This window comes from Arvicanthis niloticus, chromosome 12 (assembly GCF_011762505.2).
Source record: "Arvicanthis niloticus isolate mArvNil1 chromosome 12, mArvNil1.pat.X, whole genome shotgun sequence".
NCBI classification, from domain to species: domain Eukaryota; kingdom Metazoa; phylum Chordata; class Mammalia; order Rodentia; family Muridae; genus Arvicanthis; species Arvicanthis niloticus.
In genome coordinates this window covers 72,466,231-72,538,319 of record NC_047669.1, presented here as the reverse complement: position 1 = coordinate 72,538,319, position 72,089 = coordinate 72,466,231, and the positions used below count along the sequence as shown (strand labels likewise).

At 45.3% G+C, this 72,089-nt stretch overlaps 2 long non-coding RNA genes across 4 annotated transcripts; one reads left to right on the top strand and one right to left on the bottom strand.

Moving 5' to 3' along the window:
• Positions 1-35,486: 35,486 nt before the first annotated feature.
• Positions 35,487-43,830, bottom strand: LOC143444093 (uncharacterized). 2 transcript variants are annotated; one of them, XR_013113649.1, is made up of 4 exons: positions 43,658-43,830; positions 42,363-42,448; positions 40,124-40,345; positions 35,487-36,613 (listed from the first exon to the last, which is right to left on the bottom strand). It is a non-coding gene; the product is annotated as an uncharacterized LOC143444093 (long non-coding RNA). The 2 variants fall into 2 exon arrangements; XR_013113648.1 differs by having other exon boundaries at positions 36,613-40,345.
• Positions 43,831-58,814: 14,984 nt separating this feature from the next.
• LOC143444092 (uncharacterized) lies at positions 58,815-62,070 on the top strand. Of its 2 annotated transcripts, XR_013113646.1 has the most exons (5): positions 58,815-59,131; positions 59,262-59,384; positions 59,769-59,918; positions 60,000-60,038; positions 61,278-62,070. It is a non-coding gene; the product is annotated as an uncharacterized LOC143444092 (long non-coding RNA). The 2 variants fall into 2 exon arrangements; XR_013113647.1 differs by lacking the exon at positions 60,000-60,038 and having other exon boundaries at positions 58,822-59,131.
• The last annotated feature ends 10,019 nt before the right edge of the window (positions 62,071-72,089 follow it).

Genomic DNA, 72,089 nt, shown 5'->3' with positions numbered 1-72,089 from the left:
AACCTGGAAGCAAGATATGAGGCAGGAAGTGTGTTAAGGCTATAACCCTCAAGACCTGCCCTCTAGTGATTCATTTTCTCCTCTACCTAAATCCCACCTCCCAAAATATGGAAGCCCACTGGGGACAAAGTGTTTAAATATAAAAGCCTGTGGAGAGGGCGTCTCATATTTAAACTATTACAGCATGTAAGATGCTGTTAAAGGAAGTTCTAAAATAAAATAAAATAAAATAAAATAAAATAAAAGCGGTGCCAGTGTTAAACTTTACAGGCTGACTGAGTAGAATTTAATGATTGTAGAGAGTTAGAATGTTGCAGGCCCAGAATCTAAATGGCTATTTATTGGTCACTTCAGTGTGTGAGTGAATATCCTTGGGACTACTAGGTACATCTTTCAGAATATACAAGCAATCCCCAAGCTTCCACCAGCCCAAATGTTACCAAACAAGACTGTAGTAGGGACTTCATGCTTTTCGTAACCTGCCAATACAGTGTATCCAAAGCTGGCTCCATTTTGTCTTGTTACTATAAAAAATTTGTAAGACTGTTACCATTTGGAACATGGTCACCATATGGCTCCAGAATAAACAACATCAATTCCCTTTCAGGTGAAAGCTTGGTATAAAATACATTTAAGAATGTTATGTATTTTATATAAGATTTGTTTATTTTAGCTTACATGAGTGATCATTTTGTCTGCATATATGTATATGTGCCAAGAGCATACAATTGCCGGAGGAGGCCAGAAAGTGTGTCAGATCCCGAGACTGGAATTATAAGGAGTTAGATGTGAGGAGCTCTGTGGGTGCTGGAGGCTGAACCTGGGTCCTTTTCAAGAGCAGCAAGTGCTCTTAACTACTGAGCCATCTCTAGTCCAGAGCTGCAGGCTGGCGTGTGTGTGTGTGTGTGTGTGTGTGTGTGTGTGTGTGTGTGTGTGTATGTGTGTTGACAGAGAATATGCTAAGATAAGAGTCTACAGAAACTCTGTATGGTTTTTGTAAAATAACCAAAATAACCAGCACCAACTGACTTCATTTATTTTTGGTCAGTTTGTTTGTTTTAGAAACAAGACTTTTGCTGCAGAAGGAGTTGGCCTCCAACTCCTGATGATCCTCCTGCCTCAGCCTCCTGAGTGTTGTGATTAGAGATTTGAACCATTTTGCCCAGACAGTCTAGAGTTTAAAAAGTTCTTCCATAGTTGGAAAGAAGAGAGGCCAGGGAGGACTGGACAGGACCAGGATATGGTGGCTATAATCAAGATGCATTATATACATACAAGACAATGCATAATGAAACTCATTATGTATAATTAACATGTGCTAATAAAAATCTTAAAGGATCTCTCTGGTTTAAAATGACCAAGAGCAACTGAAGATGTCAACCAGCATTTTGGTGTCTAGGTGAACAAAACCACGCACACCATAAAGAAGTGGTCTCCCTCCCGTAGGAAGGAGCTGTCCTCAAGTCTTAGCAAACATTAGGCAGGCTTAGAGCTCCGGTGTGGGAAGAAACCAGTTATCCCTGAACGCTAAGGAGCTTATCACTGGCTTTCCTGTGTTTGCCCTGTTTCCCTGTACATGAGAAGAAATAAAGACAGACAGGTTGAACGCTATTAGTCTTCTGCTAGTCCTGTCTTGTTTATCATTCTGTAAAACTTCCAAAAGCTTGGCTGGGCCATGAATTCAATAGCAAGGACCAAATTGGAGTAATCAAATCAAGCTCCTGTTATTATGTAAAGCTATTTTCCTGGACCCCCGCTTTGAGTAAATGACTCCTATTAACATGCAGATTTACTGGGGATTACCAGAAAGTCTCTCAAAATAATCATCTGAAGATGTCTTTCTTTAGAAATACTTTTCTCTCTGACTTAGACCAGGATTCAGCCCAGAAATCTCTCCCTACTACTCAGGAACAATTCAGGATTGCTCCGTGACCAGGATGGGAAAAGGGAGACTGCTTATTCACAGGGAACCCACGTGAAAAATACAACCCTAGTATGCTCCCTTGTATTGTATGTTATAAGGGGAAATGTGTTTGTGCGTGTCAGTGTGTGCATGTAACTGTGTGAGTTTGTACATGTGTGACTGTGTGTATATATTGTGTGACTTTAAGTGTATGTGTGTGCATATATATGTGTGTCTGTGACTGTGTACATGGGTGTATATGTGTGTGTGTGTGTGCATGGTTAAGTGTGTGCGTGTATGTGTATGATTTTAAGTGTGTGTGTATATATGTGTGTGCACATATATGTGTGAGTGTGCCTGTGACTGTGTACACATGTGTATATGTGTGTATGTTCATGGGTGACTGTGTATGTGCATGTATGTGTGTCCACATATGTGTATATGTGAGTTGTGTGAGTGTGTATGTGAGTGTGTGTGTATGTGTGTGTATGTGTGTGTGTGTGTGTGAAGTGTAACTCTGCTGTTTCATTTATGTTATAGACTGGCATAGCTGACATGTGAAAGGCCCCTCAGAGCCACTGGTGAGGAGAGAATCCCGGGAGGCTGACAGTCAGACTCTTGATCTAGGCTGTCTCTCAGTAGGTAGTGGAAGGTCCTATTACTGTGGGTCTCTTCCTCAACACACTTTGTCTTAACATAGAACTACCTCCAGAACCTTCCTCAGGATGCAGTGAGCAGCCAGTTCAGGTTCAGCTGACTCATAAGTGAATAACTGAGAAATTAGGAATTTTCCCATTTTATCAAAAAGATCCATAGAGCTATCCCTTGGTGTCTGTTGGGCGCTGGTAGAACACCCAGTGCAGCAACAGCGTACCACTTTTATCTCTTATAAAATGCTCCAGTGTCTGCAATAGACCCTGCAAACTTCTCTATACATCAAATAATCTCTGGTTACATATAATAGCTAACACAGTGGAGATGCTGTTGACACTCAAAAAATGTAGCTCTCAGCTTAGAATGATGGCTATATGGGTCACTCAAGCCTGATGACTTGAGTTTAGATCTCCAGAGCCCAAGTAAGGGCTGGATGCCAAATGGGGAGACATGACACTGGGGGAAGAGAATTACTGAAGGCTCTCAGTCTAGCACACATGTCAGTGAGCAAGGAAGACGCTCTCTCAAATAAAGTGGAAGATGAGGACCAATACCCAAAGTTGTCCTCTGACTTCCATACACATCTTGTGGCATGCATGTGTCACACATGGTTACAGAAACACTTTCCCCTTCACCACACCCCTGAAGAAAAAAAAACCCAAACCAAACAAACAAATAACAAGGACAATAAGAAATAAATAAAAGAAAGCTTTTACCTCAAAGGGAATAAAGGGTAGTTTATTCTGGAGCCAGATGTGAGTACTGTGGCCATAGGAGACAGGTTTTGGTTTCCCTAAATACCAGGTCCCAATGTGGTGAAGTTTCATAAAATTTTACTGTAACAGAAGAAAGTCATAAATCAAGGCATGGCTCAAGTGCATTGGAGGAAAGAGCAGGTAGACTGTTCTAGCAAAGCAGGGAAGCTCTGCCACAGCCTGGACGACAGCAGAGCGACAGCCTTAGCCTTTGCATGGACAGAAGCTAGGGCTCCGTCTTAGACAGGAGGATTGATCTAATGATATTGACAAGGATGTTCAGGTGCGCCAGGAGGTGAGCACTAAGTGTTCATGTAGGGGCTAAGCTGGCCCAGGGTAAGCTTGGCTCATTACATTCTAGCTCTGCAAGCTCTCTATTAGTCCTAGATGTTTGACTCAGGTGGGTCTCCCTCAACTCCAGTTGAGGGTACTATGTAGCGATCACATTGTATTGTTGGGAATTATTGACAAGGGAGAAAGGCATCCATGTTCCCTGTGGACACAATTTCTTTTCTTTTTCTTCTCTCTCTTTCTTTTTTTTTTTTTTTTGTTTTGTTTTGTTTTGTTTTGTTTTTTTGTTTTGTTTTTTCCAGACAGGGTTTCTCTGTATACCCTGGGCTGTCCTGGAACTCACTCTGTAGACCAGGCTGTCTCTAGACATCTGCCTGCCTCTGCCTCCCAAGTGCTGGAATTAAAGGCGTGCGCCACCACTGCCCAGCTACAATTTCTTTTCTTAATATTTTTGGTCTGTAGTTTGTTAAATCCTCAGATGTAGAATCCATGAACAGGCACATACACACAAAGCATTTCCTCATCCCACCCTCCTGAGAGAGAGAGAGAGAGAGAGAGAGAGAGTGTGTGTGTGTGTGTGTGTGTGTAAAATCTTTGAGATACTTACTTCTAAGAGAGAAAAAGGAGAGGGAATCCAATGACCACAGTAGGGAATTCACTAACCAGTGACCTGTCTATTTGCTCAATGAAGCATCACACACACTCGGGTTTAAACTTGTAGGTGCAAAAACATTTAGGGGGAAGGTTTGCCATAACCTCGATCCTATACCGAAACCCTAGTGACGGAAGACACATGGCCTTCCAGGCAATTGAGAATGTCATTTCTTCCCAGGGCCCAAGATCCGACTCAGATCTCATTCTTTTGACTCAGCCCTGCTGTTTCTGGTTCTAGTTTTTCAAGGTGCTGATTACGATAGGGGGTCGAAGGTGTCTGTTCTCAGTGACTTGTAGTGCTGCCAGTATCAGACTAGTTGTATGGTAGTGCCACACTGACTGTATTTGGGACTCTTCTATTTGTACAGACTTTATAACAGGCACATTCTGATACTGGTCAATTTAAACCAGTGAGTTATTTAAAATAGTAGAATTAAACACAACACTGAAAATAAAAGACAACATTACACATTTTATTTGCAAAGCTATAATTGTAACCCTTACTTTACCAATTTTCCTGCCTGCTGGCTGCTCTCCTGCCTTCTCTAATGAGTGTGTATACAACAGCTTTGAAGTGAATCACAGATGCAAATGGTATGGAATACATATTGCAGAAGCATATGTGTATATGTATGTATGTGTGTATGTATGTATGTATGTATGTGTGTGTGTGTGTGTATGTATGTATGTATGTATGTATGTATGTATGTGTGTAAAAATCATATAGTCAACCCAAAGGTCTATAATTTTTGTTTCAGACACCTTGTAATTTTATCTTTGAAAATAATCTTAAAAACAAAGCAGTAGAAATAGTACATATCTGGGTGTGGCAGTGGGCTCCTGTAAGCCCATCCCTTGAGAGACAGAGGCAGAAAGATCAGGAGTTTGAGCCAAGCTTCTACATAGAGAGTTTGGGCCAGCCTGGGCTACGTGAGACCTGCTTTTAAAAATAAAAACATGAAAAGAAACAGTATATAGACAGTGCAGGGAGGGAGCAAATAGGAACTTAGAGAATATGAAGATTCTGCCCACATTGCTAATGTTCTGATCAAACATATGAGAGAGCAGTGTGTCTGTTCTGTCCTGTCCCTGCCCTCGTTGCCAGCAACATGATCCCATCTAGGAAAATTGCAACTTCTAGACCTGACAGAAAGGCTGCCTCCACTGTTGACAGCCCTCCTTCCAAAGCCTTCCAGAGGCCATTCTGTTTCCTCCGACTCTGTTGTCTGTAGCTGTTCTGTGTTGGTTGTCAGACACTTTGCTATGAGGCTAAAACCCACTCCCTCCACCCCCGGGTCCAGACATCTCTTTTGTTGACCTATGGAACTGATATATTTCAGGAGGTAAAACTTTTAGGAGCTGGGAGGAAAGCAGAGAAGGCAGACAGGAGACGGCTCAGAGGGTAAAGTGCTTGTCCTGGAAGTGTGAGGACCAGCATTCAGATCCTGAAATGTCCAGCCCCAGGCTCAGTGAGAGACCACAAGTCTTAAATAAGTAGAAACTAATTGAGGAAGATAACCATGTTAGCCTCAGCTCCCTACACATGCATACATATGTGTGTGTACCAGTATACACATGTGAACACACACACCCTCATATCTCCCCCACCCCCATTTTTGTAAGAGGAGGGAAGGATCAAGAGGCAGCTGCATAGATTATGATGGTAAAACTCTGATCTCCCGAAAGCTTCCCCAGTGCTCCAAGGAGTAACAGGATCCAGACCTTAGTAGCCCCTGAAACCTTAGCACAACTGACTCCATGATGAACATGCCATTCCAGCTGTAAACTCAGCACCTAGATAGCACCACCCTCCAAACTAATACAAAGGCCTAATCCATCAAGGTCCATAGTTGTGGGAAAGTCTTTAAATGTACTAACCTTGCTTTCTGACTTCTATAATTTCACCTCTGGCTAACTGTTCTCGTTAACTCAAGTATGTCAACCCAGGATATGGTTTTTGTGCTTAAAAGCTCATCCCGAGAAAGGCTCAGTGCTCAGCTGGGTTCCTGAACACCTTAGGAACTAAGGTGGCTAATAAAGGCTTTGCTTAGTTTAAATCCATGTGTAAGCAGTCTTCTGTGGTAGATACCCAACGCTAGGCCCCCACACACTCTAGGCTCTAGAGTACCTCTTTTCATTTTTCCTTAGTTTATCTACGGCTTTACTGATGATATGCCATACCCTGCTCTGGGCGCTGTGAATGCAGTCATGGATGAACAGGCAAACCATCACATACATCGGCCTTATACAAGACCGGAGCAGGTCGAGACAAATGGTAGTGTGTCCTACGTTTCTTCCTCACCACTGGGGTGCGGGGTCATCGAAGCTCAGGGAAGGTGAAGAGAAGTCTAAGATAAGGGTCCCGGCCCATGTTTCCTTGATGATGGTCCTTGCTTGTCCAAACAGCTTTATCCATGGTGAATAAGAATGCATATGACTTACTCAGGGTGACCCAGAGTTAAATACCTTTTGCAGGAAGGGAAGCCCAGGAAGGGAAGCTCATTGGCCAAACACACAGGGCCTATCTAGACACCTCATTAGCATGGAGAACTCTGTGCTCTGTGCTCTGTGACCTGTTGTCCTGGTCCTCTTAGTGGGGTGTCATGGTCACATGCTCCAGGACAGGGACCTGGTCAAGAGCTAGTTTGAACTCCTGCTGTTCTCAGTTAGGAGATTACCGGGGTTCTGAACTTGCTACTACCTTACTGGTTCTTCTGTCTGGTGGCACGGTCCCCTGGGTCCCCTGCCTTACAGTAGTGGACAGACTGCTGGCAGGCTTTTAAGTTCCACTAAGGCCTGCACTCACCTGCACCAAAATTCCTTAAAGGACAGAGTTCTTAAGTTGGCTGTTCACTAGTGATTCTTACAGTTTGGAATCAGCTTTGGGAATCAACACTGCTCTTGGGCAGAAGCGGCTGGGTCGTCTAGTCAACACTGTAATGGACCAATATAACCCCCTGACCAAAGCAACACGTGACCTGTGAAGCGGCATGCTAGCTAGCACACAAGCTCTCTCCTCTCCCATAAAATCCTCTTACAGTTGTTGGGGGATGGGATTATGAGCGTGTAGCTCCTGTCCTCCATATAAAGGCCTGGTGTCGTGGTATTGACTTCTGTGCATGGCAGGCAGAGAGGCCCTGGTCTGTAACATGTTGGCAATAATACCCCCCTTACCTAATTACCCTAACAACGAAACCAGCACGTAGCTCTTACGATGTGGACTTTAAGCGTCCCCTGTGGTCCAAGAGCAACAGTGTTGAGAGGGTGGTCTTTAGGGGTGACCAGATCAAGAGTGTTCAGGCCTCTTGAGTGGGCCAGTCCATTGACAGAGACACAGCCAAATGAATTTCAGGGGAGGGGCTTTGAAGTTTATATTTTACTGACAGTATTTTTCAACAATATCATATATTATGTATTATATATCACTATTTATTGTATATTAGATTGTAAATATAAATTGTATATTTAATATATATGCCACGAGGAAAAACTACATAAAGTGTTGTAAATGGAGAGGAACTTGTGTCTGAAGATAGAAAAGTGGGTGGAGATAAAACTCTCTCTGTCAGGGACCTATCTAATGCTGTGTGGAGAGGGTAACCTGGGACAGGCAAGGAGCTATTTAATGCTGTGTGGAGAGGATAGCCTGGGACAGGCAAGAACCTATCTAATGCTGTGTGGAGAGGATAGCCTGGGACAGACAGGAACCTATCTAATGGTGTGTGGAGAGAATAGCCTGGGACATGCAGTGATCTATCTAATGGTGTGTAGAGAGGATAGCCTGGGGCATGCAGTGATCTATCTAATGGTGTGTAGAGAGGATAGCCTGGGACAGGCTGTCTTCCGAAAGCCTGAGAAGCAGAATTTGCTTTATTCTTCTGGAGCTCACACTCCAAGAGAATGCTCACAGTGTGAAGACAGTTGTGGTCCAGTTGGATCTTCCCTGTCACTCCTTATCCTGCTGTGTAGACACGGCTCCAGGATTGTGGGCTGAGAGCTGCTCCCTCCTCTGAGTTAATGGCCCATGGCAGTGTGCTGGGAATGGCAGAGTGTAATGTAAAGAGGCTGAGTTGTTTGTTTAACAGTCAAGTGACAAATTATTTAATTAGTGCATATGCCGTTTATGGCGGCAGCTGTGATCATTGGTGCTAATTGCAATGCAGCCTTAATTTATTGTAGGTCTCTTGCTGCACCATGCTAATGCGGTCATTATAAGCGGCCATTATGGCCCTGCACTGTGCTTGAAAACAGAGCAATTTCCCCTCGTGGGGAACCCACATTCCTCTTCCTGGCCAGCATAAGCAGCTATGTCTGCCTTCCAGGAAAGGGCACGGTGTTGGGAAAGTGTTCTTTTAAATCTTTCCTAGTCACTTGGGCCAGTTGGCTGCCAAAACCACTGATCTTACACTTGAGTGTGACCACGTCATGATGGGTTAGAGGACAGTGGCTTCCTGAACGCTCTGACCTGGAGACCTGAGCTCCTTGTATGCCTGCTATTTGCAGAGACTTTCCATCCCCCATTACTCTAAATGAGACACATTGTGGAGGCCCACACCTGGGGAACTCCGGGCCATATACACATATGCATATTTATGGATAAATCCCTATGGCCAGAATGGCTTCTGCAACAGGTGATGAAAAGCAGGTGATGAAAAGCAGCTCTTAGACAGCTGTGGAGATGGCTCAGTCAGTAAAACATCTGCTGTGTGAGCGTGAAAGCCCAAGTCCAGGTTCTTAGAGCCGAAAGCTGGGCATGGTAGCATGAGCAGGTCATCCTAGCATGGGGAGGCTGAAATGTTGAGAGACCCTATCTAAAAAAAAAAAAGGTTAAACCTGACGGAAGAAAATCCCATATATTTAACTCTGTCCCTAATATGTTCACATACACACACATACCATTCTCACATACACAAACATGTATGTGCATATACCACACATACCCACCCACTCACACCAACACACATCACACACACAGACACAGACACACACACACACACACACACACACACACCAAGGCAGGTATTGTTAAGGGACTTGATAGAGCTGAGGGAGATACAGCAGCTGAGAGATCCCAGTATTCACAGAAATGACAAACCTTGGCAATCTAACCTTCTATTAAGTATTACTGGCACCTGTGAAGGTCTGCGAGGCTGCCACCCAGCCGGCTCCCCTCAATGTCCTCAAGGCTGTCACGCAGCAGACTCCCGTGGAGGTCACTCATGATACCCAGTTGGCTCAGTTGAAGGCTGGCAAAGCCTTCGCCCAGCACACTTGAGGGGAAGTCCACCAGGTTGTCAGTGGGCAGTCTCCCATTGAAGTCTGTGAGGCTGCCATCCAGCAGCAGCATCTGTAGATGTCTCTAAGGCCTTGTCCCAAAGTGTCTTGAGGTTTTTGAGTGGGAGACCAAGAGTTCTTTGGATGGCATCTCTGTCATCATTCAGCCTCCAAGGGCTGTCTGGGAATAATTTGTCACGTTATAAATGCATCTCTGGTGCTAGCCAGGACGAATGGTGTACACCTGCACATCCAGAACCTAGAGGCAGGGGGCTTGCTAGCTTGGACTGAGTTGGTTTTAAGCCTCAGCCTGCCTAAGACTCCTCTCATCTTTCTTTCTGGTTGTTTTTGCCCCTAGGGATTGGGAAGAACGGAGTAGAGCTGTTTCGTTTCTCCCTTGTGTTAAATGTTTGCAAACACAATCTAAACTATTCTAATAAATAAAAAAAGCTGCATTCTGGAGGGAGGGGAAGCAGGAGGGTGGGGGAGCAATGGTGCTGACCAGAGAGTTCAGTTTGGTTTAAAAGCATAATCTAAATAAAAATTATACATAGCCCATTGGTGAAGATAGCACTGGATTCTGTCTGGGCTTGCTAGCAACGTCTCCTTGCATGGATTGGAAATCAGGAGGCCGTCTATGGCAGCGTGGCCGGCCATGGGAAGCTTGCCTTTACTAGCAGGGCCCAGCGGCCCCTTTCTGGACAGCTTCCTTCCATTTCCCTACCATCTTTAGAATGGCCCGAGACAAATGGGGGAGGCTGTCTGTCCCTCCCTGGTTGGTGAGGAGGGGGCACTCCCACCCTGGAAACACAGTTGATAAAATACAGGGCAAATCCGGATTCCAAGTTCATCGATTTAATGTTTGTTGTTTTCATGAAACAGATTTAGCCCGGTGTCCCACGTGTTTGTTTGTTAAATCTAGCACTCCTTAGTGAGGGCAAACCTAGCTCTTTCTGGAATCTTCGGCTGCTAGCCACTACTGACCTGCCTCTATCCACAAACCACATGGCAAACCCTTCTATCTGGGGACTTCCCCTCTGGAGCCACCTGGCAGCTGAGTGCCAGTCCCCCACGTGTTGCCTGGGAGTCCTCTGGCCACCCTCTCCTTTTGTCTTCATCAGTGCCAGGAAATGCCTGCTGGTGAGAGTGGGCCCCTTCCCCTCTGAGCTGCCAGGTCCCCACCTTCCTTCCTCAGCCACTACCTCAGATAAAAGGCTTTATTAAATCAGACAAACATCAGCACCATGGCTCAGCTGTAAGTTAACCAGGCAACAGGGGAGAGTGGATAAAAGTCCCCTGTGGTAGCATCGGCATAAAAGGAGGCCCAGGCAGTTGGGGTTGGGGGACGCCACAGAGGGGACAGTAGCCAGGTCCTGGCCCTAATTTTCAGGTGGCCACTGGTCAGAACTGTCAGCTGTGTCTGTCCCCAAAGCAGCAAATTGAAAACAGCAAATGTAGCTGGATTCTTTTTTATTTCCTTGCTCCGCCTCCTCCTCTCCCTCCCCCCTTTTTCTCTTTCTTTCTTTTTTCTTTTAATTTTTTTTTTTTTTTTGTCAATGCAGAATACAGGGCCACTGCCAAAAACATATCCCACACAATCAAACATCAGATGGTGACTCCTTTCCCACAGCTTGTGTGAGTGAAAACAGTGAAATTATACCCATGTTTTCCCCGGCGAATCCCCTGGTGTCCTCGCAGAGGCCAGGCCGGCGCTGGCTCTTGTTCGTCTGCTTTTTGTTTCTGGGTTCGCAGTGTTTTTAGTGCTGGACACCATTCAGCCGGCATTCAGCATTGTATGTCACTTCACATATGGTTCATCCGTTCCAAATGTGTGCATGTACCCAGAAAATGCAGCTTTTCATTATGTATTCTCTATGTAACAGAAAAGATTAAGATATAAGCCTGGTGAATGCGGGAGGAATTAGTTGGACGGATGAATAAAGGAGAAAATGAATCTAGAATGATGTGGATTTGGTCTAATGACTGTGGGAGGGTGTTAAGAACTTGCTGGTAGGTTTCAGCCCCTTTAATCCCAGGCTGTGTGTGTATTTTGGCAGGAGAAACACTCCATCTCTAAGGGTATAGTCAAAGACACAGGCTTGCATGCGCTTGCACTAGAGTGTGTGCACACTTGTATACATGTCCTCTAAACAGGAGGTGAAAGGCTTCCTTAAACCAGGTATCCAAGTCTAAAGGTCCCCAAACTATCTGTAGAGTTTTGTTTGTTTGTTTGTTTTTTTAAGTCCCATATTTCAATGTCCAGTTTTTAAAATAAAGTACAACCATGAAAGTGTCTGGTCTGTGGTGTCTTCCCCTGGTGTTACATAGTGGTTCGTTCATCTGGACTTGGGTACAGGATCCAGGCTGAGAAAGGCCTCAGTTAGGACTCCATCACTGAACAGCAGGCAAAGCTAAAATGCTTTTAGCTGCTTGCTACATTGGCACCCAAAACTGGGGACTCCCAACAAGCCACAACCAGTTACCCTTCATACACCCAGTGCCACTTGAGACTCACACTGTGGTTAATTAAAACTGCAAATGGACAGAGAAAAGTCTTCAATCATCAGCTGTGAAAGACATTGCGTGTTTAATTGTTTAATAGCTTTTACTTAAGGGTTGAATAGGTAGTCCACACACAGAGAAATCAGATTTAGGCTTACTTCCTCCAACGCTTTCCAGAGAAACTTGTTTTTTGTTTTTTTTTTTTCAGACAATTTTGATTGAAAATTAAGATTTGCATCACAATGGAGATATTTCCAAACACAAAGGGCTGCAGCTTCAGAGACCTCTTGGTCAGACCCTAGCGCTCCAGTTCATCTTAAAGACCCAGGGAGGAGCTTTTCAGCTTCAGGCCAGAGGAGGCTCTGTCCCTTGTTCATTGTGGAAATTCACAAGGCAGACTCCTTCTGGCAACTCCTGTGTGACTAGCTAACATGGGGAGGGGGCCGAGCCACAGCCAAGTGCCTACACCAGTTGTCACTTAATTCACAGATACTTTGATGGGCAGATAGGCACATGTTAGACTATCCAATTAATTCACATCAAAAACAAGCCTTTCAGAGATTAACAGAGTCAGACAAAAGCTAAATCCTTGCATTGTTGTATATTCGGTGTATTTTGGCGTCCTGCGCATATATGAGGTCTACAATTTGGACAGTTTCTTTAATGGAGGAAAAAGTATTTGAGGATGCCACGTCCTATCAGTGAGCAGTAGTGTTGATTTTATTTTTTCCCTGTCTAGGTTGAAATGACTTGGTTTTCATTTTTAACCCACAATCTGAAGACTACTTGAAATATTTAGCTGCCTGTTTTATATGATTCTGTAGTTTAGTCTCCTTTATTAGTGTGTGTGTGTGTGTGTGTGTGTGTGTGTGTGTGTGTGTGTGTGTTTAGATCAGAGGGCAACTTTCGGAAGTCAGCTCTTCCCTCCACTGTGGGTTCTGGGGATCAACCTCACTTTACTAGGCTTGTAAGACTAAGTATGTGTTTAACCGACTTAAAAGTGCCATCCCGCCAACCCTGTTTTTCTGATTTTAAAACTTTTTTTTTTTTTTTGGAAACCTTTTCTTTCTTGTTTGCTTTACTTTTTGACACGGAGGGTCGACCCCAGTGTCTTCTTGCATGCCACACACAGGTTCTCCCTTCAGCCTCCTGAGGTTACTTTCTGTGACTGAAAATGTAAGGTCGTTCTAACGCTGCCCCCACACACCTCATTTCTATTAACTCTTCTCCCACACGTGCTACTGATGTACTAATGACCCTACCCTACCAACCAGGCTGAGGCTATGAAAACTCTCTTCAGTCTTGATGACTTGATCTTGCTTTTGTTGTCCCCCCCCCCCCCCCCTTAGGTTCCAAGTTCTGTTTCCCTCAGCTTATCCCAAGACTAGGTCTTGGGAACTCAAATCAACCAAAGTGTTGCCTGACTCACATGCCCATTTTGTCCACATTGATATCTTTCGATAAAGACGCTGATGGGTGCCTTGTCCTCTTACTTACTATAAAACTGTAACAAACTAGATGGCCTCCTTGGCTGTTTTGTACACCCTGGGTAACAGATTTGGTGTGCAGCCATCGCCTGGTTGTTACTAGTCATTTTATGAGTTGGTCTAATCCACCCTGGCTGGCTCACTTGCTACCCGGGTCCCTTGTATCTCTTTTCCCTCTTGGGTCCCCAGTAAGTGGCATGTGGAGGCATAAAATCTTTCCTCTCGCCTAAAATCTAGCTCTAATTTTCTTCAGCATTTTATTTTAAAAGATATTTATTTATGTTATGAGGGTTTTTTTTGCCTGCATGTATGCATGTTTGTACCATGTAAGTACCTAGTATCTACAGAGATCAGAAGAGGGCATATGGTCCCCTGAAACTAAGGATGGTTGTGAGCCACCCTGTGGGTGCTAGGTCCCATGTAAGAGCAACAAGTGCTCTAACCATTGAGCCATCTCTGTCCTTACTGTACTCCTTTAATCCGCTATGGCAGTTGTGTTTCTATTACAAAGTCTCCCCCCTCTCTTTCTCCCTTTCTCTCTCTTCCTTTCTTCTTCCCTCCCCCCTTTGCTTTCTCCCTCCTTCCCCCTCTTAAGCTAGAAATTTCAATTGTATTTTAGACTCTCCACAAACAGGTTATTATTGCGTTAAATAACACACGGATTCGCACAAAATGGTGTTGACAGAAAACTTAGATCATAATTTGCCTGACAGGACAAAGCAGACATGCCCCCTGCTTTGTCCTTGTGTGTATTTGAGGGGATGACAAGTGTTGTGGCTTCCGAAGTGTCTTTCTGTGCTAAACACAGGGCTGGACCGTGGAAAATCAAAAAACAAACTGGCCATTTGGGAGGGCGGTCAGTTTCTGCGGAGCGGGGAGGAATGCGCCCTAAGCCTGTTATCTCGCGCTTACTTCCGCCTCTCCACGGCTTCCAAGGTAACAAATGGAGAGGGTCGCCCACCTCCAGTCTCTCAGCGGTGCCGAAGCAGCAGAAGCTTTCTCTCTGGGAAGCAGAAAGGAAACCTGTTGGCTTTTGGAGCCTCCCATAGAGATGAAAGGGGAATTAAATGGTATCACCCCTGTGGCATCGCCAAAGCAAAAACGGGTCGCTTTATCTGGGCTCTTCGGGGCTCTTTAAGGCTTGAAGGTCCGGATTGAAATCCATATAATACATTCATTCACTAAGTCAAGATTAATAGCATGGGCCTTGTGTACTGGGGGAGAGCTTCCAGAAGGCATTGGGAAATAAAGCGGGTCTGGCTTTGAAATACTTCCTATAAAGCACAGGTCAGGAAAAAAAAATCGATTTTATTTTATTCCTTAATAAGAATTCCTTTGTCATCTGATTTAAATTCATGTGTTTTCCTCCCTCCCGTATAGACACATTTCTCCAGGTCTCTTCTCTCTCAAATATTGCTGAGTCAAATATTTCAGAGTGCTTAAAATCGACTGCTGGTGGGTGGCTTCCGCCTTCATTTTCCCCCTTCTGTCACCCTGTTGCAAGGGTCACTCTTATCTTTGTTACCTCTCCGTGGTTTCCCTACAATACCAGCAACTGCTGTATTTAACAACCAGAAGCGATCTAAGCTTATTTTGAAAACATGTTTTCAAATCAAACTGGAAAGAATACACTTTGAATCATAGTAGATTTGATACTAAATTATCTCAGTCTAAACCATGATTTTGTTTGCTTTCTGCTTTGCCCTGGAACCGGACTATCATAGAAACAAACAAACAACAGAAGCTGACAAGGATTGCTAAAGAAAACAATTCTCTACCAGTAGTACAAAGAAGAAGATGCTTGCCTCAGAAGGTTAAAGTTGATCCCTCCTTCCCTGAGAAACCTGCATCCCCAGAGGGCTCTTGAGAAAAAAACTTGCCAAGGTTCAGAAAGTTCGCTACTGTTCACTTCCTTTGTATCTACACATGGTCCATGTTTAATGTTACTTTTTGCACTTTGGAAAGATTTGTGCTTAAAAGGTCTCACACAGAAGTCAGTGCCTCTGGACTCATTCTAAACCAGTCAGTGCTACATAGTTTTTGCTCTGGGGTACATGTTAGCCAGGAAGTCTTAGATGGGACAGCAGTCTAATCCTCCAAGAGCCTCCCCCCAGCAAATTCTCTCTCTACTCTTGTACTTTCTACTCAGCTTGGGTGAATAGTAGATTGATGTAGCTTGCTTCTTAGCTTGCAAGCAAGTAGTTCTCTTTAAGAATCGATGCGGCGCTGGGGAAGCAGGTTCCGCTTCTCAGGGCAAAAGACAGGAGAGGTGAGCACCTGGGTCGAACATAGCCTGGTGTGAGTCCTTCTTATTATGAGTGGGTTTTAGTGTTGCTGTCTGCTGTTTTACTGGCGCCTGATTAATCCTGCTGGTCTCTAGGGGTAAGCCCGGGTTTTATCTGACCTATGAACAAAACTCTCCCCCTCTTGGACAGAAGGTGGTCTGGGCAGGTCAGGGTATGGGTCACTGGCAGGGCGGCCTGAGGAAGCCTGCGTTTTCACAGCAACCACTTATTACAATTAGTTTAAAGAGAGAGAGAGAAAAAAAAAAAGCCAACATGGGTTGAATTGACACTTTTGTGAGTCCCTGAGTCTGGACAGTGCAATTGTTTTGGAAAACAATGCTCACATCTTTGTTTGAAAGTGGAAAGAAAAAAAGAAAAAAATTAAAAAAGAAAAAAAGGAGTGGTAACAGAACAATGTATTCCAAGCAGCAAATCTGTACCGGAGCGTGGAGGGGGCCCTTTGAGTGTCTCGTTTGCTTCAGTGTCTGGAGCACCAGCTTCTCTCTCTGCACTGAATCTGAATGCTTTGCTCCAAGACGAAGACATAGGGATGGAAACGACATCCCAGCCAGCTCTCCACGGACTGACAGACCACTCACATAACCTAAAGTGAAGAATGCAGTGACACAGGTACAGTTCCAGAGATGATGTCATTGAAGTAAGAACCGGGGTGGGTAGCTGAGGGTTTGGGAAGACTTGGACTAATGAATCTAGAATCCCAGATAGGCAGGCTTAAGGGTCTAGGGTGGTGTGTGGCCACACAGTCTGAGAAAACCCATAGTGGGTGTTAAATGTCTTCACAAGAATGAGAACTAAGGAACCACAGTGCATTTGTAAATTGTCTCCACTTACCCATCCCGCCCTATACATTTGCTTCAGATTCATATTGTACAAGCCAAAAATTCAGTTTTATCTGTCAATAAATAAATAAAAATATGATATGAGAGAAAAATAACTTGGAAGTATATTGAGTCCTTGGGACTGCCCTTGAGCCCAGAAATAAGATCCACCTAATCCAGTTCTGTTTTGCTTTGTTTTCTGTAGAGACCTCAACTTTCAGGTGACCACATAGCCACTTGGAATAACGGTATTGTATCCTCAGCCTAGCTTCTGGCTAAGCATGCCCTTGGGACTGAGTTCTAGGCAGGAGCTCATGGAAGAAGAGCAAGGGTCCTTACATGGGAGGATGTTGCTTTCTCTGCTCTCCTTGCTCCCTGTTAAGTGGAAGGCAGTGCACCTGGCACTCCCTGTGGTTCCTCTTCTCATGGCCTTTGAGTCTGTGGTTGTCAGCATCCAGTAGAGGCAGCAGAGAGCACATCAACATCAGCTTGTGAGGTCTTCTGATAGCAGGGAACAGGGACTGGCACAGTGGACGTCCACATGCAAAAGAATATGAATGGACACAACACTACACACACACACACACACACACACGAACATGCACACACACCACATACAACATGCACACAGGCGCGCACACACACACACACACATGAACATGCACACACACCACATACAACATGCACACAGGCGCGCGCGTGTGCACACACACACACACACACACACACACACACCAATCAAAATGTTCCAGAAATCTAAAGAACAGGGCTACAATAAGACTTTAAGATAAAACACTCTTTGTGGGCTTGGCTGAGGCAATGGTCTCTTAGCCAGAAGTCTAGAAGCAAAACCGACCAAAAGAAGGCAACTGTGTCAGCAAAAGGGGATGTCTTCGTGTTGTGAATAACGCCCACAAGAAAGTGAAAATGCAGCCCTCAGAAAGGGAAAAAAGTCCTGTCTAGAAAGGGTTGACTATCTAGCCTATATATGAGAAGTCTTACCACTCACTAGCAAAATGGCCACCCAATTAAAAATGGATAAAGAATTTGAACAGACATTTCCCTAGAATGCACCATACTGTTTCTCTACATACAAAAGACATGTTCTAAGATCCTCTCTAATAGGCCCATGACAAGTTAGCCCACTATTAGCCACCTGAGAAAGGCAACTTAAAGCCATAGTGAGGTAGCAGCCCATACCCACCAGGGTGGGTGAGAACCAGAAAGAGTAATTCCAAGTGCCGGTGAGGGTTTGAAGACATCGGACCCTCCTGCCCTGCTGCTGGGAGTATATAATGATGCAGCTGATTAGGAAAGCAAGTTGGCAGATCCCCCAAAAAAGCTTAAAAATAGAGAAGCCATATGCCCCAGTAATTCCACCCCTTGGTTTATATCCAAGAGGAATGAAAACATATGCCTAAATGAAACTGCTATATAAATGTTTACGGCAGCGTTCTTCACAAACAGGAAATGGCAGACGCAGCTGATATTGGGTTGTGGGAAAGACGTTGGAGATGAGGAAAGCTTGAGACCAGGGGTCAGGTATCTGCCACTTTAAGAGCCATGCAGCTCTCATTCCAAATAACCTGGGCTCCCATTACCCAAGAGCTTCACATCTGATCTCAAGGAACCACTTAACACATACTTCTTTTTTTTTAAAGTTTTGAGACTAGAAGTTAAAGGATCCAGGCCTCGAAGCATCTAGCTTCCATCCTTACTCAGTCCAACTAGTCTCGTTTGCTTTCTGCTGATATGATAAATACCACCACGGGAGGTCAGTTGGGAAGGAAAAGTTTATTTAGTTTATGGGTTTCAGTCCATCATCAAGGGAAGCCAAGGCAGGAATTTAAGGCAGGAACTCAAGCAGAGACCATGGAAGGATACAGGTTTGCAGCCAGCCTCCCCGTTAGCTATCTTTTTCCACACCCCAGGCTCACCTGCCTGGGATGGTACGAGCCACAGTGGATCGGGCCCTCCCACATCAGTTAGAAGTTAAGAAAATGCATCATAGACTAATCTGATGGAGGCAATTCCTCAAATGCAGGTTCTTCTTCCCGAGTATGTCAAGTTGACAGCTAAGACTACCCATCACACCAGCCCTCTGAAAGTCAAAATAAAATAGCATTGAAGGTTCAATACACAAATATAAAAACCTCTTGTAACAATACATCAGACTTATTTGTTTTAATTTTAAGAGTGTGTATGTGTGTGTATGTGTGTGTGTGACCCCACACATGCATGTGCACCCACACACATACACACACACACACACACACACACTCACATTGATTTTCTTCGGAGACCCCCACAGCTAGCACCATCTGGGCACGCCTCTAGGAATCAGTTAGGATTGCAAACTGACACATACCCTGAGTGCTGCCGGAAACTCCAGACTTACTCATTTTATGCATCAGCAAAATTTCCAACAAAACAATGACCTAGTTTTTCCTAGACAGTTTCTGCTGTTTTGAAGGCCTTCAGTATACTGTGGGCTTCTGTGAGTTTTAGAGGTTCCCTCCTTGGGGCATCCAGGAATGTGTTTATAGATTCAGAAATGAAGGGAAGGGTCACTCTGCTGAGCCCTTGGGGTTCCACAGAAGTATTGTAGGAACACTATTAGGTCAAGAGAAAGCCACGTGAGAGAGATGTCAAGGACACCAATCTCTCCATGCTCCCCTGCCTCCAGCCTCCTCCCATAACTCCCTCCACTTTAACCAGGGAACTCTGTCTGTGTGATTTTGTGTTTTTAAATGAATTTGTCACTCAAAAATTATTCAGAACCCTGCTTCTGGGAGAGGGGAGTGGAGTGCAGATTCCGTGTTCCCCCGGCTCAGCCTGCAGGAGGCGCGCGTGCCAACATGACTGCTTACAGTCTCACCTCCTACCACCCACGACATTCTGACCCCAGCGATCCACCAGCAGACATATCAGTTCACTGATATGTCTGTCACAAAGCCGAGACCCTCCTGGAGGGCGTCTTTCAGCTAAGCTCTCTGGAGGCTGAGTCATCTTCCCAGTCTCCAGTGACACAGGTATCCACTTTTAGGCCACTCAGGCATAGTGTTCTTCCACAGGACACTAGCCTTCCCTGGACACTAGCCTTGATCTTGGGATAGCTAAACCCGGACCAGTTAGTCTTCAAGTTGGCTTGATACTTGTGAGACCTTCGGTGGGAAGTGTTTGGGAACCATTAAACCACAGCTCTCATCTTCGGCTCCTTATCTCTGGAGCCCAGGAGCGCTGCTTCTGCTTCTGAGTTCCCAGCAGCAGCTGCTTCTGAAGAGCCAGCAGCGGAGACAGAGCTTGGGAGAAAGCATCTGGGGAATGAGGACCTCTGCAGGAGATTCTACAGTCTGAGTCTGCCCAGTGGCTAGACCCAGCGTGGGGTGGGGGGTTGGGAGGTTGGGGGGGTGGGGGGGTTGGGGGTTGGGGGTGGGGGGGGGTGGGGGGTGGGGGTGGGGACTCGGGGAGGGGGCGGGACGGGATAGGGAAGAGCTCTCTCTAGGGCACCACAGGTCATTGGTTAAGAGGTAACCAAGCCCCACGCCTTCCGGTCCATTAGGAACATGGTTGTTTGCATGTTATTATTCGAGGTGCAGGAAAATCAGAACTGACTTGTCTTCCCCATCCCATAATAGAACCCCAGAGCCTTGTGTATCTTTGGAAGACAAAGACACCGGCAAGATTCCTTTAGTTCCAGAATCGTAGGGATGTGGGTAAGCTGAACAACGTTCTGGTGTTGAAAATGAGCCTGAGCCGGGCGGTAGTGGCGCACACCTTTAATCCCAGCACTTGGGAGGCAGAGGCAGGTGGATTTCTAAGTTCGAGGCCAGCCTGGTCTACAGAGTGAGTTCCAGGACAGCCAGGGCTACACAGAGAAACCCTGTCTCAAAAAAACAAACAAACAAATGATCCCAAAGGGGCAGATTCAGAGTGAGGTCTCTGTGGAGGCCCTGCTCCTGGGAGCAGTAGGAAGGCCTAGTCTTTGGTACTTGGGCAAGGTCTCGTCTTTCTTTTTAAGAGTACCTTATTTGTTTTTACTGGGAGCTGGAGATCTTAGAATGTTCTAGAAATTCAAAGCATGGCAGTTCCTGGGAGCCTGCTCCCCACAGTGTCCTTCTCAGAGCAGGGAACTACCTGTGCTACAATCCCTGCGACTTCTCTGCTTCATGAGGTGCTTGGCTCCAAAAATATTTCCATCCTTTCTTCCCCTTGTTTCTTTTTCTGGACACCACCCAGGCCTGGGGTGCTGGCTTGAGGTATCCCCTGTCTTCTTCAGCATCTGTTTGCAAACTCCTTTGGTTCCCCCACCCCTGTGGTGTGTGCTCTTTCCAAACGCTTGCACTGATAACCCCGCCCCCCGCCCACGCTGTTGCTATGGGTGCTCCTAAGTGTTGTAAGGTGAAGGGAAACCATTCCAGGGAGACATCCAGCTCCAAAATTTGAGCCATGTTATTTTTACACAGCAACAAAGAACAAATACATTTCTCAATTATGAAACCCATCTGTGAGGTGCCTTTCAAAGCATGTAATCACGCAGCCCCACGTTGTATTGAATTCTCAAGTCATCTTGAAACAGTAGCTGCCCCCTGCCCCACTGCAGCTCGATTGTGCAACACGATATCGTTGTGAGCTTCACTTTTTAAGTAGAATATGGTTTCCATTTATTGCAACTGGCACTAGAGTGAGTTGAAAGAGCCAAGGAGCTGTGCTAATGGTTTCTGGAGAAGAATGATCAATAATCAATGTTCATCTCCCACTCCTCAAGACGGACTCAGTTTTCCCTGGCTGAAATGACTACCCCTACCTCCTGGGAGGTGTTCTGTGGAGACAGCGTTAAGCACTCTTGTGCTAAAGGCCCCATGATGTAATGTCAAGAAGCCAAGAGGGGAACTTGAGGAGTTGGGGATATAGAGCCATGTTAGAGCACTAACTAAGGTGCTGTAAGATGAGTGAGGCCATGGGTTTAATCCCTTCTGAAAGAGGAGACAGGAAGAGGGAGAGAGACAGAGACAGGGAGATAAATGGGGAGAGAGACAGAGACAAGGCAGGGAGATAGACAGGGAGAGACAGACATATACACAAGAAGAGCACCACCTGAAGATACAGAGGCTTGCCTACAAGCCAAGACATGCTAAGGTCTACCAGCAACGCCAGAAGCTGGGAGAGACTGTCACCTGAAGCTAATTTATTGCACTAGAGACTTTTCATGGGGAGATGCAATACACTTCTACTTACCCCAGAAAGAGAACCATGATAGATCAGAGAAGTGGTTGCACCACAGTCCAGTGTGGTAAACCAGTGAGGTTTCATTGGGTTACTGACAGGAATATGGGCTACTGACAGGTGCAAGCATGACTCAGAAAACCAGCCCCATTGCCAAAAAGCCCAAGGCAACACAGGAGATGACCCAGGAAATCTGGCAGCCCCTGTGCTCTCTGCATGTCTTATGGGTAGCCTAACGGTTGGCTACAACCTGACAACCGGCTAGTTTACCCCTATCCTCATCCCAACCCCAGCCCGCCCCTCCCCCACCAACAGTTGATCACTGTGTCTACAAAGCTGAGGAGGCACTTTCAAAAATCTTAACCCTCTCAGACAGATGGCATGTTTACTCCCTCCACCTCTGTGGTCCCTGAATCTTTACTGGAGAGAATGTTTCAGTGAAAGGAAAGTGTCCTGCAGCATAGCTCGATCCTTGATTTCTAGCTCCCAGAACTAATAGACAGAGGACTTGTTTAATCCAGCTGGTTTTCAGTTCTTTGTTGACATATTGGCACACACCTAAGGAAATTAACTTACTATCTGTCTGCTCCACCTAAATCTACAGGTGAACGTGGGTTCCATCTCACTGGGTTGTTAGCAGTTGGTAACTACCACTGTGGAATCTACCTTTCGGGCCAACCAGCTTCCAACCCCTATAATTTTAACCATGCTACAGAAGGATCTGTCATGAGCTTTGCCTTCAGAGATCATCTCAATATTACTCTACAAGGCTTGCTTTCAGATCAAAATCTCCCTCGTAATTAGGAAGGGCTCATACTATGAAGGTGAACAGCTGTTGGTCCCCTTTGGCCAGCCAGCAAAGGTTGGCTTAGCCACAATGTCAGGACATTTTATTGAGCCTCTCCGAGCAGAGAATTGGGAGGAATCAGTGCTGTCTTGTGATCTGTCCCCCTGACCCCTGGGACTACATAGAGACAAAACACTTTGGTGGTCAAAGGGACACTTCTTCCTTTCTTGAGCGCCCTCTGGTGTCCTCTAGTCATGGCAGCTACAGCTCAGGATTGGACAAGGCGCTCAAGGGAACTGACAGTTTCTGTCTTATTTTTTATTGGATATTTTATTTACATTTCAGATGTTATCCCCTTACCCCACTTCCCCACCCCCATCCAGGAACCCCCATCCCATCCCCCTTCCTCCTGCTTCTGTGAGAATATGTCTCCCCCACACTCCCACTCCTACCTCCCCACCCTCAAATTCCCCCACACTGGACATCCAGCCTTCACTGGACCAAGGACCTCCTTTCCTACCTGTGCCCAACAAGGCCATCCTCCCCTACATATACAGCTGGAGCCATGGGTCCCTCCCTATGTGCTCCCAGGCTGGTGGTTTAGACTCTGGGAGCTCTGGTTGGTTGGTATTGTTGCTCTCCCCATGGGGCCGCAAACCCTTTCAGCTCCTTTAGTCTTCTCTCTAACTCCTCCATTGGGAACCCCATGATCAGTTCAATGGTTAGCTGTGAGCATCCGCCTCTGTATATGTCAGACTCTGGCAGACCTCTAAGGAGACAGCTATATCAGGCTCCTGTCAGCATGCACTTCCTGACAGCCACATCAGCGTCTACCTTTGGTGACTGCACATGGGATGGATACCCAGGTGGAATGGTCTCCAGACAGCCTCTCCTTCAGTTTCTGTCCCACACTTTGTTTCCATATTTGCTCCCATGAGTATTTTTTTACTCCTTCTAAAAAGGACCGAAGACCCCACACTTTGGTCTTCCTTCTTTGTGAGCTTCATGTGGTCTGTGAGTTGCATCTTGGACATTGTGAGGCTCTGGGCTAATATCCAATAACCATTGAATGCATACTATGTGTGTTCTTTTGTGATTGGGTTACCTCACTCAGGATGATATTTCTAATTCCATCCATTTACCTAAGAATTTCTCGAATTCGTTGTTTTTAATAGCCGAGTAATACTCCATTGTGTAAATGTACCACATTTCCTGTATCCATTCCTCTGTTGAAGGACATCTGGGTTCTTTCCAGCTTCTGGCTATTATAAATAAGGCTGCTGTGAACATAGTGGAGCATATGTCTTTGTTATATGTTGGAGCATCTTCTGGGTATATGCCCAGGAAGGGTATAGCTGGGTCCTCAGGTAATGCTATGTCCAATTTTCTGAAGAACCACCAGACTGACTTCCAGAGTGGTTGCACCAGCTTGGAATCCCACCAACAATGGAGGAGTGTTCCTCTTTCTCCACATCCTCCCTAGCATCTACTATCACCTGAGTTTTTGATCTTAGCCATTCTGACTGGTGTGAGGTGGAATCTCAGGGTTGTTTTGATTTGCATTTCCCTGATGACTAAGGATGCTGAACATTTCTTTAGGTGCTTCTCGGCAATTCAATATTCCACAGTTGAGAATTCTTTGTTTAGCTCTGTACCCCATTTTTAATAGGGCTATTTGATTGTCTGGAGTCTAATTTCTTGAGTTCTTTGTATATATTGGATATTAGCCCTCTATCAGATGTGGAATTGGTTAAGATCTTTTCTCAATCTGTTGGTTGCCATTTTGTCCTCTTGACAGTGTCCCATGCCTTACAGAAGCTTTGCAATTTTATGAGGTCCCATTTGTCAATTTTTGATCTTAGAGCATAAGCCATTGGTGTTCTGTTCAGGAACTTTCCCCCTGTGACTAGGTATTTGAGGGTCTTCTCCACCTTCTCTTCTATTAGTTTCAGTGTATCTGGTTTTATGTGAAGGTCCTTTATCCACTTGGACTTGAGCTTTGTACAAGAAGATAAGAATGGATCAATTTGCATTCTTCTACATGATATCCTCCAGTTGAACCAGCACCATTTGTTGAAAATGCTGTCCTTATTTCACTGGACAGTTTTAGCTCCTTTTTCAAAGATCAAGTGACCATAGGTGTGTCGGTTCATTTCTGGGTCTTTAATTCTATTTCATTGATCTTCCTGCCTGTCTCTGTACCAATACCATGCAGGTTTTTTTTTTTTTTTTTTTTTTTTTTTTTTTTTTTTATCACTATTGCTCTGTAGTACAGCTTGAGGTCAGGGATGGTGATTCTCCCAGAAGTTCTTTTATTGTTGATAATAGTTTTCACTATCCTGAGTTTTTTGTTATTCCAAATGAATTTGAGAAGTTCTCTTTCTAACTCTGTGAAGAATTGAGTTGGGATTTTAATGGGGATTGCATTGAATCTGTAGATTGCTTTCAGCAAGATGGCCATTTTTACTATATTAATCCTGCCAATCCATGAGCATGGGAGATCTTTTCATCTTCTGAGTTAAGTGACCCCAAAACTTCCACCAGAGAACTCCTAAACCTGATAAACAACTTCAGCAAAGTGGCTGGATATAAAATCAACTCAAACAAATCAGTAGCCTTTCTCTACTGGAAAGATAAACAGGCTGAGAAAGAAATTAGGGAAATGACACCCTTCACAATAGTCACAAATAATATAAAATACCTTGGTGTGACTCTAACCAAGCAAGTGAAAGATCTGTATGACAAGAACTTCAAGTCTCTGAAGAAAGAAATTGAAGAAGAACTGACAGTTTCTTAATCTAGAAACTTGCAGGGGGTTTTGGTGACTCTTTTGTGTCTCTGGGCTTGGCAAGAACAGCGGAGGTAGCCATTCTGAACCCAACTTAGTTTAGTTTCTTTCCTGCTTCCAGCTGCACACCTTATTTCTCCCAACCTCTCTCCTTATGGTTTTTCAAGTCAGTGTAGCCCCTGACTGGCCTGGAACTTACTTCATAGACCAGACTGGTCTTGAACTCACAGAGATCTACCTGCCTCCCACACACCTTTAACCCAAGGAGTGTGTGATTTTTTGGCGTGAATCACCACCTCCCAGCCCCAACACAACTCCTAACCTCAAATTTCACAGCAGTGTCAGCATAGGTTCCCAGGCTTTCTGTTCATGATTATATCACCCTTTCTTAGTTAGGGTTTCTATTCCATTGACAAAATACCATGGCCAAAAAGCAAGTTGAGGAGGAAAGGGTTTCTTCAGCTTACACTTCCACATTGCTGTTCATCACTGAAGGAAGTCAGGACAGGAAGTCAAATGGGGCAAGATCCTGGAGGCAGGAGCTGATGCAGAGGTCATAGAGGGGCTCTGCTTCCTGGCTTGCTACTCCTTGCCTGCTCGTCTAACCCGGGACCACAAACCAGCCCAGCAATGGCACTGCCTACTATGGGCTGGGCCCTACCCCACTGATCATGAATTGAGAAAATGCCCTACAACTGTATCTCATGGAGGCATCTCCTCAACTGGGGCTTCATCCTCTCTGAGGACTCTACCTTGTCGAGTTGACACAAAAGTAGCCAAGACACACCTTATTCTGAGAAAAAGGAAGAGAACCAGATCCAACTTCCCTGGGTATCTTCAGGATCTTAATGACATGTACAGTTGGTCATCCTTTCCTGTGGGCAGTGTTCTGGCACTGTGGGATGTTCAGAAGGTTCCTGGCCTCCTGGATGCTGAGAGCACATTCTGACACAACTAAAGATGTTTCTAATCACTGGAAGTGTGTCTTGATGTGCCGTAGGGAGTAAGATCTCCCCATCCATTGCTGCAGTGTTTCTTATATTGATGATGGTAATACTGATAATAATTGTATAAGATCTCTGTAGCTCAATGATATAAAGTGGATATTCATAAAAATTGCCATGATTCTTGAATGTAATTTTGTGTGTATGTTTATTTATCTTGTGAGGAATCTGTCCCATGAATGTGTGTAGAGAGGTCATAGAACAACTTTTAGAGGTTAGTTCTCCCCTCTGACCTCCTGACTTACAGTTACCAACTCGAGTTGCCAGGTTTGATGGAAGGTTCCTCTACCTGCTGAATTTGAAATGTACACTTTACAATTAGTGTAAGTTTCCTGGATGATAAGGGCTGTGTCATATATAGTAGAGTATGGAAGCAATGGCATAACAAAAAGGTAATTATAATCGGGGAATTCTTCTCTATGTCATTAAAAAATGTTTGGCTGGATAGAAGTCATTTGGGCCATAGATGATGAGTTAGCATTTGAGATGCCTGAGAACAACTGCAGGTCACTCAACACAACAAAACTGTATTATGTTTTCAGTTCTGAATGCTCGTGGTGTAAGACCAGGTTCTCCCAGACACTCCTGAGAGTGAGAGTGAGAGTGAGAGTGAGAGTGAGAGTGAGAGTGAGAGGAGCCTTCTTGCCTTTTCCAAGTCCTGGTAGCTCTTTGGCTTGTGGCTGCATCACTCAGTTTTTGTCTCCATCTGTCATGCATGAAGTTCTCCTTATTTGTTTGCCCCACCCAGGGTGTGACCATTCTATTTTCTGTGTGGTGGTACAAGAACTCCATAGAAGAATCGGCTGTCATCAGAAGCCCTGTCTCATGATGGTTTGTTTCTATTGCTGTGAAGGAACACCCTGACCAAAGCAAGTTGCAAAGAAAAGGCTTTATTTGGCTTACACTTACATGTCACTGAAGGAAGTCAGGACAGGAACCCAAACAAGGCAGGAACCTGGAGGTAGGAGCTGTTGCAGAGGCCATGGAGGAATGTTGCTTACTAAGAGCTGTGGCCTACACAGTCATTACTACATTACTACACTGGAAAGACAATTGTAAAGATTGTAACAAATGTGCCTACTGAGGAACTCTTCCTGGGATGATGGAGATAATACCTACTCACCCTAGATAGGATACCAGTAACAGACCAAAGAAACTGTTCCACCCAAGTCTATCTTGGTGAGTCAGTGGGATTATTAGGAGTGCCCATGGGAGTATGGATGAGGTATTACTTAAAGGAGAATGGTTGATTCAAAGGTATCTCCATCACTGAAAAACCTGCACAACATGCATGACAACTCACAAAAATGGATCTCTCAAATTCCCTGCACAGACTGTAGGCAGCTGCCTGAAATAACTCTGGGCAGGTACCTTTGTGAATCTTGTAAATTTCAGGAGCTTCCTCAGCCTTGCAAGTTTCCTGTACTTCCTGAGTCTCATGAGCATCCCTCCTCTTTCCAGGAGAGAATATTTGAATTCAGAAGAAATAATTTGATTATACATTGTTGTTACCTTGAGAATCTACAGAAAAGGGAAGATTTCAAAAGTCCACCCCTATGAAGCTCTTAGCCAATCCAAGAAGGGCACTTAAATTTGCACGAATTTTTTTTTTTTTTCCAATCTGTTTCATAAGCCTGAGTTGACCACTGTTCTAGTAAGCATTAAGTATCAGTACAGAATAAACTGAAAGGAAAGCCTCAGTTGAGAAATTGTCTTTCTTGGCTTGGCCTGTGGATATGTTTGCAAGGGATTGTCTTGTTAATTCACATTGGAAGGCCCAGCCCTCTGTGGGCAGTATCATTCCCTGAGCAGGTGGTCCTAGGCTGTATAGAGAAGCTAGCACAGACATGAATCTGAGTGAGACAGAGAGGGAGCCAACAAACAACATTCCTCCATGGTTTCTTCTTCAAATTGCTGCCTTGACTTTCCCTCAATGATGGGCTGTGACCCAGCAGTATAAGCTAGCTAACCATTTCCTTCCCTAAGTTGCTCTGATCAGAGTGTTTTATCACAGTAAAAGAATGAAACTAGAATAAGCCTCTAGTCAAGCCTCATGCTATGAAAGTCCCAAGCCTTGGTGACTAGTCATTGCAGTGGTCTGGTTGGGCACTGAAGACTAAATCCTGCCCCATCTCTGAAGGCAACACAAAGCTTAGGCAGGAACTCTTGGCAGAGGAGTGTGTGATAATTAACCTTAATTATCAATGGAAATACACCTCTGGGTGTGTCTACAAGGTGTTTCCATGTTTAAATGAGGGTGGGAAGACCCAGCCTGAATGTGAGTGTCACGAGCCAAGGCCACGGACTGAATAAAAAAAAAAGAAAGAAAGCCAAGCTCTAACATTCACCTCTCCGCTTCCTGATTCTGGATGCAATGAGCCAGCTGCGCTGCTCTCTGTCCCCCGCCGTGGTGGACAGCTCCATTGCTGCATTCAGATAAGTCTTTCTCTCCAGAAGTTGCTTCTTGTAGGGTATCTGTTCACATCAACAGAAAAGTAAAGAATCCAGACCGTTGAGAGCCCCTCCTGGTTCCAGTCTCAGGAGTTAACGAAAGGGTCGAACACGGGGCTTTGGCAACAGAGAAATCAGACTCTAGCCCAAGATGAGCAACTCCCCAAGCCATGTGCCACCGTCAGTGTCAGTCACTTAACCTGGCTAAGCTTTGCTTTGCTTGTTGTTAAAACGCAGGCTGTATTAGTAAGTTAAGGCTTAAGCAACAGAATTTCTTTCTCTCATAATTCCAGAGCCAGGAAGGCTGAGATTGACATTCCCACACGGGTGGTTGATGTCTCCAAGGCCTCTGTCCTTGGCCTGTAGATGGCATCTTACCCCGTGCCTTCCAAACATGACTGCAACCTAATCTCCCCTCCCCATCTTAGATGGGGCTGATCTGGGCCTTCCTGTGTGTGCTCATTTTATCTTAATGGCTTCTTTAAAGATCCTATTTCTAAATATGGCTACATTGTAAAGAAGTAGGGGATGTTGCAGTCTTGATGGAGGTAATGCGTTTCTGTGAGGACAGGGTGATAAGGCTCCCGGAGGCTAGGGTGCTGCGGACCATCAGAAGGTGGAAATTCGGATTTCCATTCCCACCGATTCTGGTGGCATTGTGTGGAAAAATTGCCTTTAAGAAGTGGGTGGCACACAGGAAAAGTGGCTTTTGTTTCAGCGATAATCCCCTTAAAACATCTGGTCTGCCCCCACCCCCAGCCCGCACGAATGGAGTCGCCATGAAAAGGTGGCGCTGGGTCTTAGCAGCTGCGTCAGCCAGGCCTCTTTCCTGAGGAGGCCTTTGCTCGACCTCGCGGAATCTGAGCTTTAGCACTTAAGACCGGGTTTCTTTTCAAAGGCGCTGAAGGCTCAAGCACTTCGTTGCACCTAATCCTTTTTCAGAGAAGAAGGAGGCATTTTAATGCAGCCTCAAAATCCTCACTTGGGTTTACAAAGGACCCTGGTGGATTTTCACACTCCCAGAGAAGGCTGGGTACCAGAAATGGGGCCAGCAAAGCCACACAAGGACTGAGGGGAACCTCAGGCTCTTTCCAACATGCAGTGTCCCGTGTGGGCTGGACTCTTCTCAGGTGAAGCCAGCTGTGAGCCGATAATGCCACAAGAGAGCCTCATACTCCTCACCACCCGGACACCCATGGCGGTACAATTGGAACGAACATCCCTGTTTCTCACTAGGGAATTGGAAGGAATTTGTGGGTTTTGAAGTCCCTAACGGTGACAGATAGGACATATTATAACCACAGACATTGACTGTGTTAGGATTTTTTCTATTTCTGTGAAGAGACACCATGACCACAGCAACTCTTATAAAGGAAACATTTCATTGGGGCTGGCTTACAGTTCAGAGGTTTAGTCCATTGTCATCATGGCAGGAAGCATGGTGGCAAGCAGGCAGACAGACAGGGTGCTGGAGAAGCTGAGAGTTCTATATTCAGATGGGCAGCCAGCACAAAGAGAGGGGGACACTGAGCCCAGCCTGAGCATCTGGGACCTCAAAGCCCACCCTGAATGACACATTCTCCAACAAAGCCACACCTCCTCCAAAAAGCCACACCTCCTGATAGTGCCACTCGCTATGATCATGGGGGCCATTTTTTTTGTCTTTTACATACGTTTTAAATTTTTATTTTATGTACATTGGTATTCTGCCTGCATGTATGCCTGTGTGAGGGTCTTGGGCCCCCTGGAGCTGGAGTTACAGACAGTTGTGAGCCGCCATGTAGGTGTTTGGAATTGAACCTGGGTCCTCTGGAAGAGCAGCCAGTGCACTGAACCACTGAGCCATCTCTCAGACCCTGACCGTTTCCAGTCAAACCATCATACTGATTAACTCTGAGACGGCTCCTAGATTTTAGGATGATGCCATGGCCCTGTTCCTGACTACACTTCAGAGACCTTCAATGGGGTGGTGGCTTCCAAGAGATGAAGGCAGGTTAGGCAGAACTGGGTATGTGAGCAGAAGTCTGGCCAAGCAACTCTTCCTGTCTGGGTCTCTGATTTTTCATGCCTTGGATCCATAGTCTCTGCTCTTCCTCCCACATCTCATATTTTATGGTTGGGTAACTCCATCAGTACCCAGATTGACAGGGCGTGGCTCTCTGGTTCAGCCCACCTGGACATTCAGTACTAGCCCTGAGAGTTGGCATTCGCTTTGAAAGGAGAGCACTAGAGGCTAAAGGTTGAGGAAGAGAGGAAGCAACATGCAACATGTCACCTCAGGAAACCAGAGAATCGTAATTCTGTTTGGAATTCTGAATACTCAGAACATTTCCAGTTTGCTATAACCAGTAGTCCTGGACAGATCTTAGGACCTGGCCTGCTGGTTTGGACTCAATTGGTCTTAGAAAAGATCCAGCAATCTGTATTTTGCATACCCCATGCAATTTTAAAGCTTGCTGAAATCTGAAGGTTTCTGATCTCTACGGGTGCCCCTTGCCTAACCCTTGTATTGTCTTCTACCTCATTTTCAGAACACGAATCTGCATAATGTTGTCAACATATTGGCCCTACCCTTCAGCTGGATTCTTCATCTACGGCAGCTTCAATAAGAGTAAGCCAGTGGTCCAGGCAGCTCCTGAGTTTGTGTTCCCAGTAGTCTTCTTACTGGGAGTTTCAGGACCTCCAGTTCCACAGAGACTTTCTTCTTTCCTTTCAAGCTATGACAGATCCTCAGGGGCAAATTCAGGCAGATAGACACAAACATTGGTCTTCACCCTGACGACAAGGCACAATCAAGGAACAGAGCCCTTCTATCCCAGACCCCTTCTATCTTGGAATGCTGGGAATGGAACAGGCATGCACTGACTTCCTGATGCCATGTTTTATTTGATTAAACAGGGTCCCTTCCAGGTTTTCTTTTGCAATTAAATTTCATACATATTGAATTTATTTATTTATTTATTTATTTATTTATTTATTCATTCATTCATTCATTCATTCATTCATTTTGAGACCCCCACAGGTGGCCTAGGTTGTTCTGGGACACTCTGTAGCCTAACCTGTTCTCGATCTCTGAGTTTGCCCGATTTCTCCATCCTCCCAATTGCTAGGATCACAGACACCAGCTACCATACCCAGACCACACTGAGCCATTTGTAACCATTTCTGGAAGGAACTGGTCTCCCATGACTGTTTTAAAAGTTAATATCCTAAAAGGAAGAAGTAGGCCCTGAAAATATTTGTATGTCTCTTCATGCTTTATTTCTGTAAAATTCTTGAGAGATTCATTCATCACATATCCAATCAGGAGCTCTCCATGGAGCTCCATGACTGTGGTCATTTTATAACCTGAGCAAAAGTGGGGTGGTAATCATGCTGACACTGTCATGCCCACCCGGATCTGCAGGTTGGTGTATCCCACAAATACACCACAGAAACTAGGGCAATGTGAAAGACCAACTGTCTTTGTCCGAGTTTCCATTGCTGTAAAGAGACACCATGACCAAGTCCACTCTTACACAGGACAACATTTATGGGACTGGCTTACACTTTTACAAGTTCAATCCATGATCATCAAGGCGGGGAGCACGGCAGTGTCCAGGCAGGCATGGCACTGACAGAGCTGAGAGTTTTACATCTCGTTCCAAAGGCAAACAGGAGTGGACTGGCTTCTAGGCAGCTAGGAGGAAGCCTATCCCAACAGTGACACACTTCCTCCAATAAGGCCACATCTACTCCAACAAGGACACACCTCCTAATAGTACCACTCCTTGGGCCAAGCATATACAAACCATCACATTCCACTCCCTGTCCCCCACAGGCTTGTTCGAACACATGAGTCTATGGAGGCCATACCTAAACATGGTGTAATGCAAAATATGTTTAGTCCAACTTCAAAAGTCCCATGGCATATAACACTCTCAACATTGTTAAAAGTCCAAAATTCAAAGTCTCTTCTGAGATTCATCCAATCTCTTAACTGTAATTCCCCCTAAGAAATCAAAATTAAAAATCAGATCGCATGCCTCCAACATCATGCAGGATATACATTACCATTCCAAAAACGTTATGGTGAGGAAATACTGGACCAAAGCAAGACAGAAAATCAGCTGAGCAAAGTCCAAACTTGGCATCTCCATGTCTGAGTTCAAAGCTCTCTTAATATCTCCAAATCCTTTCTGCTTTGTTGCCTACAACAAAATTCTTTCTCCTTGCCTGATTCTACTCCCTGTTGGCAGCTTTCCTCAGCAGATAGCCCAGGGCTCTGACATCTCTAACATCTTGGGATCTCGAAGGTGACTTCAACATTACAGCTTCTTGTTTCAATGTCTGGGATCCACACATGATCTTCTGGGCTCCTCCAAAGGGCTAGCCTCTCTTCTCCACCTCTGCCCTCTATAGCACTCTAGGCTCTGGTTGATCCACTCCATTATTGCTGCTATTCTTGGTGATCATCCCATGGTATTGGCATTTCTAATTCACTTTAAGTCTTCCACTGCAACTAGGCTTTACCAATAGCCTCTCATAGGCTCTCTTCATGGTGCCAAGCCTCAAATCCTTTGCATGATCCCTTCAGTCCTGGGCCATCAACTGCAACTGAGGCTGCACCTTCACCATTGGCCTTCTGTGGCCTCTCACAGTGCCAAGCTTCAGTTACTCTTTGTGACTCTTTTATGTCTACAAAACCAGTACCATCTGGGTACTGGTTACTTACGAATTACCAAGTCCAGCTGCAGCATGAGGTACAACCTTGGCTATCTCTGGAACACAGCTTCTTTGTGCTCTCAGAAAATACTTCCCAGATTTTACCTCAGTGACACTGGTCTGTTCTTAATCACCACTGATTTCTTAGCTCCAGCTACCCAGCATCATTGTCCCAGTAGTTCCTTCTGTTCTTGACTCTAAAGTCAGAGCTGCATGGCCGAAGCTGCTGAGTTGTGCTGCTTGCTGGGGCTGGAACAATGCCCCTTGTTCTATTGCATTATCAACAGCTTTCTGTTTTCTATCTCCTTCACTGCCTAAGCTTGGCTGTCATGGAACTTGCTCTGTAGATTGACCTTGACTCAAGAGATCTGCGTGGCTGTCTCCTGAATGCTAGGCTTGTACTACCGTGCCTGGACTTTAAACTTTTCTCTACTTGGAACTTGCTTTGTACCAGGCTGGCCCTGAACTCAGAGACCTACTTGCCTCTACACCCTGAGATTAAAGTTTTGTACTACCATAACCTAAGTTTTTCATGGCCACTATTTTCTCAAGATCTGGATCAAAGGCCTGTGTCCTCCATTTCTAGACTGTAGCTCATTCTAGATTAAAAGTCTAAATGAAATCAATAACCAGGTAATAATAATACCTGGGTATATCTATTACTTGTTCAGTGGAAAATGCGTGAACAATAAGCTTATCTGGGTAGGATCTTGCTCCAAAGTCACCACTCTATCAATCTGTTTATCTCCTTGAACATAGGATTCAGCTCCATTCTACATCTTGGTGCCCCTTTATTCTTTGAACCATCATACATTTTGTATTTTTCCTTTCAAAGCTTGCCATTGATGATACTGGACTGAACCTCTGAACCTGTAAGCCAGCCCCAATTAAATGTTGTCCTTTATAAGAGTTGTTGTCTTGGTCATGGTGTCTATTAACAGTAGTAAAACCCTAACTAAGATAGTCTCCAGTCGGTGGTGCTGTTTAGGGAGGTTTGGGACGTTCAGCCTTGCTGTTTGGGGGTGAGCTTTGAGGGTTTAAGGCCCCACACTACTTGCAGTTTGCTTTCTTGGCTTCCTGCTCCTGCCTGTATGCCTGCTGCCTTCTATCTTGCTCTTTCTTTTGTAAGTTTCCTTTACCACAGCAGCATAAAAGTAACTAATACACACAGTATGTGATCTTGTGGTCTGTGTAGAAGACTTGGGAAACATGGGGGTGGGGGGAAAGTATTAAGACCTCCCACACTCTTTATCCAAATGCCTCAGAGTTGATAAAATGGATGGCGGAAGCCCTGGCTTTTCAAGTCTTGCAGAGTACCCCAGCCCTCCCCCTCCCACTGCTCCCCTGCCCCACCCCCTTTCAGCTCTGTAGTTGTCAGAGGAGATCGGGTGCATTCAGGATGGTATGGCCGTAAACAGCTCTGGGGTTTTCATTGGGTTCTGTCCCCAAAGGGGGTGTCATACACTTGTTCCCACTGAAGTGTGGTAGAATGACAAGAGTCAGACAGTGCTGTGATGGGTAGATAACGCTTTCTACCAAAGCTGCTCCTGTGTCCAGCATGAGTCCCAGAGAATGTCACACTTGGAAGCTTCATACCTGCCCTCTAGTCTAAACCCAGCGTTGCCATTTAGTGAGCCATGTCACTGGATGGGTCACTTCATTTCCCTAGTTCTTCTCTTTAAAGGAGGTTGAGAGAGAAAACAGCAAGTCATCATACCAAACACCCTCTTCTAACCAAATTCATGAAGACATACGTACATATTATTGGCTAAATTTTGTTATAAAAATTAAACTAAAAATAGAAGAATTTATTTCCATTCTGGGTCACAAAATTTGAGTTCCTTGCCCTCTGGTTCCTGTCACCTGGTTCCTGTCATTACCTGGTTCCTGTCATCTGGTTCCTGTCCCCTGGTCCCTATTACCTTGTTTCTGTCACCTGGTTCCTATCACCTGGTTCCTGTCATCTGGTCCCTGTCACTTGGTTCCTGTCATCATCTGGTTCCTGTCCCCTGATCCCTGTCCCCTGGTCCCTGTTACCTGGTTCCTGTCCCCTGATCCCTGTCTCCTGGTCCTTGTCACTTGGTTCCTGTCCCCTGATCCCTGTCTCCTGGTCCTTGTCACTTGGTTCCTGTCCCCTGGTCCCTGTCACCTGGTTCCTGTCCCCTGATCCCTGTCACGTAGTTCTTGTCATCTGGTTCTTATCCCCTGATTACTGTCCCCTGGTCCCTATCTCTTGGTACCTGTCATCTGCTTCCTGTCTTGTCCTTCTCTCCAAGTCACATACTGTTTTGAAACATAACCCAAATATTATACAGTGTCATCTTGTGACTATGTAGGATATAACCCCATGAGATAAGGTCTCTTTCTAAAGATTTATTCATTTATTTTATTTATATGAGTACACTGTTGCTGTCTTCAGACACACCAGAAAAGGGCATGGGATTCCATTACAGATGATTGTGAGCTATCATGTGGTTGCTGGAAATTGAACTCAGGACGTCTGGAAAAACAGTTAGTGCTCTTAACCACTGAACCATCTCTCCAGCCCAAGGTCTCTTTTTAAACAAGAAGATTGCTATGCTTTAAAAAAAGATGGAATGAAATTTCTATTTTATTAAATAACCAGCAGAACTGAATGTTTGTTTCTCTGTTGCAGTGGTCCTCGACCTTCCTAATGCTGAGACCTTTTAATGCAGTTCCTCATATTGTGATGACCCCAACCATAAAATTATTTTTGTTGCTACTTCATAATTGTAATTTTGCTCCTATTATGAATCATAATGTAAATATCTGATGCACAGGATATCTGGTATGCAACCCATGTGAAAGGGGTCATTTGACCCCAGAGGGTCTTAACCCACAGATTGAGAACCACCTCTTGATAGGCACGTTCAAGTTGTTACTGTTACAGGAGCTGAGTCTTCATGGTTCAAAGTGAGGTTTTCCTATGTTCCCAGGGGCTGAAACTGTGTTCTCAAAGATTTTAAAGTCTTGGCCCACACTCAGAGTCTGAAACAATAAAAATGAATATTTTATTAAATGCCCACCCCAACCCCCAGAAGCAGGTGCTCAATGCATCATCAGGAATGTCTCTAGGTGTCCTACAGAGAGAACAATGAAGACTTATCTCTCAGAATCTGGTCTCTGTCCCATGAGGAGCTCAAGCATAACCTGGGGCTCCAATTTAGGGGAAAGCAAGAAGGACAAGCAAATGATGTGAGATTGACAGTCATTGACTTCCAAGGCAATTTGTGTGGGGACCAGAGGAGACTGGATCCAGGTGAGGCTCTGCTAACCTTACCCACCCACTTCTACAGGATGCTTTGACTTAGACTTGGTGCGTGTCAGGGTGTGGCGGTAGATGGTCCCCGAGATAGAGATGCAAGTTTGGGATGTAAACACTTGAATTTCATTTAGTAAATACTAGCAGAAAGTGTTGGCATGCAGCTAGCCTCCTGTCTGAGTAATTTTTATGTGCACACTCATGAATCACATTGACCCATGTTGAAAGGAGACTAAGAGGCAAGGTATATCCTAGCACTCCAGTGACCTGCCTTTAAAACTGGCTTTCACTAAGCAGTGGCTGGCTAATCCCTGGAGGGGGTTTTCTATCAATTCTCACTCTTCTGGGGTCACCATGATTGGCAGCCCTTTGAAAGTTGTTTCAGATTCACCTTATCTAATCAACAAAAGCAAAAATAAACAAATAGTTTTACAAAAAGAAAAGAACAGCAAAGGAAACACCATAGCTAAGACTCAGCCCATGAACTTGGAAGAAAATGTTTGCAAATCCTAAGGATAATTGCCAAAATATCAGAAGAATGCAAACTAGAGCTGGCTGCATGGGTTAGTGGGTCAGTGGGTTAGTGGGTTAGTGGGTAAAGGTGTTTGCTGCTGACCTGGCAGCCCAAGATTCCAACACCAAAGACCCAGATGATAGAAGAGAACACACACACACACACACACACACACACACACACACAGCACAAACAAAAAAAAACCTGACTCCTGCACATTGTCTTTTGACCTCCACATATACCAGACAAGTACAAGCCTGTATACACACCAAATAAGTATATAAGTGTAGAAAATTAAAGAACAAAAATTATTCAATATCAAGGAAACAAAAATGGCTAGATTCTAAAAAAGGCATTTCTCAAAGGAAGGAAAATCCAACATCCAAAAGATATGTGAAAAATGTTTGACATCCCAAATTATCAGAGAAATTAATTACAGTCTCAATGACTTATTAACTCATACCTACTAGACTGGCTATTATCAAGAAATATACATGGAGGTCAGAGAATGAACCAGCAGTCAAGGGAACCTGCTACTTGGTCAAGAACACCTGCTACTCAATCATGGGATCCTAGTTTGGATGCTAGCACCTACACCAGGTGGCTCACAACTTTCTGTAAGCACATCTCCAAGGGATCTGATGCCCTCTCCTGGACTTGTTGGGCATCTGTAACACATGGGCACATAGACTCACATAGACACATACACACATGAACACACACACGTAAATGTTATTTTTAATACAAAAGCTAATGTGCTGTTGAGAGTATACAGAAAAGAAACAAAGAGTTTGGAGATTCCTTCAAAGCCTACAAATAGGGGCTGGTGAAATGGCTCTATGGTTAAGAGTACTGACTGCTCTTCCAGAGGTCATGAATTCAAATCCCAGCAACCACATGGTGGCTCACAGCCATCTGTAATGAGATCTGATGTCTTCTTATGGGATGTCTGAAGACAGCTACAGTGTACTTACATATAATAAATAAATAAATAAATAAAATCTTTGGGCTGGGGCGAGAGGGAGAAGGGAAGGGGAAAAAAACCCTACAAATAGAATTATCATATGATACAGCAATCCATTTTCTGAGTATGTATCCAAAGGAATTGAAATTATTTCATCAAAGAGAGATATTCATCTCTTTATCCACTGTATAATTATAAAACAGCTAAGATGTGGAACCCATCCAACTGTCAAGTGATGGGTGATAAAGAGAGTATATAATGAACGTGTGTGTGTGTGTGTGTGTGTGTGTGTGTGTGTGTGTGTGTGTGTGTACAGAGAGGACACAGTGACATAGTGTTTACCAAACTGGAACGTCTGTCATTTCTAACAGTTCAGATGAGCACAGAAGACATTATATTGAGTAAAGTAAGCCAGACACAGAAATACCATAATAATGCTTATACCCAGTGTGTAGCAGGGTGACTTTGTAGGAGCAGAAAGTAGAGTCATAGTCATCAGAGACTGAGCAAGTGGAAAGGTCAGGGAGCACGGAGAACAGGAAGGTGTCAAAGGGCTCAAGCGCCCCTCAGACAGGAGGCATAGGTCCTAGTTATTTGTGGCACAGCATGATGACTGTAGTTAACAACTGTAGGCATGAATTTTTTGCATCCTACTTTAAATAGGGTTCAGCCTCTCCTCTAACCTGTCACCTAGCAGAGGTAGTGGAAAAGAAAGGATATGGGGGAAGTGGACCCATTCACCAATAGTTCTTTGGGGACAAGCTTGATCTTCTTGGGCAGCAGTTCAGTCCACAGCAAATACCAAATAGAACTAAGCAGCTGCAAACCAGTCCTCTAGGCAGGCAGACTCCAGGCATGAACCAGCAGCTACAGTCCAGTTCTTTCAGCAAGCAGACACCAGGCAGCTGTAGTTCAATCCCAAAGAGACTGCCAGGCTCGCCCAATGGCCTAAGGAAGCTGCTGCAGGAACCTCACAAGCAGTTCTTGGGGGAGTTTCTCTCAATGTCAGAGTTATCACACATTGAGCTCAACAAGGCTCTGTAAGGCGAACCAATATATGTGTGTCTTCAGTGAAGAATAGCAAGGTAGAATGCTCAGGGCTCTTCTCCCACTGTCTGTGGGGTCATATTTATACTCCTTCACCAAGAGTCCTTTCATGTGTTTGCTATATGTCAACATCCTTTCCCCTGAGTCTGCTTCAAGAAAACAGTCTTTCCCATGTTTGCTTTAGCAAGATCCCTGTGCACCCCAGAAAAATATCACCTGACATAACTTTCCAAAGAAACTAGAAGTTTCCACAGCTGGGAACTTGAAAATAGCAAAAAAGTGATGTTTAAGTGGTGTGATCACTAATAAATTATTTAGGGTCTGAACAGATAGAAAAACATTTTAATTTCCCTTTATAATATTATAGTTTCTGTGGCCCCCAAGTTACCCCTTCTCTTTCTCTGGTTCTGCCTTTTCTGTCTTTTCTGTTAGAGACTGTTCTCAAACACCAAATGATCTGTAACCGTCCCCTCCTATTGAATAATAGGACATTAAGGGCTCTTGGCAAGCTGTGTGCACACACTTGTGGCTCTGTGACTATGGACTTTAGGTACAATGGCCTGCTCATGTCCCCAGGGGAACCTTAAGTGATCAGCCAAGACTCCTGTGTGAACGCTCCAGCCTTTAGGATCATTCTGGAAAGATTAGGCAAAAAAAAAAAAAAAAAAAAAAAAAAAAAGACAAGCTTGTGTCATCTGTCATGATTCTTACCATGATTCTTTACCTAGGACAAAGTTTAGACTGGGGAAGTCCTTGAATAAATATAAACAGGTGAGTCCACTGTGTGCTTCCTGAAGATAATGGTAAAATGTTTTCATTTTGTGTTCCCACAGTTGCTGAAGAGGGAACTTCATCTGCTCAGAGACCAAATGCTCTCCCATCAGAAGGCTGCAATGGCTGGACTAATGTCAACTTGATGCAAGCGAGGATTATCTGAAAGGAGGGAACCTTAATTGAGAAAATGATTCCGTAAGATCCAACTATACTTTTTCATTAGTGATTGATGTGGGGGGGGGGGGGGCAGCCCATGGTGGGTGGTACCATCCCTGGGCTCGTGACGCTGAGTTCTATAAGAAATCAAGCTGAGCAAACCAGTAAGTAGCACTGTTCCGTGGCCTCTGCATCATCTCCTGTCTTCAAGATCCTGCCCTGCTTGAATTCCTGTCCTGACTTTCTTCGATGATGTGGGAGTGTGAGTCAAATAAACCTTTCCTCCCCAAGTTGCTTTGGTCATGGTGTTTTATCACAACAATATGAAAATGTTTGCTGTGCAAACCCCCTGTCACCTCTGCCCTTATGGGTGGCCTCTCCTCTAGCTTTGCCACATACCCTTCAGCTTTAGCACCCCAGCCTTGCCTCCATCAGGAGGGTGACCACTGACACCTCACCTCTTCCACATGCACCCCTAAACATATGTATTCCTTGACTACTACTACCTATGTTTCTTGGACACCCTTTTTTCCTCTCATTCCCAACTGGGGCCAAGACTCACCCAACTGGTCATTTGGGATGCAGAAGAAGATGTTGGAACTTTAATTTTCTAACCTCACTGTTCGCAGTTGTCTTGTTCTTCTCTGTATTTCAAAGGGTTGGGAATATATTGATCTGGTAGAGTATGATTCTTTGTAACTCAAACACACCCTTAAGGTGTACCTTAACTTATTTTTGTTTGTTGGGATATGTGGTTGAAATAGGTATCTCTGGGGCTCCTCCCACCCAGGCAGCCTACTCAAATTCCCAGAGTCAGAGGATACCTCGCCCAGCAGATACCCTGCCCAGCAGATACCCCGCCCAGCAGATGCCCTGCCCTGCCACCCCTTCATCTACTCCAGCCAGCTGATGTTCAAGAAATTGTATTTTCAAACAGTCTCAAACAGGCCCATGCTAGGCCAATGACTGTTATCCCATTCCTGAGCCTTCTGCTTTTACCTCTGCAGTGTTGGTTCTACAGGCTTATTTTTATTAGTCATTCATTCATTCATTCATTCATTTGTGGTGCTGGACCTCAGACCCAGGGCCTTTCGCATACAAAGCAAGCTCTCTGCCATTGATCTACGTTCCTAACCTTTATTTTAAATTTTTACTGTATTTCTAAATAACACCCTGAACTTTTAGTCCTTGATTCTTTGCAGTGTTTTTTGCTACCAGTTTCAGCTTTCCAAGCAGATGATAACTTCAGGAATATCTTACAGTTCTTTTGAAGAAATTGCTTAAAGTGGAAAGGCCAGGCCAGGCTGGGGCCATATCCCAGCCTCCTGGGAAGGTGAGAAAATAGAGCTCCAAGGTCAATTCTGGGCACAGGGTGAGTTCAAGGCCAATCTGGGGAACTTAGTAAGACACCGGCTAAAGAAAAAAGATAAAACTTGGGCGAGAATGGAGCTCACTGGCGTTTGCCTATAGGGCACGCGGCCCTAAGTTCAATTGCTAAAGCCCCCCAAAAGTTTTTCTTGTTTTGTTTTTAAAGTAGACAGACAAGACAGAACCATCATGTCTGTGAAATAAACAGTGAAGACGTAAAACAATGTGCTTCAGGTCACAGTGCAGCAGTCCCTCGGCTCCATTCAGAGATTTAGATCCTAGATCTCAGAAGAGAAGTGGTCCATGGGGCCGAGCCAAGCTTCCAAGCGACTCTGTAAGATTCCCCAGACACTCACCCAGAGTGGGTGGTCCCCTGCCTTCTCCTAGCTTCCTTCCCATACAGCCCTTGAACCTGGAGGAAAGTTCTCACTGCAAGGTGGTGTCAGCTTCAGGCTTAACACAAGAGAAGAGCTGTTGTCAGGACCTCCTGTGGGCCAGCTAGCCTGTTATCAGTTCAGCAATGTGTCTCTCCAAGGTCAAAGCTGTGGTCCCACAGAGGTTTGGTTCAGCTACTTACTAGAAAATGAGAGAAACTTCTACCAGCTGCTGGAAGTCCTTGGGCTTACACATCCATAGCAAATAGAACCCTCACCTGAGAAACTGGCCACAGGCTCCTTCACATTCTGCTCACTGTGCTCTCAGACTGGATGGGTAGTGTAGAAGCCAAACGGCTCAAACCTGTGCAAGGGGAAAAAAAAGCCAATCAAATGTCAATGATGATCTCATTAAATAATGATTTCCATTCAAATTCCATAATACGAATTTCTCAGACCTTATTATTAGTATTAGTTGCATCAAATAAACTTTGCTTTAATAATTGACAACAGTTAAACTGTGATATTTTTGTAATCATTTTAGGTTTGGAGATTTTTTTTTTTTAATAGTGACCAAAAAAAAAAAAAAAAAAAAAAAAAAATCTTGCTTCATTCAGCCTCCTGAGAATGTTGGGTCGAGTTTTTTGATCCCTGTGACTCATTAATTTGGGGGCTGATGTAGTGCGAGGGGTCCTTGTTAGTGGCGTCTGTCCCGGTTGTAATGTTTTTGTTATTTTTCCTCATTTGTCCCTTCTGACATCATGTCATTACAGAATGGTGCTGTTCGGGCCCTGCCTTGGCTGTTCGTTAGCGTGTGTTTAATGAGCAGCTTAATTGAGCTGTCTAGTAGGCCACCTGTCGCCCTCCGGACTTATTAACATACTAATGGCCTGACATTGTATTCACTGACAGGCAACAGGGCTTACTGATTTGATGTCTGGGCATGGAGATTTTATAGGAATGAGAGCGGGCATTGGAAAGGGGGTTTAAAAAACGCAAATTAACTCTTCGGTATCTATGTGTTTATGGGTCTGTGTCAGGAAAGAGAAAAAAAAAAAAATCAGCCGATCTCTGGCCAGGGAAGCTCATTCCCCAGAGGGAGTCCCGCGGCCGCCATCCTTGCAAACCCGGCTGTGGTTCTGCAGGGGACATACTCCGCGTAAGCAAGCTTTGTGTCCATTACAGAATTATTGTTGGGAACCGCTTCAAAGCGGAGCCCTGTCGTCCCGGAAAGTTCTGAGACTTTTCCTCTGCTGTAGCTTAAACAAATGAGAAGCAGCAAGGCTCCGCATGAGGGATTTGAGTGCTGTCTGGGTCCCCGCCTTCTAAATCCAGTTGAGGACTGGGTTGGGAACTGGGCTGAACACCAGGGGCTTGAAGAAATTGGCGGAGCTCAACGTGTGCACGTCGGGGAGACATATTGATTTTCTTTGTGCTTCTTTGGGAGTGTAAAGCGAGCCTTTCTCTGGTCCCTCGAAGCGGCCGAGGGGAAGGCTTCAGCCCAGGGAAAGACCACAGAGGGCAAAGAACAGTCCCTCCCCAGTTATCCCCCCGCCCCCACTTCTCTTCCTACCTGTCTCTTCTTCCTCGTTGCCTGCCTACAGACCTAGCATAGACATCAGTCTTCAAAGCAATGGATCTGGAAACCTATACGGATTAATGTCTGCAGAAGGGCCATCACTAACGCAGTGTAGAGCGATTCAGGGTGAGCCAGGCTGTCTAGAGCTTCCCTGGGAGCTGAGCTGAGCCTGCAGTTCTTAACAGGGCAGCCAGGGCGGGCAGAAGGCGGGGTGTGCACAGAGCCAGAACACTCTAGATGCCGCTGCCCAGAAGATGCATACCAGAACTTGGCATGTCCAAGCTGCAGCTGGCAGACTTTTCATGTGAGGTGACATGGGTCCCCTCCCTCCATGCTTTGAGCAGAGAGAGTGCTGTCAGGACAGTCCCACTTCTCCACGGAAGAGACAGAGAACTGGGGGGAAGAGGAGCAGAAACTTATCCAACTGATCACATGATGATCATGGTGGTGGTGATGAAGATGAGGAGGAAGAGGAAGATGACAGCAATGACAGAATACCTCAAGTCTCATCTGCAGCCAATCCTGACCACTTAGCCTGCAAGCATGACATCCTGCAGGTGTTTCTTCTCACACTTTCTCAGCATAGAGAAAGCACTTGAGCTGCCTAGTTCTTTGTTTGGAGGATAGGATCGGGAAGGGACTGTCCTCAAGCAGTGTGAGATGTTTATCGGTGACCTCTACCCACAGATACGAAGAACACCTGCTGCTCCAACACAACTATGACAATCAAAGACCCCACTTAGGCCGTTGTGGGTCACTTGACCACAATGCAGTAGCCATCAGAGGGCTGCCGTAGAGTAGGTGTTCAGCGGGCTGTATTTGTTATCTTTGAAAATGCCCCTTCTGTACCCACTACCCCCTTGACGAAAGAATTAAGTAATGTGTCTAAGATGATGCAACCATCAGGGCATTTCACCTGGATCTCTGTAGCTTCAATGCACACGCCATTTACAACACCGTCCAGATCTCAGCCAAGATGCCACTCGCTGATTACATTACCAAGACCAGAGGCGATGGTTGAGTCTATGTATCTGTTGGAAAGGCCACAGGGTGACCAGAGATTTGGTCCGGCGTCCTTCTGAATACTTCCATAACTGTGCTTTGTGAGCTAGATTAATGTTTTAATCGGTGAAACAAGGCAGATTGACCTCTGAATTATGAGTGGGCCTTGTCCACCCTGTGAAGGTCTGGACATAGAAAAGATACTGACCCTCCAAGAAGCAAGAGAGAATTCTCCCTCCCCCAACATTGGATTTTTTTTCCCTCTTCAGATGTCAGATGTGAACTAAACATTGGCCCTTTGTGCATCTCATCTGCTGCCTACCAGACTGGACCTGCACAGCCTGCTTCCTGGATCTCCTGCAGGCCCTGGGACTCAACAGTGTCCCAAAACATGAGCCAATTGCTTATAATAAAAACATCTTTCTCCATAAATCTCTCCAGGGCATTAGTTCTGCACGGCTAGTGCACCTTGACTGAGGTGGCTTTCACCCCGAGGCCTGCTGGATCGGAACATTTTCAACAGTGCTGTTTCATTTGTGTTCGGACCAACCTCCTCCAGGATCTGCTTACCATTTAAGAGGAAGAGCATGGGCTAACACTGATAACACCTTCCTTCCTGTGCTACCTTCCTGTGCCGTCGGCCACTTGAACACTTTGTATTCTAGATGATTTCCTCCACAGTGATCTAGTTCAGCGCCCGATTCTCTCTTCAGCCATTGCATCCACTGGGCTTTGTAAATTCCAGTCACCAATGCCTGTGTCCTTGTAGGCTAAGGCTTCATCTTTTTAATACCTGTCTGCTCTTTCTTCTGTGTGTCACGTCCTTAACTTCTTGATGAGTCTTTTTAAGCAATCTAGAGTGTTCTTCCTTTAACTCAAAAGGTATTTTATTCAGCACAACTCCCCATCCAGTGTTAGGCTTAATTCCTGATTTTTATTGGAACTTTTTTCATACAATATATTCTGATCATATCTTTCCCCTCTCCAATGCTCCCTAGATCTTCCATCTTCCCTATCTCCCCTATCTCGTCACTTACCCAACTCCATTCTCTCTCTCTCCCCTCTCATATATATATATATATATATATATATATATATATATATATATAGGCAAAACATTATTGTTGTGTTATGTGTGCACATATAAGTGTCACAGTGTGTGTGTGTGTGTGGGGGGGGTGTTCAAAGGATAACTTTTGAGAGTTGGTTCTTTCCTTCAACCATGTGAGTCCTGGGGATCGAACTCACGTCTCCAGGCCTGGGAGCAGGTGCCTCACTCTTTGAGCCACCTTACCAGGCCTGCACAAGGATTTTTAAAACTCTTTTCACAGTGCACCATTAATTCCATGGTCTCCTGATTGTTTCCCTTTTAAATTACATTTGATAAGAATTTGTTGGTTTATTTTGCCTCATTGCACTGTAGTGGCTTGGCTATTCTGACCATTCCCTTTGCAGAGTTTCTTACCCCTGCCTTCTCTCTGAAGGTCTCTAGTTCAGAGCAAAATAGAGTTGTTTCAGAACTTGCATCCTCACAAAATTACTGGGGATGTTGGGTTCTAATCTTGGCTGCAGCACTGTTCGATTTCCTTCCTGACTAGATATTGCCTCTTAAGTGTAGCCAGGGGTGAACAGAAAAGCATCTTCTACCTAATCTGTAAAAAGAAAGCTGAATGGCCCCCAAGCTCTGCTCAGAGCATCCTCATACTGTAAATGAGCTTCCCAGCTCCCCTGTCTCCAAGTTCAGCATGCTGGGATTGTCAGCCCACCCTTCAGTTCTGTCCTGGCCATGAATATGTTATAGTTTCCTTTTGCTTTTACATTTTGATCACATAATTGAAACAAATCTATCATTTGTCTGCATTGATACAGGAGAGAGGCTCAAGGCAAGATTCTTGATGGAGTTCAGTATTCCCTACTGTCCCCCTTTTATCACTATTTGGCAGAACCCCAACCCCCAATCTCCTTACAGGAAAGAGTTGCCCAGTTATCTTGGCTGTACAAAGTGTTGTGATTAGGAAATCTGAATGCTTAGCAATTAAAGGCAAGGGCTGAGCTGGACTTCCAGAGTTCAAACCCCACATCTACTGTTTGATCACGTAACTTTTGGACCAAGCTATTTAATGCTTTAATAGCCTTGTCTGAAAGACATACCAATTGTGTAAACCTTGTAAGATTATCTGAAAGATTAAATGAAATAATCCATGTAAAACACTCTCCCCACAGTTGCTGGCACACAGTCAGCCCTCAGCAAGTGCCTGCCATGATTACAGTAGTTGCCGCTGCTGGATTAGAATCAGATGCCCAACCTCAGAGAAGTAGCATTTTGTTGAAAGGCTCCAGCAGTCTAAGCAGCAGAGGAGAGAAATGCCAAGAAATTACTTAATCACAGGATTTTCCAGGCACTTTTAGACTGTGATGGCTGGGTCCTGCAACAAATCTGTGCTTTGGTTTAGTTGTACGGATAGTGAGAAAGCAGAGTCCAGGATTGTTGCACACATTTGGCCACAGGTACATAAACATAGGCGATGATCTCTGGGACAGACACTAAAAATGAAACTGTGTTTTGAACAGAGCGTAGGAAACAGCCCCAAGACAATTCTGGTTCTTCTGTGGAAGTCAGAGTGCTGTTTTCCAGGGCCTGTGGAACTGTCAATGCAGCAGCCATATTGGTCCAAAATGGTCATTATTTTGGTGTTTTGAGACAGGGCTTTTCTGTCTGGCCAATGGCCATTATTTTATACTCTGAACACATCAGATGGTATTATAGATACTCCTCAGTGGACAGGGTTACATCCATACAAATCCATTACATGCTGAGAATATACTAAGTCAGGTTGAAATGACCTCACACTGTGCAAGCATGAAGATCTGAATTCAGATCCCCAGCACATAAAAAGCCTGCATGGCAGTTCAGGCCTGTAATTCTGGTCCAGGAAGGAGGAGGCAGGAGGACACTAGGGGCTTATTGACCATCCAGTATAGCTAATTGGTGAACGTCACTTCAAAATATGACGTGGAGAGCAATATAGTAAAATACACGCTTGCATACAAGCACCTGCATGTACACGAAACAAAAGAAGAAAAATCCTAAGTCAAATATACAGAATGCACCTAACAGTCTCCCAGCTTAGCCCTGCCTGCCTCACCTCTATTCAGAACACTGATGGGAACCCACAGTTAGGCAAACCATCTGTATAAGTCTATAAGTGAGTGTGATGGCTGTTCCTGGTTGTCAACTTGATTGGAATGAATTACACTCCAGAAATGGAGGGCTCACCTGTGATCCAGATCTGAGGCTACAAGGCAAAGGCTTCTGACCCTGATCTTGATATGGAGATCTTGAGGCATAGAGGCCATGAAAAGCTTAGGCCTCGGACAAGACAACGCAAGTTCCAGATCCAGGCATGGTGATAACCACCTTTAACCTGAGCCACACCTTCTGCTGGAGGCCTACATAAGGACATTGGAAGAAGGAAGACTCACTCTTCTTCATCTGCTTGCACTTACTTGCCAGCACATCTGTTGGAATCTACCTCTTCAGGATTCCAGCTTATTCAGAGGACCAGTTGAAACAACTAGGAACAACTACTAGATTCTCGGGCTTCCCGTTCACAGCTGCCCACTGGGTTACTGGACGACAGACTGTAAGTCACTACAGTAAACTCCTTTATTATCTAGAGACACTGCAAAAGTTCTGTGGCTCCAGAGAACCCTGACTAACGCAACAATGAAGGACAGAATAGCACATCTGATGTATTGACTTCTGTACTGAGTGTGTGAAACAGAGCAGCTGCAGGGGCACACCTTGGCGTCAGTGTGAGGTCAAAGCCAACCACAGTCCTTGAAGGGTGGGACAAGTAAAGGAGTCTTCATTTTTTGGGTAACCAAGTTTGTTCACCTCTGAGACATTTAGCTGTGAGCTCTGAACTGGGAAATGTAACTTTGCTTAGTCTACAGGCCAACAACCAAAAGTCTGATTGAATGTGGTGTGACTGAGGTGCAGAAACAGCCATTTTTTACTAACCAGATCTCAGTAGACACAATGTTTGATTGGCTCGGAAGTAGTTAACTTACTCGGCTGAGCAACAGTGGTTGTGGACCGAGGTGGGTCTACCCTAGCTTTCTTCCTGCACCATAGTAACTCCCCATGGATTTTGTGCTAGCCAGAAGTGTAAGGTCCACCGGGAAGGGAGAAACTCCCTCCCTCTCAACCCTCGGAAATTCACGGCCACCCCAGTAACTCACAAGACACCGAACTCGATGCAACAGCAAGAGGTATATTTGAATCAACTCGTTGAGGTCTCACTTCTAGCCTGTCCTACGCAGAGGCAAGCAATGAAGTACGACCCCGACTCAGAAAGAAGTAGAGTGTTTAAAGGGCAAAACCGCAACCCAGGGGAGATGAGGGGGGATCATGATTAAGTATCTATAGAATGCACCTGTCCAGTGTTCAGCTTCCATGACAGGTTCAAGAAATGGTCATGGGGAAATATCTCATACAAGCCTTTCTTCTTTTGAGAATCAAACCCTATTCAATTTATTTTGTGGTCAGTTCGGTTCCTGGTACCCAGAGAGCACAAGCATGCTGACCTAAACTCCCAGCTCTGAATTCCTGGCTCAGTATCTTATCTAATTTGTCTTGTGGATGGCTAATTTCTTGAGACCCAGAGCGCAGAACAAGCTGATCTGCACTCTTGGCTCCATCTGTGGACAGTTTAAAATTTTTTAACTCTTTCAGAAGCAATCAGGAACTGAGCAGATCCAAGACAGCAGCTCTGCCCCCAATTACACAGAACCCAGAGGAAGCAGGGCTCCCAGGAACTCTAACTCGGGCAGTATCCTAAGTAAGCAGACAGCAATGCCTGCCCCAAACAGGGTGTAACTGGGACCCACAAGGACCCAGGAAGTCACTCCTGGCTCGGAGTACTGGTTCCTTCCCGTCTGGGCCAGAGCACTGAGCAGATCTTGGGTGGCAGCTCTGCCCCCAATCTCTAAGAACCCAGAGGAAGTGGGGCTCCCAGAGCTCTAACATGGGCAATATCCTGTCTGCGCCTGGGCATTGAGCAGATTTTGGGCCCCAGCTCTTACCCCAGTAGTTACACCCACCCCACGCAGTTCTGATACAACCAAAATAATAGAAAAGACAGGCTCCAGTCAGGGACAGGGCAGGTAGCATTAAGGAGATCCAGATGGTGAAAGGCAAGCGCAAGAGCATAAGCATCAGCAACCCAGGGTACTTGGCATCATTAGAACCTAGTTCTTCCACACAAGAAAGTCCTGAATCCCCCATATTACTAGGAAAGCAAGATTCAGATTTAAAATCCCTTCTAATGATGATGATAGAGGACTTTAAGAAGGTCATAAATAACACTCTCAAAGAATTTGAGAACACAGGTATACAGGTAAAAGCCCTTAAAGTGGAAACACAAAAATCCCTTAAAGAATTACAAGAGAACACAACCAAACAGGTGAAGGAATAGAACAAAACCATCCAGGACATAAAAATGGAAGTAGAAACAATCAAGAAATCACAAAGGGAGACTACCCTGGAGATAGAAAACCTAGGAAAGAAATCAGAAGCATCCAGCCAACCCAGTGGGGGTGTTAAACATAACACTGACATATTGGTAGCTGAGCTGGGCAGCCAGGAAGTGGCCTTGCACTCACACAGGAAGTCCATGCTGCTCCTGGAGAAGGCAGTTAAATAGCATGTGTGAGCATGCCCAGTGTGAGCCACATCCTTTGGGAGCTGCACCACGGGGCTTCTCCATGTACAACTTTGAAATGGCGGAAGATTAGCCAAATACAGAAAAGAATTTATCTTCCACAGTTACAGCAACCCACCGGCTTTACCCAGAAAACTTGATGCACATTATTTTAACGACATAGTTTCGGACCATCCTCGTCTTTCCCTGGGTTGTCTCAGGAAGACACCCGGAACCAAGTTGCTGACTCAGGCAAGATTCCGCTGTGCACAGGAGCTTCGGGGAAGAGCAGGCCACTCTGCTCCTGGGTAAGAAGGTGCCCGGGTTTATTCCAGAACATACCTCAGATGCGGCAAATGTCTTCCACTGTTACCTGAGCTCTGGCCACGGAACTCTGGACTGAGGAAGCTAAATACACATGGCAACGGTTGTGGCAAAGAAACAAGGGAGAGCATATCCATTTAACGTTTTAAATTTTCTTTCCATTGAAAAGTTATAACCTCTTCCCTCTCTATTCCCCAATTTCCAAATAAAATAAAACTTCCTTACTGTTTCCATTAAAAAAAATAAGAGTACTCACTGAGTCTCCCTGGAACTGGGGTTTAACCACAGTGTGCTTTCGGGTTCCATGCTCGATCTGGATTTTTAAAAAATTACAATTCGATGTTCTTTTTAATAGATGTACCATAATCTATTTATGCAACTCTGGGCCTCTGGCATGTTAAGCAAGCACTCTGCCACTAAGACACACATACACAACACATACACACACATACACGCACACACACATACACACCCACACACACCCATGCACACACACATGCACACACATGCACACACACGCACACACACACTTGAAATTCTTTCCTCTCTAATCAAGTTAATGGTGTCTTTGGCCTGCAACCAAAAGAATATAATGAGGTGAAGAGCAATTTCAAAAGACCCCGAAGCCCACTTCGAGTCTCCACATGCAGGTAACTGCACACATGAGTGCCCAGCATACATGTAAACACACTCACATACATGTGAACTCACACACACAAACATGCAAGAACACACACACAAAATAATACAGTGACGTCTGAAGTCAAATACTGACATTAGCAATACCATTTTTTTTTTCTTTTTCAACTAACGATTTTAGCCAGCACATAAAAGAATGGGTTCTACATGATATTTCACACAGGTTATGATATGTATCACTGTACTTTGTTCTGTAAATTTTTTTTTTTTTAAATTTCACGGGTTTGAGTGTTCGCCACTGTATGGGGGTGCTGGGAACTGAACCCACGTTGCCTGGAAGGGTGGTAAACGTTCCTAACTGCTGAGCCATCTCTCCAGTCATCCACATTTATTCTTCTTCCCCCCACCCAACAACCTTGCCCCCTCCCTTGCTTTCCCTCTGGCTGACCCTCCACATTCTGCATCATACCATATCATATCATATCATATCATTACCATACCACACCATACATACACACAGTTAAATTTAAATTCTGAATATGAGAGAAACATCTATTGTAATTGTGATGGTTTGTGTATGCTTGGCCTAGGGAATGGCACTGTTAGGAGGTGTGGCCTTGTTGGAGTAGGCGTGTCACTGTGCGGGTGGGCTTTAAGACCCTCACCCTAGCTGCCTGGACATCATCTTCCACTAGCAGCCTTCAGATGAAGATGTAGATCTTTCAGCTCCTCCTGCACCATGCCTGCCTGGATGCTGCCATGTTCCTGCCTTGATAATGGACTGAATCTCTGAACCTGTAACCTAGTCCCAATTAAATGTTGTCCTTATAAGACTTGCCTTGGTCGTGGTGTCTATTCACAGCAGTAAAACCCTAACTAAGACAGTGATCATTATGTTTTATCATCTAAATTCTTAGAAAATGTAGCCACACTAGTCACTGTTAAATCCAATGTTAAAAGTTAAACAAGTACTGTCCTCATACACATATGCAGAACTACAGTTCACAGTCAGAGACAAATGGCCAGTGGCCATGCTTGCGGTATGCTTATGTCGCACATTTAGAAACATTGCTGGAGATGGTACAGATGGACAAGTGCCTCAAAGCACACAGATTTGGGGTTGACCTGATTGGACCAAGAACAGAATGGAAGATGGACACACAGACACCTACAGAAATTCTGGGATCTGGTGAGCTGTGTCTGGCTGAGCCAGGAGGGCAGGATTAGCTCCTCTCAGGAGGAAGCATTCAGCCTCTGGTTGCAGTCATCTGGTGGAAGAAGCTGTAGTTGATAGTTTCTGCACACACAGTCACAATCTGCACAGAACCACAGAAAGGCTTTGTTATTTTCTGAGCCTGGCTCAGGAAAAGCTTGGCCATTTCTCTGAGTCTGAAGCTCTCAGGTCCTTGACATGGCTGAGCTCATATTGACAATATACACTCACACAGGACTTGGTTTGTTCCTCACAGGTGAGCCTCAGGTACACACAACTCGTGGTGGCCAACCTCAGCAGTCAGAAGACACAGAGGTAGAGACTACGGAAGCCATTTGCACTAAAAAATAGTGTGGTGTTCAGGCCCTGCTTGGGAGCCACTAGTGTGTGAGTTTTGTTCTTTCCCCCTTTTCATTCCAGTCTCCAAACAACAGGTTCCAAGGAGTTGGATGCTCCCCAAGGTGGTTAAGATGACGAATGTCCCTCTTGCCTTGGGCATCAGAACATCTGGTTCCCAGTTGGTGTGTTCTTTGGGACATTTACGTGGTACAGCCTCTCTGGAAGGACATGGGGGGGGGGTAGCCCTTGAGATTAGAAGCCTGGAGCCACTTCCAGGTCACCCTCCCTGCTTTTGCTCATGGCTGAGGATGTTGCTCCCAGCATCCTGTTCCTACCATCCCTGTCATGATGGATTCCTCTCCCCCCAGGACTGTAAGCCCAAATAAACTCTTCCCTCTGTAAGATGTTATTTTGCTGATGGCACTTGATCAGAGCATCAGAAAACTAATACCCTGGAGTAATTGCAGGCCATCAGAGACTGGTCCAATAGAGAACAGTCATAGATTACAGGGACAGGGGAAGTGAAATTAGGACACCCTCCTTAGGGGACTGGTTTAGGCTGGCTTCATCCCTTGAGCAATGCATCCAGGTCCTGCCAGGTGGCCATCTCTGTCTCTGGGCTCCAGGGAATGCCCCCTTCCTCCTTTTCTCAGACCAAGGATTACAGTATCACCATTTATGTTATTCATGTATGCTTTGCAAGTAATTTTTAAAATCCTCTGAAATCACCACCTTTGTGTGAGCCATCCAGATCCCTGTCTGCTATGATAACGTGATCCGGGAGTAGCCTGGGGAGACAGCCTAGCTGAACAGAGATGATGACTTCACTACTCTTCCTGGCGTGAGACAGCCTGGTGTTATTGCCTTAGAAGAGCCTGTTGTATATCTTTCTCTAACTCTGTATTCAGTGAATTACAATGCTAGCTTGAAATTCATCATGGTGGGATAGTTACGCTGCAGAAAATGTTTTTTTCTTTTTCTATTTTCTTTCATCTGTTACTTTTCTTTTCTCTCTCTTTCCCTCCCTTTCTCCCTCCTTTACTCTTGACCCCTCCTCTGCCCTCCCCTCCTTCCTTTCCATCATGCCAGGGTTTTCTCCAGGTTACCTCTTCTGTTCTAAAAATAGAAGCCTCTTCTATTCTAAAAACAGCCCCTGCTGGAGTAGAAAACTTGAGGGAGGTGATGGGAAATAGAAACAAGGTGTGTGTGTGTGTGTGTGTGTGTGTGTGTGTGTGTGTGTGTGTGTTGTATATACATGTTCATGTGGGTACACACAGGTGTGAGTGCAGGTGTGTGCACCTGCATATGGAGGCCAGAGGTTGATTTGTGTGTGTGTGTGTGTGTGTGTGTGTGTGTGTGTGTTCTATGCATGTTCATGTGGGTACACACAGGTGTGAGTGCAGGTGTGTGCACCTGCATATGAAGCCCAGAGGTTGATCTCAGGTATCTTCCTCAATCACTTTCCACCTTGGTTTTTGAAAGAAGCCTCTCATGGAACCTGGAGCTCACGGATCAATGCAGAGGGAATGACTGGCTAAGGACCTCTAGGGGTTCAACTGATTCCAACCCCTCCCCACACCGTCTCTCCAGCACTGCGGTCTCACACTGGCGTATATACACTGTGTACACAGCACTGCTCCTGGCTTCTTGTGAGGGTACTGAGCTCAGTCCCTTGTGCAGAACTTTGATGCCTGAGCCTTATCCCCTGCCCCCAGGAAGAAGTGGGTTTCTTATTTCTACCCCAGTCTTCTGGGTTCTTTCTAGTTTGTTCTGTGCTCAGAGCCTAGCATGGAGCCTGCAGAGAGCTTGGAAGTCAATGATAGACAGCACACCTCCTAGTGTATAACAATGCACTCCTGAAGAAGGTGGCTGGGTGACAAGAGGGTCACCTAGAACAACAGTAAGTAGATCTTCTCCATAGTGTGACTGAATGGATCAACCTTAGATGAGTGGTGTGACCACGTGTTGTCTGACTAGGGAAGGATGTAGGCGGGGCTGCGGGGCTGCAGAATGTGTAAGCCACCACAGGAAATCACCCCAAGTGTTCACCAGCATACGGACAGAATAGTGCTCAGCTGTAAGATGAGTAACTCTCCGTGGAATGACACAGGTGAACCTCGATGACAGAATGCCTGGGACAATAAGCTCATGTCAGAAGAGGAAATACCACATGCTGTTCTGAAGTATCTGCAAGGGACGGGCTCTAAGACACAGCAAGCAAGCTAGAAGGATGTTATAAAAAGTTTGAGGAGGGGAAATAGGGCCTTACTGGTTAAAAGCTGCTGAGTATTTTGTCTGGAATGTTTAAAAGAAACCTCAAAAATAATGGTGATGTCGTGCAATACTGTATGTATGGCTAGTGACATTATACCAAATATTTATAAGTGGTTATGGTGGCATATTTTACGGCTCTTATATAGGCACACCTTTTTAAACTGTCCTATACCAAACCTATAGGATTATTCATTTTAAACAGATGTGTTATTTGGTATGTACACTTGATCTCAATGAAGTCTTTTTTTTTTTTAAATAAACAAAGCAATTTGTATTCCTCAGGGTTCTCCAGAGGAACAGAACCAATGGATGGATACATCTATATATTTATGTACTTATTACACACACACACATGAAATAGTAGCAAGAGTAAGATGACTCCTGAGGGGAATAAGGTGCAGCTGATGGGCTCTGCGTCTTACAGTGAATCTATAAATGGCACTACTGCCCGTCTCTACTTACAAAACAATCCTTACGTATTCATCTGAGGTTCTGTGGTCTTTACACTCACCATGACTCTGCCATAGTACCACAGAGATACCATGGCTTGCATCAGTCAGACTGTTCCAGCCTCCAGGCAGTTGTCAGTCAGGCCCTTCCCAAGCCTTTCCACATGCTAGGTCTGCAGATAGGGTGGGCAGCCGATCAGCCGTCATGACTGGAAAACCAGCTCTACAAGACCACAAAGCGCAGCTCTGTCGGTGATTACACGGACCCTAAGGACCACCGTCGTTTAGTATGTACTATGACTATTAAGACCTTCAGGCATATTATTCACTAAACCCCTCTCAAGGTTAAAAAAAAAAAGTCACTCCTGAAAGCTGAGAACCTGGCAGTCACTTAGTTATAAGGCCAGGTACCTAAGTGGTTAGAGTAGTCCCAGGGGGCTTTCTCACTTGGTGGTGGGGTGTCTCTGACTTGGGGGTGGGGTGCCCTTGTAACTGTTGCTTAGCCCACAAGGCTGGTTGACTCATCAGTCCAAATCTGGCCCCCCAAACCTCAAAGTTTCTGGAGCTGCTGGTCCCTAGAATAGGATGGAAGTTTGGAAATGCTGGTTCTGGTGTCAGCAAAGGAATCATCATCATCCTCATCACCATCACCACCATCACCATCACCATCATCACTATCACCATCACCATCACCACGTCACCATCACCACCATCACCGTCACCACCATCATCACCATCACCACCATCACCATCACCACCATCACAATTACCACCACCACCATCACCACCACCACCATCACCATCACCACCATCATCAGCATCACCACCATCACCATCACCACCACCACCACCATCACCACCACCACCATCACCATCATCACCATCACCACCATCACCACTAGCAGCAGGTGAATCAACTCTGAGGTAGGAGGGGAGGCTGTGACTACCGTTCTGTTTGACAATAAACTCCAAGGCTCTAAGGACGGCCTTAGTGACTGCTCTTCCTAGTGTTGTGCACAGTGGACCCGCCTTCCTTCAGACTGCCTCTCCCACAGGAAGAGACACTCACATCACATGTTCTGACATTGTTCCTTCTCTCCATCTTTCTCAAAAACTTTGGACATTAAGATGTTCAGACCAAGACATTCTAAGTATTGGCTGATTGTTTAAATGTGGTGTATATTCATGGGGGGAGGAGGAGAGAGAAAAAGAGGAGAGAGAGAGAGAGAGAGAGAGAGAGAGAGAGAGAGAGAGAGAGAGAGAACCCCCTTGAAGTTGACACTGGGAATCAGATCTGCGGCTACCGTGTGCTGAGCACATGCTACAGACCTGAGCCACACCCCCAGTCCCAGATGGAATCTTTAGAATCTAGGGGTTGTTTATATTTGACAAAACATTCTTGGAAAGTTACCAGGGAAAAAAACCACAGCAGCCTCTCATGCTAAACAGTTATGGCTGAAGGAAACAAGAACCAATCCAAACGGAGGGGGAGTTGAGTCATGTGCTTCAGATTCACGTCCAGCCTGAGAGTCTTCACAGATGAGAATCTTGAAGGATCCTGGGATGTTATCACACGAGACTTAGTGCAGGCCTTGAATCCTGTCACTACAAGCCTTGTGAAGACGGAGGAGGTTTACATGATACAGCCACACACAATGTGACAATGACTGTCAGGACTTAGAAGAGGCAGAAAGCATGTCCCCTCAGAGCCCGTGTAGGGAGCAAGCTCGGCTGTCACCAACAGTTCCTTCAGGAGTCTAACCTCCAGACCTGGGCCATAGGAAAGTCATAGAGGGGAGTTGAATTCCCTCAGATATAGAGGGGGCTTAAGGAAAAGGCAGAGACAGAGGCCACTAACCACAGTGACCTCTGCAGACCCCACCCCCCACAATGCCTGCCCCACTCCCTGAGACCGGCCAAGAGGTAATGGAACTGTGAGTTAAATACTTCCAAGACAGGAACTCATCTGTCTACTTTCCAACACAACAGATTCTAACTTTGTACAGTTTTTCTTTATAACAAGCCCCAAATCTATCCTTAGAGTGTCTGCTGGTGATCGCTTGTCTCTCCTGATGTACACATCAAACCTCACACAAGATGAGACCTCCTATGTTCTTTCCACCCTTCATCCCTTCCTTTCAGCTATGTCTCTCTTACAAGTTTTCTTCCCATGAGTATCCAAACCCCTCCCCCTGGACACCCCCATTTCTTTCCCCACTTTTCATGTGTATGCGTATGCATTTTGCATGCATTTGAGCACAGGCATGCTTGTGTGCATGTGTGCCCATGTATGTATATACCCATGGAGGGTGCTGGGAGTCATCCTCAAATGTTCTCCCACCTTATTCAATCAAACTCAAAGCTTTCTGACATGGCTGGTCTCCTAACTAGCTGGCTCTGGAAATCTTCCCCTCCTGAGGCTGGAATTGGAGGTGGCCACCAGGAATTGAGTTCTGGTGACCCAAACTCCAGTCCCCAGGCTTGCTTGGTAAGTGCTTGATAACTAAGCCATCTCCCCAGCCTGTGTTCACTCCAGGCATGGCCTGACCTCCACGGGGTGGTGTGTGTGTGTGTGTGTGTGTGTGTGTGTGTGTGTGTGTGTGTAGCCATGGCTCTTCCTCTTCTAGATACTGACCTGGGGCTACTTCCCCAGAGACGGTGGCCTGCTTCCTGCATGAGCAGAGTACACTCCTGAGGGTTCTGCTTTAGTAACTTTTCTTGTTGCTGTGATGAAATACTCACACCAAATCAACTTAAAGGAGGAGAGGTTTGTTCTGGCTCACAGTTCAAAGACATGGCAGTCAGGCAGGGAGTCGGGGTGGCAGGAGCTGGAGGCAGCCGGTCAGGCTATATCTGGAGCCAGAGAGCAGAAGGCAAGGTGTCCCTGCTCAGCTTGGTTTCTCCTTGTTTAGTCCCCACCCCCCACGAATGGAGAGTGCCACTCTCACTAACGCTGGCTCACTCTTGCTCTGGACTGGCTCCACCAGTTGCACTGCTTTTCCGGCCTCACACAGAAGTATTATTCTCACTTCCTGGTTCAAATATTCGAAGTCCATTGTTTAAAAAAAAAAAAAAAAGAAGCATGAGGTAGAGGGTGTGTGTGTGGGGGGGGGGGGTAAGACAGGAACTGGAGGTGGAGAAACGGAGTGGATTTGATCCCATCGTGAAATTTTCAAACAATAAAAAAAAAAATTAAAACTAGGTCTGGAATCGTGTATGCAGTTTGGAATCTTCTCAAACAGGTGCTTGGATAAAGAGAAGATAATAATACTGACGCTAAGCCCCATCTTCCCGAAGACAGATCCTTCCCAGTTGCTGGACTTAACGTGAGAACGTGCCTGTAGTAGAAATCGGAGGTTTTTAATCCCCTAACCCTGTATGTGTCCTCAAACAGGGACAAAGCAAGTCCTTGGCGATGGCTACCCGTGGTCACCTGGCTTTCGTCCACAGTGAGCTCTCTCTCCAGTGAGGCTTCTGTTCACTCACGGGGTTTCCTTTGAAGAATCGCAGAAGCTCTATGGAGGTTTGTTTTGTTTGGTGCAGGCCGGATTAAAGGGTGGTGGAGGTCCTTGTTGGCTCAGCTCAGTGTCTCCGTTTGCCTGCTGTTTGTGGCGACTGTCTTTGCCAATGGCTTCCATACATTTTTTTTTAAGGTGGATTATAAATGAAACGGCAGAGAACCATGGGATGGCCTGGTCCATTTCAACAGTGGTGTCAGGTCCTGTCTTCATCGCAGCATCTGCTTACCAAGTGGAATCTAGTTCTGATTCCCTCAGGTACCTGTCCTGGGGACCCAGAGAGACAAAGACTGAGACACACAGCTCTCATTAATCCACGTAGAGATAAAAAAGATTAGGCTGCCCAGGCACTGGGGACCCTGGGAAAATGACAGAAATAAGCGTTGTTTTGTGCATCTGGTTTTCTAGAGGTGGGGAAATGGCGGGGGGGTGATGGTGGTGGTAGATAAAGCCTTAAGTCTTTAATAAGGCTAGAAATTAAATTGGGATTAACAGTAAGATGAAGCATCTCCAAGAAACTGTACAAGGACACACCTGCTTGGGGCTTTTTTTGGCCTGGTTTCCAGAACATTCTCTATACTGTTAATACTTATCTCCAGCCTTTCCGTGGTTGAAACATTAGTTATTGCCCGTTGGTTTCAGGTCCACAGCCCGTTCTGCAGATGGCCCCCCCTTGCTTCCAGGGGCTGCCGCTTCAAAAGCTGCCACTCTGGAGCTGTCTCCATTTCTGCAGTTTCATAGACCCTGGAGAGGAAGCCTTGACCTGTTAACTGAAGAGGCTTCTCATGGAAGGTAAGCGAGGACCCATGTAAGCCCTGGGCTGGGGAGAGGAGCGAAAAGGTAGAGTAAACATTGTGCTTCGATTTCTCAAAGTTTCTAGAAGCCGGAAGTCAAGAGCCGAGTCCAAGTGAGGTAGGTTTCATTCTCAGACCTCCTGGCTTACATAAAGCTACCTTTTCACGGGAGGGAGCAGGTACACAAGGGAGGCTGAATTTACATCTCTTCTCTCAGGGGTGCTAAGAAGGTTGCTGTACCAGGACTGTCTGTGCTCTGTGGCCTCATTTTAACTTGAGGTCCCAGCTTCTCTGTCATGAATTCTCACTCAAACATCCTGTTCACAGCAGGCAGTGAGTAAGGTTTAAAAGCAAGCTAAGGGCCATCACAGAGAAACAAACATTCTGGCTACATCTAGTGCCTGGCTGATAAAACTGAGGCACTGCCAGACCAGGTGGCCTATCTCTGCAATCCCAGTGCTTGGGAAGCTGAGGCAGGAGGATTTTAGGCCAGCCTGAACTACATAGCAAGACCTTGTCTCAAAACAAAACAGAACAACACATAAATATATCATAGATTGTATATTATTTTTATATTTGGCATGATTTTCTTTTATAATAGAGAAAATACTAAAAATATAGACTCACTTTCACCTAACTATCAAGAGTAGAAAAAAAAAAAAAAAAAAAAAAAAAAAAGTAAGCATAGGTCCACAAGATGGCTCCACAGGTAAAAGGTGCTTGCTTATCAGCCCGAGGTTGTCCTCTGGGTCCCATGTGGTGGAAGAAGAGAACTTGTAGAGTGAAAAATTATATAAAATATATACAGGCTTTTTCTTTACCCCTAGACCTGAGCAAAAGAATACAGGTTCACTAGTTCCAGAAATCAGAACTGAATGTAAGATTTCAGGCCTTCACTGCCCCGGGATACATTCTGGAAAGAGTAACCCACCTGTGGGTGGGGAAGGCCCAAAAAAGGAAGACACATTCCTGACCACAAAAAGATGCAAGTCATCTAGGTGGGGCTGGGAAGCTAGTAGCCACAATGACAGGGCAAGAGACAGAGTAACAACTGAGAAATAGTTGGGCAAGTGACATGGCAAGACCACATTTTGTGAGGAGTGGGTGTGCAGAGTGCTTTCCACATGATCCTGAATCATTTAGGTTTGGGCTCCTCTGGAATGTCCCACTACTTTTATGATATGTATCCTTGACAACCCCTCACCCCCCTTCCCACTCCCCTGGTTTGTGGTTTCTCCTTTTTAAAAAGCCCCTCAGCTTGCTGGTCTTTTGTCAAACTCTACTCCTGCGTGAGTGAGCAGTTTGACCGTTGGCTGCCGACTCTCCTCCCTAATAAACCTCTGCTGATTGCATCCAGGTACGGTGTCTTGCGAGTTTGTGGGTGGCCGTGACTTCCCAAGACTTCCCGAGTTTGGGGTCTTCAAACTGACCCCTGCAAGTTGTCATCTGATCTTCACATATGCACTATATGATGTGTGTATAAAAGGAAAAGAAACAAGCAAGAACAAAGAAAGAACAAGGACCACGGGACTGCTGGGAGAAGGGGGTTCGTCTCTTCCTTCCTGGTCATCTAATGTGGAGGGGTCAGCCTTGAAACCATGTGCACACCACCAACAAACATGAGCTCCAACAGGATACGTGTGTGCGTGTGTGCGTGTGTGTAATATATATATAATGTCATGTATAGATAGATATGATGTCATATATAGATATATTCATATATCTATGACCATAACAAAAATTAAAAGGTCATCAATTTGAGAAGGGGACATAGTTAGAGCTTAAGGAAGGACAGCTGTGAGGGGCGAGATGAAGGAACGGGGAGTGTGATATAATTTATTTCAACTAAAAACATTTTTTTAAAGGATGATACTTTCTGTGGTAGTTTGAATATGCTTGGCCAGGGAGTGGCACTATTAGGAGGTGTGGCCCTGTTGGAATAGGTGTGTCACTGTGAATGTGGTCTTCAAGACCCTCATCCTAGCTGCCTGGAAGCCAGTCTTCCACTAGCAGACTTTCGATGAAGATGTAGAACTCTCAGCTCCTCTTGCACCATGCCTGCCTGGATGCTGCCATGTTCCTGCCTTGATGATAATGCACTGAATCTCTGAACCTGTGAGCCAGCCCCAATTAAATGTTGTCCTTTATAAGAGTTGTCTTGGTCATGGTGTCTGTGCACAGCAGCAAAATCCTAACTAAGACACTTTCTAATAAGAATCCCTGCCGTTCTTTGCTGGTGGATACAGAGTAGCCCCAAGCCTGTAAGCTTTTGTGTTTTAACTTTTGTTTTACTATTCTTGAGGGAGGGTTTCACTGTAGAGCCCAGGATGTCCTCAAGCTCGATCCCCCTGCCTCAGCCTCCTGACTGCTGGGATCACAGACATGTACCACCAAACCTGGCTCCTTCAGACCTTTCTGAAGAGTCGATTATTACGGGCCCTACAGTTCTGCTGAGCAACTCCACAGGCTTTACTGTAGGGAAGCACAGGCTCACGCGTGGCCATTGCTACCAAGATGTTCATGGAACTGTATTTATGTTGGTAAACATTGGAAATGTCTGAGTTTTTATTTAAATTGATTGAAATAATTACATATTATTCATTATGGAATTTGAAGTGACCTTTGAAACTCAGGCTGCAGAAGCATGTCTTGGCAACACTTTCCTGAATGCCAGTATTCAGAAAGTTCTTTCCCCTGTATTGTCTTCTCGTCAGTTAAACACACCAAAGACAAACCCAGAAGTTTCAAAATTGCACTAAGGAAATGCATCTCTTTCGGGTTGGATTCACTTAACCAAGAGTGAGCCCATGTTCAAATCCTCCAGTTCTGTCTGTGTGTCTTGGCTCAGTCCAGTTTGTGGCTGCTGCTCTGTCGGTAGTCACTTTGTTCCTTGTGCGTCTGGCCTGTCCTTTTTGCCTGTGTGTCTGTGTATCTGTGCCTGGCCAATGTCTAACTGTCCCCAACAATGGCTTCGCTCTGTATTTATTGAACAGCACAGAACACATGGCATGAGGAAGGAATGAGGCAGACCTCACAGACATCTTTAACAGTTTTACAAGGGATTAAGCTAGTGACCGTGACTGACCTGGACTGATCCAATAGCAAACATTACTTCAGGCATAGCATTATCAGTTCATGTCTGTATTGCTTACACTGGTGGGGAATATTTGGTTCCCAGCACCCACACCAGGTAGCTCCATGGATCTGATGTGTCTGGCCTCTGAGGGACCTGCACTCATGTGCACACCCCACCACACACATATTTCCAACTTTTTAATACATACACAAAAAATCTGCAAAAAATGAAAAATGTTTGACTGTGATAAAATCCAACGTGAAATGTCTTTTTTGTTGTTAATCCCCGTTATTTTTTTTATTTTCCTTTTCTATCTTTTTTAAAATTTATTTGTTTGAGGCAGGATCTTACTACTGGGGCAGCCCTGGACAGCCTGGAACTCTGTTTGTAGACCAGGCTGTCCAAGCTGGCCTTGAATTCATAGAGATCTATCTGCCTCTGAGTCCTGAATGCTGGGATTAAGGTGCGTGCTACCTCACGAAGCTTTGACTCTCTGAGCAGTCTTTTCCTGCTCTTGATAAACTCTCTCCTTTGAGTTCAATATTCAAATTCAAAGCGACTTATATGTGTGTTGTGAGGAGTCCAGCTTACTTTTTTCTACACTGATAGCTAGTTTTTTATATTATTTTCTTGCCACTTACTAACATATGAATTATTTTTTTCTTTCTAAGTTGGATTGATTTCGCATTTTGTCAAAAGTCAATCTCTGTGCTGTTCAGTAGACCCCATAGTTCTATTTTAATATCTGCTTCTATTTTTATTTGTAAATTAATAGGAAGTATCTATGTGTGTATGTGCATATGTGTGGGAGCCTGTGGAGGTCAGAAGAGGGCATCAGACCCCCTGGCATGGGAGTTAAAGACCACTGTGCACTTTCTGACAAGACTCAGGAACCCAGACTCAGATTCTCTGCAGTAACAGCAAGTGACCTTAAACACCTTAACCAGTTTTTAATAAGTCTTTTTAAAATTGAAAATAGACATTTTTAAATATGATATATTCTGTTTATGGTGTCTTCTCTACCCAGGTCCTCTCAATTCCTCCCCACCTGCCTTCCCATCTGGAACCATCCCCTTTCTGTCTCTCAAAAACAAACAGCTATCTATGAGATAATAATAATAATAATAATAATAATAATAATAATAATAATAATAATAATAAAAGATAAGGTAAAACCAAGCAAGTTGGAATAGGACAAAACAAAACAAGGACCATGTGTTTGAACACAGAGACACATTTGAACGCACAGGAATTCCATAAAAACACAAAATCTGAAGCCATAATATAGATGGTCTATGATGTTAAAAAACAAAATCAAACCAAAAAAAAAAAAAAAAAAAAAAACCCAGATGCAACATTACGAGACAAAGAACCTTTAAAGTTGCCATTGAGCCTCACCCATGAGTGAAACCAGACAGCAGCAAACACGTACCCGCACGCTCAGCCTGCTTTCTTTATATCACACAGCCCAGGTCCCCTGCCCTGGGAGTGGACCTGTTCACAGTTGAAAATGGGTCTTCCCACAACAACGAACACAATCAAGACAATCAAGACAGTCCCTCACACCCCCAGAGGCTGAGCTTAACCTGGATAATCCCCCACAGGGTTGCCCAGATGCCTGTCTGCCCAGTGATTTTAGATTCTGTCACACTAGCAATTCATATTAAACATCAGGTATGATATATACAGGTGGTTATGAATAGCAGGGGGCTGTAAATCAGACAGTAGCTTAATTGAATAGATTGTAGATAATAAATTGATAGCTCGCAGTGAAGATGGTAGCAAAGAGTGCTAGAGAAGGACCCGTGAGACAAGGGTAAAGGGGGGGACACTGTGGGGGGGTGGTTCCTGCTGCTCTACAGATACCTTCGGTCAGTTGGTCCTTACTGACCCCACATAGACTGGTGACCAGAGGCTGGAGGAAAGGTATCCCCTGACACCTTCCCAAGACTGGAGCCTAGGTCCCAGCCCTGCCCTGCTGCTGATACCCCTTCCTGAAAACAACAGGGCTTTCTTTCCTAAAGTCTGTTACTCTGGTCTCAGTTTCCCCTGACCCCCTCATTGTGAATGCCTGTTAGATGGGTAGGAGGGGACAAATCCCACTGGGAAATGGCACCTTGTCCACAAGGCCAGTGTTTGGAAAAGCCAAGCTCCTGCTTCCAAGTCCAAGTCATGGAGGAGAGAGATGATCAAGGTTAATGTGGGGACCTGGGCACACAGCGCTGGTGGCCAAGCTTCTGCCCCACCCTACTCTTGCTCTCATAGCTACTTCTCACTGACCAGCCATCCACAGACAAAACAGGTATCACAGCCACCATTCAGAAGGAGATTAATGCCTGAACAAAGCCACACCTCAGAATGATTGCTTCCTACAGGAGGTGCAGTGTTGCGTGGCCAGGGCGCCCCATGGTTGACTTACAGAAGAGGTAGAGGTTGCGTGCAGGCAGAGACAAGTTGTATGCTGCCCCTCAAGTCTGGCTCTGATCCTCCCTTCCTGACCTCCGTTTCCCCTTTGTATAAAGAGACCTGGGCTAAGTGAGCAGGCTGCTGCTCTCAGTGATGCCCGCGTCTCTATGTGCTGACTGCATCAGGTCCCCCTTCAGCACTGCTTCCCAACCTGACAGTTTGCTGCAGTCATTCACACTGTGCAGTCAGCTGTTAAACTATCCCATGTACTCATTTAAATATGAATGGCTGTTCGATAACACATTAGACTGCTGTGTTTACAAATATATGCCAGGTATTTAGAAATTTAGATGTACAGAACTGCACAGTGGAAGCCTCACTGGGGGCAGGTTTAAAGTATTTAAGCCTATTTAAGTCACTCAGTGATTCTTTACACATATTTCTATTTTCCTGTCTATCTATCATCAAAACTAAAATATGCCCTTTGGGTGATATGTGTGTGTGTGTGTGTGTGTGTATGTGTGTGTATGTGTGTGTGTGTGTGTGTGTGTGTGTGTGTTTTCCACTCTATTAAACCAATAATCTCCAAGACTGTTTTTAATCAGCAGTTGTCTCAACATAGGTCTATATTTTTCCTAATCCATGCTGATTTAATTCTTGCTTCTTTTTGAGACAGATGCAGATAATTGGGGGGGGGGGGAGCTCTCTGCAGTTTCCATGCAGTTTCCATGCAGTTTCCATGTTAAATAGTAACTTCTAACCAATGATTAGCATGAAGAAAGGGGAAAATTTTTTTTCTTTGAATGAAGGTAAGACCTAAGAGACTTACCTGGTAATACACTCCAGGAGGAGAGCAGTGTGCACTCATATGGTACTGATCATGCCTAGCTTTGACTGTCAATGTGACACAGCCTAGAGTCAGCTCAGAAGGGAATCTCAGCTGAGGGATTTCCAGGATCAGGCCTGTGGTATCTGTTGCCAATTGTCTTGAGGAGGAACCAGCCTCTGTAGGAGGCATCATTTTCCCTGAGCAGCCTACATAAAGAGGCTAGCTAAGCACAAGCCTGCGAGAGAGCCAGCAAACAGTGTCCTCTGTGATTTGAGCACATTTTTGCTTGACTTTCTACATTGGCTTCCTTCAAAAATTGACTGTGATCTGGAGGTGTCAGCCAGAGAGACCCTTTCCTCCTGGACGTTGCTTCGGGTCAGGGAGTTTTATGTTTTTGTTTGATTGATGTTAGAACTGAAGAGTGAACCAAGGGCTTTGCACTTGCTAGGCAAGCCCTCTACCACTGAGCTAAATCCCCAACCCCAGCCCCTGGGATGCTATCAGTCTATTTCCAGGATTCTGGTGATGGGGCTGCTGGCCTGGGTACCACATTGGATATCAAGGTTCTAGGTGCCAGGAGTATCCAACTGTGGTGGTTTGAATGAGAATGGCCCCCATAGGCTCAGATGTTTAATGTTTGGTTCCCAGTTGGTGGAACTCTTTGGGAAGGATTAGGAGGTGTGGCCTTGATGGAGGAGGTGTGTCACTGGGTAGTGGCTTTGAGGTTCAAAAAGTCGGTGCCATCCCCATGTCCTTCCCTAAGCATGGGGTTTGGAGGGCAGGGGTGGATGTCCTTCAGTGACAGAAGCTGCTGATGGCCTCATCCCCTGGCACTGCTTCTCTTTGTTTTCCTTCCAGACACAATCTTGATTTTGCTTATGTGGGTGTCCTACTCTGGTCACCTATGGATTTCAGAAAAGGGTGGGACCCTCGGGTGTGCGCTACCAGTTCTAGTCCTTCCACACTGTTCTGTATTCCTTGCCAGATGGATGGGTCCTTAGCAGGTCAATTCTGTAGTCAACAGGACAGGAAGGTACTAGCCGAGGGGCTTTGAGGAAGACTTTCCTGCTCATGAAAGAGACACAGGGGGCGGGGCAGCTCAGTGGGTAAAGTCCTTGTCCTATCAGCATGAGGAACTGAGTTTAGTGCCCAGCACCCACATAAAGAGCCAGACATGGTGACATATTTGTGTAACCCCAGTGCTGAGGAGGTAGGAACAAGAGGACCTCTGGAGCCAACAGACCAGCCATCCTGGCCAAATAGGCAAGTCCAAACTGGGTCATAAAGTGGAGATGGGCACAGTGAGGTACATCTTTAATTCTAGCACTCAGGAGGCAGAGGCAGGTATTAGACTCTATGAGTTTGAGGGCAGCCTTGTCTTCATAGCAAATTCCATACTAGACTGGGCTACAACATCCTTCCCAAGGAGTCCAATTGTACTGTCCATATATTCCCGGGTGTGAAACCACACCCTGGAGCAATGTCTTCCTGCTAGGGGCCACACCCTTAAAGACAACTCACTCCCCTCCTGCCAGGAGCCATCAGCCGTCAATAGCTCCTTAGCTAGGAGCAGGGACTCAAAAGCTCCTCCCCTCCTCCATGCTGGACTGTTGACTGATGGGATCTATGGGCATCCACCACGGCTGCTGAGTTCCCGAGTGCAGCAGCAGCCCAGTCGTGTACAAAAGACAGTGTTTCCACTCCAGGCCTCCTCAACCTCTGGCCTGTACAATCTTTCTGTCCTTGTGATGTTGCTGAGCTGTGAGGGAGAAGGTGTGATAGAAGTGTCACATTTGTCACTGGCCACTCCCCAGACTCTTACACTGTATTCTGACTACTTTCCACCTTCCTTTTACACAAGAAGAAATGGGCCACAGAAAGTCTACGTTGCTTGCCGAAAGCCATGCTGTTTATGACACAGAACACGGGACTTCAGACCTGAGCAGTTGGCTCCTGCCATCATGCTCTATGGCTATGCTATGGTTAGACACACTGCAGTATCCCCAGCTGAGGAACTGCAGCGCAGCCTCTACCGGATGGTCAGGAAAGTCTTCAGGAAGCGGTCAAGTCTGCTCAGGACTCAGCTCATGGTACCTGGCTACTATGGGCCCATCAGTGCATTCTAATGAACAGTCCAAAAGTTTCTCACAGCCCAAGGGCGCTACTTCTGCCTGGAGTCTGTTCCACCCCTGCTCCCTCCCCCACCACCGGAGCTGAATACCCCTGATGCTCTGGCCTGCAGTCCAGCCTCTCTATCCCATCACATCTTTGCAGGTCTTTGCATCTCCTGTTCTTTAGTTCTGAGTCAGCACTTTCCCTACCTCCTCAGACAGACAGACAGACAGACAGACACACACACACACACACACAGACACCCCACACTCACCACCTCTTGCTTTTAGATAATTTCTGTTTACGCTTCAAGCTTCAAGTATTTCTTTAGAGGGTTCTGTGCTATCAGTCTAAATTGCTCTCTCTCCCCTTGATAGCCCTCTCGTTATGCCCAGTGTGGAACTTACAACACAACTTTCTTCTACCCACCATGTGGGTACCCAGGATGGAACTCAGGTCATCAGGCTTGGCAGCAAGTGCCTTTATCCACAATCACATGCCCACGCACACACACACGCACACACAAGCACACACATACCCTGCCATCATGTCCCCACATTTTTGCTGTGACATTTATCAGAACTTATCACTTTATTTGTTATATGTTTATGTGCTTGGTCTCCGTCCTTCCCAAGGACAGGATCAGCTCTGTATGTGTGCCACCATGGCTGCTGTCACCACCGTGTCTGCAACCACAGGTGCATCATAGCAAGAGTGAAATAGTCACAGGGAGGAAGGAAGAAAGGAAGGAAGGAAGGGAAAAAGAAGCTGAAGGGAGGAAAGTCGGGAGGGCAGGGAAGGAAAGCTAGGCAAGAGAGCAAGGAAGTGAGGGACAAGAAAAGGAGGAGAGAGGGAGAGAAGGGAAGTGTGAGGTGGCCATGGAGTTTCCAGCCCCGGGGAAGTGTTTCAATAGAAACTCTTTCTCCACTTGGGCAGCCACTGAATGGACAAATAATTGCTGTCTTTGACAGCTTGCTCTGTGCTCTCTGGTTCTCTCCCCCTCAAATCTTTCTTTCTTTTTATTTCTTTCTTCTTTTGAGTGTTTATAAAAAAAACTGATGATTCAATAAGAGCAGTGTTTAAAAATTAAATTATCCTTCAAATCTAAAGTGAAGCATGTGTGCTGCAGATAGTGTTTCTATTGCTGGTGCACTGGGTCAGCCAGATACTGTTTCCACTGCTGGACGGAGAGCCACAGGCCTTCCCCTCCCCCACTCCTTCACCTTCTCAGACATGTGAATGGACTCCTGTAACCCTCAGTGTCCTGGTGTGGCCTCACTCACCATGGTAATACCACAGAGCTAGACATTCGGATCCTAAAAAACCAGCTAGACAAGTGCATGGATTTTCCTCTTGAGGTTAAGTGGCTGTAAAGCCATGTTGTGGGTTCAAGAGATTCTCACTCAGATGGGGTTTTCTGTTTGTTTGTAAGTGAATTAAGAAAGAACTGGTAGGGGAAAAAGCATGACTTGGAAATATTTGTGCAAGCAGAGAACTATTTACCTTGAGAATCAGTAAAGTACAGAATGCACTGAGGAAACAGAAAAGCTCACTGCGCTTGGTCTTTAAGAATAAACAAAGTCTGGGAGTGGGAAGATGCTCCATGAGAAAAAGCACTTGTTATGTAAGAACGACTGGACAAGCTTCATTCGGGCCCCAGGAGCCCACATAAAGTGGCAGATGAAACATTGCAAGGTCTGTGATCCCAGCGCACCCCTCTAGGAAGATAAGAGGCAGAGACAGGAGGGTCCCCAGAAGTTAATGCGCCAAAGGGTCTTACACAGAGGTGAAGAAACCCTTCCCCAGATGAAAAAGAGAGGTACCACATGAAAGGTTGTCCTCAGACCACCAGGCATGTGCCATGGCCTAGTCGACACCTCTCCCCATGAACAAGAACACAGACACAGAAAGACAAAAATAATTAGATTAAATACTGAACAGCCTTTCAATCCTCCCCCTCCAACTTTGTAAAATAATGATAAATAATAATATCATTGTACAACAAGTCCAGCTACTTAGGAGATATGACTATATTCAATAAATTGTCCCGAAATTTATTCTGCAAAGCATTGCCTTAGGGACTAAACTAAGATGATTCCATTAACAGAATTCTAGCACTACAGCCTACGGTTTGTACTCCAGCTCGCCCAGACTAGAAAGCACACAGTTACACACCAAGTAACAGATGAACCAGGAAATGCCGTGTGCCTTTTCTACCTGACTGGCCTCTGAACTAATACTATCATTCATTCATAAAACAAACATTCATTCATAAAACTATGCTCCTCCTCCTCTTCTCTATTCCTCAAATAGTTCTGGAAGTTTCACCTTGGAATTGTCTTTGCTGTGACAGTTCTGGGCCATTTGTTCAACAAGCGTCACACACCCTGATGAAAGTTCCGGCTAAGGGAGACTTAGAGGTGGCTAAACACCTATGAATAAAGAAGGAAGATGAGGGTCACATCATTTAGGACACTGGGGAAGCCTCAGAGTTTCCAATGACTTAATCACTAGGGAAGCAAGAAAGGGGTTTCTATCAGTTCTACATCCACTCAGTCCAAGTAGATCTATCATTCTTTTTTATTGGGTTTCTTCATCTCATTCATTCATTCATCCATCCATCCATCCATCCATCCATCTATATACATACATCCATTCGTCCATCCATCCATGTACCCATCTATATCCATCCATCTATCCATCCATCCATCCATCTATCCATCCATGTACCCATCTATATCCATCCATCCATCCGTCCATCCATCCATTCATGCCATAGCGGCTTACTGAGTGCCCAGTAAGTACCAGGTACTGTCATGAAGATGGCAGAAGGAAAAACAAAGATTAACACCTTCATAGAGCTTATGCTCCAGGAATTCAGAATAAATGGAATACCTGATTCTACTTTCTATTTAAAGTTTTTGTTTGTTTAAACAATTCTCAGAAACTGCTTAATTAAAATCAAGATACTGAGCAAATGTCTGCAGAAGCAATTTGATGACCGTGGTGACTGTAAATATAGCTGGGCCATTGCTTTCACAGAGAATGGAAGCATCTGGCACACCCAGGATTTTTTTTTTTTAAGACAGAAATTGAACCCCATGAGAAAGCTATACCAGCACACCACCCAGATTCAACAGGCTCATCTCCTGAAGCAAGGAAGACTGTTAGAAGTAAGACAAGACAAAGCTTTCTGGTAGGCGAAGGCTGGGCCCTCGGAGACATCCTCTCAGCTTGCAGAAGGAAGCACTCTCTGCCTGCAAGCGGTTAGCACACAGCTGTTGGAAATGAAGAATGTCAAAATAGCAGCTAAGAATCAAGGCGCTCACATCAAAGCTGCTGGGAGAATCCAAAGGTTAAAGCAGGTCCCCAGAGCACAGGGGATGCTGCCAGAAAGGGGATCCAGAACCATGTGGAAGACCTCGTGGCCTGACGTCACAGCATGGCTGCAAATGATCTCCAGCATTTGGAGACATGTTTTCACAGAGCACAAAGCCCACTGCGCCTGCGTGTGAAAACTCTTCTTAAACAGTTTGTTCTCGACCTAAGGCAGGCTCAGTCTTGTTAACGAATCAAAAAAGGGGGAGCCTTTGGGGTTGCTTGGCAAGAATCTGACATGGGCTAAGGGCAAGGAAATAGGCTGCGTGGCAGGAATATGACATTGGCCAAGGACAAGGAAGTGGGCTTCAGGTAGGAATCTGACATTAGGCTAAACAAAGAAGTAACTTCAGATAGGAATCTAAATT